This window comes from Dysidea avara, chromosome 4 (genome assembly GCF_963678975.1).
Source record: "Dysidea avara chromosome 4, odDysAvar1.4, whole genome shotgun sequence".
Taxonomy (NCBI): domain Eukaryota; kingdom Metazoa; phylum Porifera; class Demospongiae; order Dictyoceratida; family Dysideidae; genus Dysidea; species Dysidea avara.
In genome coordinates this window covers 45,208,975-45,263,669 of record NC_089275.1, presented here as the reverse complement: position 1 = coordinate 45,263,669, position 54,695 = coordinate 45,208,975, and the positions used below count along the sequence as shown (strand labels likewise).

Below are 54,695 nucleotides of genomic sequence, written 5' to 3'. Positions count from 1 at the left end.
TCCAAACCAAGATCATACCACTTAGTCATAAGCCCTGTTTTGTCACAACGCATGACATGTTTCAGTTGTTTTAATTCAGGATGACTCTTCCCTGTAATGTATACATAGCTATAATTGCGTTAAGTTTAACAAAGCCTAACAAAACTATACTGCATGAGTAGGAAGGAGACCTTTATTGGGGCCCACCTTACAGTACAGCATTAAATTTATCCTTCATTGCTCATGCCTATTTCCATATGCCTACATTACAGACATATGATATTCCTTCATCTCATGGTGACATGGTACGTACAATTGTTTACAAAAACTAGTTTGTGTGATCAAATAATTATATGTATAGTATTGCAGAGTATGTATTTGAAAAAAATGTTGTCATGCATTTGAGGGTTCATTTAACTATTTACATCTAGTGTACTGTATTTCTGGTAGATACTGATGACCATAAGTGGCATAAAAGGAAAGGGAGCAAGAAGGCTCTATAGCTCTGGGTTGGCTAGTGGGTAAGGTCACAATTGTGTATATCAATGAGTACAGCAGTCAAATACACTAACAGAATTCATGAAATTGTACAGATAAAATATTGTGCAATCAGCCAAGATTGGTCCCCTTATTTTCTTTCTATAGTTTGTGTATGTAACAGAGCTTCTGCAAATCTCAACATAATTCTGTACACTGCTTTTAAATGTTCAATATCTGTTAGACTGTTACACTCAGGCCTTGCAACACCAAGAACGTTGCCAGAACCATCTATTGATTGCCTACATAACTGCAAGGCACCCATGTAACTAAACTACTTTATGCTATTGATGTTAAAAATTAAATTATTTCCATACCATGTATTTTAGTCATACTCTGTAGGGTTTATTAATATATTTCCTGTCAAAAAGAATTTTACAGCACGGAATCGTGGGCGCTTGAGTATAGTATGTCATCTGGGTAGGCTGGTAGGGAGGAGATATGGTACCATGGTAGTGAACTTTTCCAATGTCCAAATGATATAGTAGTATGTACAAGTTGAGCTGGATCCTGAAAAACAACTAAAAGAATTTAATGTAAAGTGGACCTTTTTCTCAAGAGAATTAACATTTCAGCCAACCGAGTGACAGTAAAGGTGTCAAGAATAGACATGCATGGTTTGCCTCTATTACAAGTTCAGGAAAGCGTCATAATGGATATTGTACTTTATGGCTTCCTCATAGAAACTGGTAAGATAATATTGTGTTGGGAATTTAAACACAAAGATTTTGAAATATGTTTAGCAGGTCAAGCAGTGCTACAAATTAGCCAAATTTCAAAATCGTGTGTAATCACATCTATGAGTTACAAAATTATTAAATATTTTGAGGATACAGCTCAATGCATACATATAGCAAGACATACACTGTTCACAATGGATGAAAGTGAAAACTCACCTAATCAACTTCAAAGACATATCAAGGAGATGTGTATAGTATGGACGCATTATCATACAGTATGATAGTACGATAGTACTGTATAGTATGGACCATAAAGGAGTAGGCGTGGCCCATGAAATAAGATCACCCAAAAAACAGCCTCAATTTCCCTTAACAATGATAAGACAGTATTGGTTAGGTAAAACTAAGCCCAAACAAGCTTTCAGATCGACCCAAAATGTTTTCAACAAGTTGCTATGGAATTTTTAAAATAATTTATTTAACGGAATTTTCTACTAACTGCCAGACTGTCTAACTGATTCCTTCAGACAAACGTAACTTGATAACGGCTAAGGCTACGGGCTTGATTTTTTCACTGTTTGACATTGCCTCAGCCCGACAGGTGCCTTTTGGCATACCACAGTACATACAACGTATTCTTCATGGACTTACCAGTGTCCTCCTTTGTGTCCCATTCATCTTTGCTGACAGCAAAAAGTATCGATTTGGCGATAGCACGTGATGGCTTCCCTTCCGCATACCTGAAATCATCCGTATTTGTCATAGTGGTTATTTTAATAGCAGAAGTGCTTTTCAAACAGTTCTTGATTCGTACTGCTGTGTAACGGGTTGAACATAGCCGACAACGAAGCATAATGGATACTTCACTTTTCAGACGATAATTGATATAACTGGGGCATGCGGTATCATTTCTTTCTTTCGGTATGTGTGGATTACAGAGGTGTATTTCGAACAGTTCTTGATTCAAAATGCTGCGTAACGGGTTGATCATAGCTGACAATGAAGCGTAATGGATACTTTGCTTTTCAGACGATTATTGGGGTGCGCTGCACCATTTCAGATGTGGTATGCATGGGTTCAGTAATTATTTACAAAAAAGGTAACAAACAAGTGCACAGAAAAATTTGGTATTTTCAACTAGAGTAGGGACCATAGCACATCAATAAAAAAAAGTTCTGAAACAAGCTGGAGTAGTGCACTATATTAAATCACGGTAAAACAATAAGAAGTGTTATGTGCCTACTGTGCTCAAGATACCATAATGGAAATGCACAGTAGGGATATAACACTTCTTATTGTTTTACTGTGATTTAATATAGTGCACTACTCCAGCTTGTTTCAGAACTTTTTATTGATGTGCTATGGTCCCTACTCTATAGTTGAAAATTCCAAATTTTTCTGTGTACTTGATGGTTAAAAGTATTAACAGTGTTTTAAACTGATTGTGTTTTCCATTGTTTTTGTTCTAAGGGTTGTCTTCATTATATCTGACTCTGCATACATATTTTTTTAATAATATTAATCATATATCATGAAATTTTACCCTCTAGTAGTGACTCAGCAGGTAGATAAGTAAATAAAATTGTCTCATCTGCAGCTGATCAGTATATATGACTTATCTACTAGAGCTCTCAATCTGTATAGGTGCAGGAGCTAAAACTCTTCTGAAGAAAAACAGTGAGGAATCTCTTTCTCCCTCCCATTTGGTATATACATACTTATTACTGCATGCACAATATTTAGAAGTCTACAACTACATTAGCACTTATGATTATTTCAAAACACTGTACAGGATTAATTTGTCATGGCCTACCACTGCATATAGGCAGCTGACATTCCCATGTTACTACTGACCAACCATACACGTAAAAATGCAAGTGGCACCCATAGCTACTAAACATAAAGTCCTTGGGTACCACAATAGATTGTCACATCTAGTTACATACACTAGCCAGCTGTATACTATTCGGTTACCCTGCCTCATGGGTAGAGGTGTGCACACTCAATTGCAAAGTTGTGTAGACCTTCGCCCGTGTAGCTTAGCTACACACACACACACACACACACACACACACACACACACACACACACACACACTCAAACACACACACACACACACACACACACACACACACATACACACACACACACAAGCAGAATCTATAGCAGCCATACGAACACAGCAATTGGAGCAAACCAGCACTGAGATACCAGTGCACCACTCAGGCACTTAAGAAGCAGGACTAGTAACGACTGTCCAGGTATCATTCAGAGATGTTGACTCCAACACTGATAAATAAGACAAGGACAGTTGGGAATTTCTTCACCAGGTACCATTTGATGTTATAGCTGGGTGGGCTACTTCTCCAGATGACACCAGGTTGATAAAAAATACATTAACATTTTCCTACTTAAGAGGTCTCCCCTGGTTGGCACCGAGTGTGGTGCTTGGCTGGAATCCAGGTGGCCTGTGGATCAAGTCACAATGGGTTGGCTTTCTTTCAGCCTGTTTAGGTATTTGTACCATTTTGCTCAGCAAAGGTTTTTGCTTAGGCTCCTAGGCTAGTGGTAAACATCTTGTACAAGCTCTGCTTTCTGTGTTCACCCTCCAGTGCCTATACTGATGAAGTTGATAATAAATATATACTGTAGGTCCCCATTATACAGCTGTGTAGACTGGAACAATGTAAGTAAAGTTTTTTTTTTGCTCAAGGAAACAGCAACACTAAATCGGCATAGCTAAGCATCAAACTTGGAGCCTTTCGATTACCAGGGCAGTGCTCTAGCCACTTGGCTATGCTTCCTCTCCACGCACATGCACATGCGTGCATACACAAGCACATACACACACACACAAGCACATGCATGCGCACCATGTACGCACGCATGCACACACAAAACAACACAAACATTCTGACGTTAAGCTTCCTGTGACTCGAGATGTGACTATTATACTGTAGTCCCATAGCTACACATGGTTTCCTGGCAATGGGTATGGCGTGCGTAGTCACACCATAGATATTAGAGATACTCGAGACCTTAGATACTTGAGAGGTTTTTTTATTTTAAAGATAAAAGAACCAGCCCTAATGGCACACCCATCCACCACTGTAAATCTAAGATGTTCTATTTAAAAAGGTTTTGCCCATACCTACACCTACAGAACTAAAACAACAGAACCTACAGAACAAAGGATAGAAGAGAAGAAAGAAGAGGGGACTTAGACAGCCCCACGGCATCCCTCCCCAGTGCTAGGTCAACTAAGGCTGGAATATGATACTTAAGGGGATGATTGGAGGGGAACAACAACTCCTGATACACATAATGGCGTTCCCAATGAAACAACAGACTTTCTCTAATTTTCTTTACCACTGCAGGATGTTTATCCTACCCTGATGCTTGAACCACTATAAAACCAGAGACGCGATGTGACTATTTTCTTCTTAGGAGGCTGCCGTGCCACCTAAGAAGAGAATAGTCACAGCATAGTGATGAAGGTGGATGCTCACTCAGTCTGTATTGCAAGTTTGAAATCAATCTGAGATTGTATGCTATCTGGCTGGTGGAAATGAAATTGTCGCATTGATAAAAATATGATTGGGCTGTCGCTCCATATGAGAATAGAATAGCTAACTCTTCCTCATAGCATAGTGATGAAGGTAGATGTCTTATCAATCTGTATTGCAAGTTTGAAACGAATCTGAAATTGTTTGCTATCTGACTGATGCGAGGGGTCACCAACGTCCATGCAAACTTCTAAATTGTGTACAAGTGTCCCAATATTTAAGTATTTCAAAACATATCTGTATTATTTCAATAAATATTTCATATATTTATATGTATTTATAATTGGATTTCTCAGATAGTGTACAAGAGTCCCAAGATGTTAGCTACCCCTCGGGCTGGTGGTAATAAAATTGTCGCGTCGTTTTTTTTATGATTGGGCTGATATATTTCACCGCCACCAGCCAGATAGTATACAGTCTCAGATTAATTTCAAACTTGCAGTACAGACTGAGTGAACATCCAATTGTATCACCATGCTGTGAGGAAGAGCTGGCTTCTCTCCTCTCAGATGGCAGGGTAGCCCAAACATAAATTATTGGGATTTTACCAACTAAAGCAACCCTGTGCAACGTATACAGCTAGACCTTTACCCACCACTATGCACGTTTGTTGAGCACAGCAATCCTACTGTAGATAACATTTAGCTAATGAGAACGTTCGATCCTGTCCTGCGGAAGCAGCTACGTATGTTTACGAGACCACGTTTTTAGTGCAAATACCGCAACATGCAAAAAATTACGGTGATTATTTCTCAAACCAAAACGATGGTTTTATAGTGGTTCAAGTATCAGGGTAGTAAGATAAACACCCTGCAGTAGTAAAGAAATTTGGTGAAAGTCAATTTTTTCATTGGGAACCCTACCTAGCTATAGGGAAAAGCCAAGACAGCAGTGAAGCCAACTCATCACGTTACATTAGGGAGTTTTCCACTTGCGGGACAAGAGGAAGGCTAGTCACACGGAAAGGGAATTCCACCTTTATTTGTTGTTAATTACACCCGAGTGTACAGTGGAACCCCTCTAAGACGGACACTATTGGGGAAATGAAATATGTCCTTTATATGGTGGTGTCCTTATTTAAGCGGTTTTCTAAAATTTTTAAATAATCAGTTTTAATGCACGAGATTAGACCAAGTGGAGGAGCAAGATGGGTTATGGTACCATATAAACCAGATACAGTATGATCAGTTTAATAGTAACAGAAGTGATGTTATTGAGCATGGGTTACCAATGGTATGTGGCCTCTACTACACTATCCAGAAAATTAGGCACCACAAAAATTTTATACATGCTCTTCCCATAAAGATTTGTCCGGATTACTCCGTATTTGATTAGTTATCAAGATGGTTTGCTATACAGATAATGTATGTAGTGCAGTTGATTATTATTATTATCATAGATCCTTTATACCATTATCATGCAGTTTATTCTTAAAGTGCACTCGGCTACTATTTTCAGAAGACCAGTGGGTAAGAACATTATGATTTATAACAGCAGTACTTGTATACGCATTCATAAGGCTTCTCGTAGCTTCGGTGCTTTGTAGAATAGGCAATACAGAGACAGTGCTTTCTGCATTAAATGATGCAGTTCGATTGATTGTTGTTAACTGGCAATGAGCCTTTCTTACTTGTGTCCGCGATTAGCGAGGTGTTGTACTGTATCGCTTGCCACACCTGGGAATTGTACCGGTTTACGGAATAGAGAGGTGTCCGCTATTTAGGGAGCATTAATACACACAGGTATTGGAATTTGCATTTGGGACTCGATTAATTGTCCGTTATAAAGAGGCTGTCCGCCATTCAGGGGTGTCCGTTAAGAGGGGTTCCACTGTATAAACAAATCGGATAGCATCGCCACGCTACTGATGGTGCTGTAGTGCAGAACATGTTCAATGTAGTCTGTACAGTAAACAGTTACTACGTAATACTTACGAGATGATAATTCCGAGTCCATCTGGTTACAATTAGAACAGTTCCTGTTAATATTTTTCGAGTACACATATGCCACGCCCATGCAAACCTATAGTTTCCGGAGAGGGGCGGGGTAGAGTCAACAGCAAAAGTGAAGATCACGTGCACACGGTAAATTTCACTTTGAAGTTTACAAAAGTGATTTGTTGGTCGAAATCGTCGACTGTTTTATGCACGTATAATGCTAAACATGTAAAGCATGCAGAGAGGTTGTTAAGGCAAAGAGATGTAGAGACATAATTCTCCCGAGCTGTAGCAACCCCAATATATACTCTAATAAAGTAGTCAATAACTCTAATGGTACAGTCATCTATGAGTAAACACAATATGTTTCCAGGGGCGGATCTAGGATTTATAAAAGGGGGGGGGGCTAACTCAAGGTACTGATCTGTTGGGTAGAGGTGTGCAAAGCACACTTCCCAGCATGCAAAGCATGCTGGAACTAGGGGGGTCTGGGGGCATGCCCCCCCAGGAAATTTTTGAAAAATAGATGCTAAAATACTGCAATTTGGAAACATTTCCACATAAAATTCATAATATTTTCTGCCTGTAGATATTTCATATACTGCCTTTAGATTATAGGTATGGCTTTCTAAAGCATTTTGCTAATCAAAATGTTTGGGTAGGTACAGACAACCAAGTACATGATGCACCCCTCTCACAATTGCACAACACCGAATAGGTGCATGTTAGAATAATATAATGTTGAACGTGGAAAATTTTGAAATTTGAACAATGCAAGATTGAATCTGAGCATTTTCAATGAAAATTGTGTACCTGAATTAAGTATTGCCATATATATTAAATACACAAGTGGATGAATGAAGCCCTTTAAACAAACCAATACACTTCATTGCATATATGTATAGGTGCAGGCAGATTTGGAAAAATTCCTTAACAGAACTAACTACATGTTTCCAGTGAATGTTCTATTAGAGTAGTTAGCTGACTGCTCTATTAGAGTATCTCGATCTTGTACACCTCCAATGCTGATCCGGGTCCTTGTTACATAAACTTTAGCATAAATCCACTGATAATACCTTGGAAAGATGTTTATAAGGTGGTCTTATGAGTATTTGTATTATTAGTGATCATATAATTATGCTAAAACAAAATTTCATTATAATACTCAGCATATTGATCACGTAAAGCCTAATATGAAGGGGGGGGGGGGCTTCAGCCCCCAAAGCCCCCCCCCCCCCCCCACCCCCCTGGATCCGCCCCTGGTTTCTATTTTAATCAGTTATATTAGCTACTAACTACCCACCAGATCAACATTACCACTGGCTGATCTAAACACCCTACAGTACATACTGAGATGTGATGAGAGCATTTTAGAGTATCTTTTATTGAGTGTATATAGCTAGCCAATGTATATATATATATATATATATATATATACATTTTAACTAGCTAGTAGCTGAGTACCTTTTCCCTGCACATTATCCTGCAAGCTGAACTCAACTTACTAGCTACTGGATCCAACCTGATTTGATAATAGTCAAGTTTTAATATACTGGAGCAATGCCAATGAGTGGGCTTGTCCAATCCTTGGTTTTGGAATGCTCAGCAGTTGCATTACGCTTTGCATGTATTGCTTATTTTCTCTTTTTTGCCTTGAGTCTATGGTAACTATTTCGTAGATTGTACATAATTGCATGTGTTTGAGGCATATATGAAATTGTAAGCTTGAGTTCTTAATGGTCTCTCTGTAGGTGTACAAGTGTTACAGCAGGAGTACAGAACTTAATATAGAGCTGGCTCAAGCAAGTTCCATTTCCTGCAGGCTGCTGCTGTTGAGTGCGCTAACTATTATACAAATAGCCTAGACCTCCAATTACGGAAAAAGTTGTTGGTGTATACTGTGCAAAGCTTAGTACCGTGTGTGTTTCTGAACTAAACATGAAGTGGCTCATCAGGAAAGAATTTATAAAATTCATATTTTAAGTTACTAGAAAGAACCAGTGGATTAGTCAATTAATTTGTTCCATAGCTACAAATTAAAGTGGGCATGTGTTCATGCCCATTTTTCAAATGAAACCTTAGCAATACTACATTGTATGGAAGTGTAATTGTATCAAGCAATCAAACAATAGTGCCATTTTATCAGAAAACTTAGAAGAGGTGCATTGAAACCTAGCAAGCAATTTCTACCAAATATGTCTAGCACTAACTTAGGGTCCGCAATCCGAAAAATCAACTTCTACAAATCAACCCGCCTACCATTGTGGGATGTTCATTGTAGTATCCCATAGCTAGATCCACCATGAAACCAGAGGCACGATTGTTGTCTTCACAGAAATATTGGGTGGGGACTATTCTACGGAACGGAACGGAATGATGGACTAAACTATGGAACGGAACGCTTTCTCAAATTGAAGCTTGCAACTTGCCATTGCTGAAACTGCCCTTACGAGTTATCAGTGGCACCTCCAGTGGGTGATTAAACATAAGATAAAAAGAATTAAAGGAACGATTGTGGGTTCTTGTTGGTTGTCATAGTAACGAAGTATTAATTGTGGGATGAGCTGTATCAGTGATGTTCATCCTTGGTTCATCTACGGATATACCAAGAAGGGCACTTTATGTGAGCTGGTTTGCTCATTTTGACTTTAGAAAACAGTCTGGGGCGGCTTTTCAAGTCATATGTCAGTGTACAAATAAAGCAAGCAGGAAGACACTGGTAACAGGAAAGAGCCAGCTGAATTAAAACTTGAAGAATTTTGTGCAGTGTGAGAGGAGCAAATATTTTGGCAGATCACAAAGGGGCTATATTCTGCGAACATCACTGATTGTATGCATGGAGTTATTAACAGACGGTGCATTGGACTAATGCTGTATTCAATAGTAAACTGATTTTTTCTGTTGCACAAATTCAAGGATGTGTCTGACTGCTAGCCTTGAATCAGGCCAAATGCCAAAACTCCAAGATCAACCAAATCTCAATTATAAGCAGGCTAGCTATGCATGTGAAACCATGCCCATAGCCACCAGGCAAATGTGATTTGGACCAAGATGTGTGTGTGTAATTTCAATGTATCTAGTCAGACCGGAAATGGAACACTCACATTAATTACATACCACCTAAGAATCCTAGGATTTCTTAAGTGTAACATTTCACATGCTTCACTTCAAACAAAACAGGTTAAATTTGTTCATCTATTTTCAAGTGATTCCCAGTCCAGCTGCATGGTCCATGAAATTACAGTGGGACCACATGTATTTGTTACAGTGTGGGCTGCTCTGTGTTGGATCTACTCTAGAGTTGAGATTTCAAGGTAGACTGCCAATGTACCGACACTGTTGTAGCATATTTAAGTGGAGGACAAATGAATACAGTAATGCTAGATTATTTAAGTATACAAATTTTTCATAATGAAATTGATATCCCATTTTGGTTTGTACCTCCACTTTGCAACATATTCAAGAACAAGAAGTTACCACCCTTTTAATCTCCAACCGCTGTCATTAAATAACCAAGATCTCACCAGTCCTTGTTTTTTCCATCTACAATTTTGCTTTGGAACAATAATTATCTAAAGGCTCTAATTCATATTTAGTATTTAAATCTGTAATTCACCTTGTTGTGGTTTTACTAATTTTATTCTTCATTTCCTTTGAAGTTGTACAGTATAGGTAAACAAAGATAAATTTTCTCTCCCATCTTATTCTAGGACTGAGAAAAATTTAATTATTTGTATACAGGCTCAAAATTGAGAAAATATAAAGCAAGTGAATTAATATTATACAGTCAGTTTGCTTTTGGATATTTAATGTCTCCAACTGTAACAAAAATTCAATGAATCCATGCATGCATCTCATCGCTGGTTGTCTGAACATTCTGCAAGTGATACCTCACTCAATCAACCATATATTCTGTTTATTAGACTGAATAAAGTCATGATCACCTAGACTTTTCCTGTCACCAGTAACTTTCTAGTTAATTTCTCTGTGGATATTACGCTCTGAAACTGAAGAAATTGAGTGGTCTTCTAAACTATTTATCTTGTCAAGATCACCAGAAGCAACTGACATCCAATCAGCTACTGTATTGTAGTAACAAAACTTGCCTTGGTCATGCAATAAATGAATTGAAGAGACCTGCTTGATATATCAGGTAATAGAACAATGCACTGCATGAAACAGCTATTAATATTTTATTATTATCCTATTCCATTTCCTGGATGAATGCAACTTCAGCAATGATAGCGGCTAGACAAGCTGTAAGTTTTGATTCAGAAAACATTCCATTCTGTAAAATAGACCCCATCCTGGATTCAACTCACTACTCAGGCTAAGATATCTGACATTATGTAGTCCACTATTCTGTTAATGAATCATTGATGTTCACACAATATAGCCTCTTTGAGGTATCTGAATGTTTGCTCCTCACACACTGCACAAAATTCCTTTAGATTCTGTTTAGCCTGACAGAGTTGATTCAGCTTGTCACCATACTTGTTTCCTTTGTAGTGTAGCTATATACTGCCGGATTTATGCCTATTAGAAAGGCTGAGCCCCAGATTGTACATTCTAAAGTCAAAGTAAGCAAAAACAACTCACATATTAGCAAAAACAAGTCATGCATTAAGTTCCCTACTTGATACATCCGAAGATAAACAGTAAGAACTCACAATCGATCCTTAACTGGCTTAAGTTCGTTTTATTTTTCTTGGGGTACGTTTGTTTACCAGCTGGAAGTGCCACCGATAACTTGTACAGCAATAGTAAGCTGCAAGCTTCAATTTGAGAAAGCATTCCGTTCCGCAGTTTAGTCCATCATTCCGTTCCGTTCCGTTCCGTAGAATAGACCCCACCGAAATATTGTTTTCATGCAGTATCTCGCAAGATGCAAACTTTATTCAGTTTAAAATTTCGTGCTCCACAAAAAGGACCGGATGAAACTTGCTACCTAGCCAGATCATATCCAGAGTTGTTGTAGTTGAAAACTACGCTCAGAACTAAGTGATTGATTTGCTAAAAACAGACAAAGAAATACAAAGTTTCGAATTCAAACTGCCCTACCACCCAGGGCAAGAGAAGCCAACTCTTCCTCATAGTGTTTCGATACGATTGGGTGCATAGTCTGTCTATGCTGCTAGTTTGGAAAAGATCTGAGACTTCTCACCATCTGTGTGACGAGCGTCAAATTTTTCTGCAGCATCAAAGAATTGTGTCGCGCTTTCTAGCCATTTCCAGCGCCTCTGCAGCCACAACAATCATCAATTATTGACTAAAACTATGGCAAAAAATGTCACTGAACGTTTGGTAGCAGCGGTTGTCCATTATTATTTCATCCACAGCTTCCAAGCCTCACTCTAAGCTATGCATCAAGGGAGGCAGCAAAATCGTCCAAATTTGACTTAACCTCTCACACTCCACAGCAGCTTCAAATCTTCACTAAATCACCCTACATCACCATTATGCTGCAAAACATTCCAAAACAGACCGAAAAAAGCACAAAATCTTTCATTTTTGATTCGAGCTGGGTGGAGCTGCTGGTATACTGCACAGAGGCGTAGCTAAGGGGGGGCAAGGGGGGGGGGCATTTGCCCCCCCCCCATCACTAAATGATTTTTTTAAAACCTTCGTCACATGTTTACCAGTATTAAACTGACACGCAAATGACTGTAAATTATGTACACTACTACGCGGTATCACCAGGGGTTGCTAGTGAATGCGCACACACAACATTCAACTCGCTCGTGAATCAATCGAACGAAAATATTAGAGACATACTTCTATATTTAGCCTAGATTACTCGCGTGATAGAACATTTTTGAATCTAAATAGAGTGACCCGCTTCTCCGCGGCAGGAGTCACAACTCACAAGTGACAAAGGAAACCAGATGACGCTACGAACCTGCTGCCTACGAGGTGATAAAGTGTTAGCTAAATAAATGTACCAAGTTTATTTTATCGAGTCGATCACACTGGACCTTTGTACGTACGGCAGTGCAGTCTGTTTTTACTTTGTCAGTCAGTCAGGTGGATCATTCAAGCTTACAAGTTCTGCTAGCAAGACAGGTGGGATTTCGTGCAATACATGGCATATGAATTTCGCCGAGTGAAGTGAGTGAATACGTCATTCTGTCGGCAGTGTGCTAGGACTGGTGGCTAACGTAAAGTAACTTCTTTTTGCACTAAAGTATTAGCTCTACCGGACTGTGGATGAATTTGTTGGAGTACAGTTGTGGCACGTGCGATGATGCTCGACGAATAGCTACCTCGATTGGAAGCAGTCAGTACTGAAATAGTTACGTAGCTAGTTATTTAAGCTGTAATAATATATATAACACCGTATGTTGGCTAGCCCACCATTGGGTCATTAGCCTTTTTTGCAATCATGAATGATTTTGAGCGTTTCGTGGGGGTATGCCTGCCCCTCCATCACCTTCTGGCTAGCTACGCCCCTGATACTGCATCATATGAAATCACAGAAACACCAACTGCTACTACCAAACGTTTTGAACCATCATTTATCATCATTCTAAACAAAATTAAGTGACCAGTGTGGCATCAGAAGTACTGGAAAGCACTTTGGTACCATTGAGAGAATCCCTTGAAATGAATTTTGACGTTCTTCACCCAGATGGTGGGAAGTCTCAGATCCTTAACAGCATAGACAGACTATGCATCCAACCTTATCACATCACTATGAGGAAGAGTCGGCTTTTTTTCTTTTTGATTAGCAGAGAGCCCACCTGGGGCATGAAGCTAATTTACAAGTACAATTACAAATATGAATGAATTATAGTATCTGTTCAGCAAAGTTCTGAAACTATCTAATTGATCGGCATGAATAATATCTGAAGGCAATCAGTTCCATTTTCTTGTCTTGGCTGGTAGCTAGGGCAGTTTGAATTCGAAATTCGTGTTTCACTGGCATTTTCTGCTTTTTGAGAGAAAGCAACCCAGTGAATCATTTGTTTATTACTGTGCGTACTTTTTAACTACATTAACTCTAGATAATATCTAGCTAAGCAGCAAGTTTTATCCTGTTCTTTGTGTGGAGCACGAAATTTTAAAAATATTTTTGCATCTTACGAAATACTAAAATCAATATTTCTGTGATGACGACAATCGTGCCTCCGGTTTCATGGTGGATCTAGCAATGAGGTACTACAATGAACATCCCACAATGGTAGGGGGATCGATTTGTAAAAGTTGATTTTTCGGATTGCGGACCCTAACTAACTACAAAAAAATGTAGCTAACATGTGTAAATGCACAATGTGCGAGTCTTGTTAGGCCCCTATTCGGTGATTATTAGTTTCTCATCCAGCCTTTCTAATTATTATGATGCGGGCGGGAGGGTATTACCATTATGCCATTATTTTATAATATTAACACACTGATGTACAGACCTTGTCCAAATTGTCTTTCTTTCTTACTACAAACATTTCCTTTACCAGCTGATTCTACTTTTCGTGATCACCAACTGTTTTTCGATAGTCAACTGAAAGCCTGCTTTGATGAAGTCGATAGAGCACGATTACAACTGGCACTGCAGCAATTTGCTAAGGAAAACAACAGTTCTCCTGGTGATATATAGCGCATTGTAGTGTTCATCAACAAAAATTGTAACAGTTTGGTATCACGTGTTCTTCTGAGCATGCGCAGAGTAAATAATGGCTTACCATGCGGTAGCTTAAGAAGGATGCGGGCGGTGGATGAGAAACTAATAATCATCAAATAGGGGCCTTATATGCACATTAAAATTAGCCATAGCTTGATTATAATATTGTTACCTTATTGTCAACTACTGTTGATTAAGTAAGCATTAAATAAGGTCTCCAGTTTCTGTTAGGTTAGGTCAAAGCATAGGCGGTGGAGACGGGGGGGGCATTTGGGACACTGTTTGCAAGAAAAGATCGAGATACTCTAATAGAATAGTCAGGATCTGGATAGCAGTCACAGTATTCAGAGAAGCAGTGTAGCAAATTCCTTAGCTACGTATGTGTAGTTATAAATAAGGAGTTGTAGGAGAGCAGCTATAATCAGCAGACTGTAACCTTTTTTTTTTTTTGGTCTTCAACTTACAGCTGGCCTGGCACCCTCACTCTTTGGCCTGCTCCACCGCCCCTGGGTCAAAGGCTGCAGCTGTCAGACCTTCAGTGCTAAGTTCTAATAATAATAATAATATTATTATTAATCTCCCTCACAGTAATAAGTGGACAATTGTGACCAGTTCACAGCTAGGCCCTATAATATTATTATTTCCATTATCGTGATAAATTATCAGGGGCGTAGGCAGGATTTCCAAAAGGGGGGTTCTGCCCTAAGTATAGAATCTCCACAGCGGGGGTCTGGGGCCGTGTACACGTGTAAACTAGTGATGGGCGATATCAGGATTTTCAGAACGATACGATATCGATACGATATTGACTAAAATTGACCGATATTGATACTTTTCGATACGATATTGTAACATTATTTGTTCATGTAAATTGCCAGTTTTCTTACATAATTTGATAGTAGGTAGCTATAGCTATACACAATGGAGATTCCCCGCCCACATACACAAGAGTAATAGTGATTTGAAAATTGCTGAAGGTAATGGAAAGCTACAATTAACAATTAAATAAGCTAAAATGCATTTTAAAATTAAATTCAGATCACGTGATGTATCGTATCGAAATATCGGATTCTGTAAAATATATCGATACTTTTCAATATCAGCAAAAAATCAAACGATACGATATAATATCGATATATCGCCCAACACTAGTGTAAACATGTGTATTCTTATAAATTCATTCGCAATAGCGAGTAGAGGTACTTGAATTCCTCTGCCTGAAGACCTGTAGCTACCCATTTCAGTGGATTTGTGTAAGTTAATTCAGTTCTAGTTAACCAGTATCACGATTTAAAAAACTTAACTCTGAAAAGGGGGTTCGTCCGAACCCTTTGAACCCCCCCTGGCTACGCCCCTGATTATATACATGGTCTGCTTGAACTGTGAATGCTATTTTAACAGTGAATAGCATTGATATTCGAGGACATAATAAAGACTGCTTCATAGAAACTGTTGACTCCTTGAGCACCACTACAGCAAGAACACTGAATAAATGGAGAAGTATTTATTAAACCGTGTACACACCGACTTTTTTGTAAACATTATCAGTGGTTACTAGGGCTGGGAGATTATATCGATTGTGGGATTAATCATGAACATTGTGATGTTAATATGAGGTATGTATAAATAATCGTGATGTTGTATCCCTAAAATCTGTGGACCAGAGGATTAATGATCATATTTACCAGATCTAGACCCTTTCCCTTATGCCACCTGCAATGAAAAAAGTGGTTTGGCTACCTGAAGGCTATGCTGCAAGACTACATGCTGTATTTTTGCACTTGTTTTATGGATTGTAAGCTTATTATTTGCAGTCCCTATTTCTAGGTGGCTTGTTTTTATATTCTTCTGCAGCTGGTTATATTGTGTGACCGGATTTTGGAAAATCAGTCTTAATGTCAAGCATGAAACAATTAGAACTTTTCAATTTGCTGTGTCACCATTATGACAGTTATGCACTTGTTGTAGCTATTGTTTCAAAGAATTTGTTGTAATTCAGGGTATTGACTGAGGATTGTAAACACTGAAACGCCTTATTATGGTCCAATTAAGCAGCCATCACAATTAAATATTATACTACAAGCTACTATAAGTTGCACAGATTTTGGGCTATACCAAGATTGAAGTTGCACAGTCCAGATGAGGAGAAATCTACTGTTGTATTGCATTGATCTTTCTCTAACAAGGCTGATTCAGAAGTTTTGCAAACTATTGGGCTGAATGCTATGTACTGATGCAACCAGTCTAGGGCTGAGCGATTGTGACATTTTGCTACTCTCACGATTGTAGGATGCAACATATCACGATTATGATAACTATCACGATGTTATAACTCACATGCATCAGTATCTTGTATGCACAACTTTGTATGAGTTATATTTAATGCAAGGAAAAGAAATTGTGTACAATCTGTGTGACACAAGTAAGGACATAGGCAGTTATAGTTTAATACAAACAGTATAATAATAAATAATAGTATCCTTAGAATGCAACAGTTTCTAACAGGTAAGCTTTAAACTATGTAGTAAGATTTGTTCACACAATGAACTGTATTAGGATTGTTTTCTAGATCGTGTTCTTTCACAACAGTATGTGCCACCATTTTGAATATACCAATACACATTTACATGTGGTGTCTCTACTGTGCAACTTTGATCGGTGAGAGCAATCTTAAAGTTCTTGCTTATGGCAAGCACAGTATGCGAGGACATAACAAACACATTAATTTGTGACCTACAAGAATCTATATTGCACATCATGCAGAATCAAACTAACTCCATAGCTAAAGCACTATACTATTGGTTATGTGCCTCACTGGTTTTAAAAACACATATGCATCTTTTTGCATGGTGTATGCGCAGTAAGCTTGAATGGAACTTCTGGCCTTGGTGAGGACTTTACTTGTTGAGTATCAGTGGTACACTGGCAGATGGCCTATAATAATTGGGCAAATATACAGTTTTCTGTGTCAGTTGAAATCAACCACTAAGGAGCTAGTACGGCCATATAGAACTTCAGTCCTATTTGCATCTTGCAAACAGATACTATTATATTTTTAGAGGAAGGTATAAATCATAAACTAGTGAGCAAACATATTTAACCATCTATGTAGATCCCTAATTGTGACCAGGCCTGCGAAAACAGGAAATGTGGGCACAAGCTACACCCTGTCCTCCACCCCCACCCTATCCCCTAATTGCATGACCATAGCACAGTGACATAAAAGTTATGGGCGATCAAAGTTTGAAAAAGTAGGCAAATTTTATGTGCCCACATGCAAGTTTTCGCTGGCCCGGTCACAATTATTTTGTAATATGAATTAAACTACACTCTAACAGAACCACTGTACTAGTTAGTTATAAATCTGAAACTAAATAAAATAGCTATGCCTTCTTTGTTCCACAGTTGGTTGTCTCCATGGGTCGGCATCTGATGGTCTCTTTGTAATGTACTGAGTCAATTCTTCTATGATTGCAGTACGATCAACATTGTGCTGTGGTTGAGTGTGTCCGTCATCTTTCAATGATGGAAACTCTTCCATTGTAAGGGTGACTACTTCTTTAACGTCAATTCCAAGATTCAGTAGTTTAAAATAATACAGCCTCTCAGCACTGTAACATTGCCGGTGTATATTTCTCTTATTCTTGATGTACTCTGCTATTTCAATAACTTCCGGATCTCCATCTTTATATTCATAAGGTGAGAAGCCATGCATGTCCACAGCCGTCAAATCTGCACCATGTTGGATTAAATACTCTGCTATGCTCATGTGGCCTGCCAGATAGGCCGAATGTAGTGGAGTGCGGAGATCATCACTTGTAATGTTTACATCAATCCCATCACACTCTTCCACTAAACATCTGACAACATCAAAGCAGCATGTCAAGATTGCAGTGTGAAGAAGAGTAAAACCCAAAGCTTTAAATGTTGTCTTCACACCAGAAATCTTTAGAAAGTCAATAGTAAATGATTGTGGTACTTGATCAAAGACATTCACTATACATCTGCAAGGCTTTGTACCATCAAAGTCAACCTCGTAAGGGTCAACATTGAAGTGTTCTACTAAACATTTCACGAGGTTTATTTGCTGTAGCACTATGGCTGCAACTAGAAGATTCAGTGATGACCCATCTTCACAATAAACTCTACCAGATGTGGATATTTTACAACCAGTCAGGAGTAATTTTACTTCACAATTGTTGTCACTAAATAAAGCTGATATTAATGCTTGGAATTGTATATTATTTAGGCCTTTGGAAACTGGACCCGTGGTACTCTTTGAACGTGTCATTCCTTTTTTCTTACAATAGAGTTCAACTGATTGAAATACAAAAAGGACAAGGGAGTCATCTCTTAGTCTCACATGATCATCCTCCACTACCCACCCACTCATCTTCATCAACTCCTCACAAGCAGGATACCTCCACACTTTACTGCTAAATGTCTTGTTAGCCAGTTTGATTTGACGATACTTTTCATCATTTGGGTGTTGAATAATATTGTCAAAAATCTTCTTCAGTGTTGACAAGGTAGCCTCTAGATCTTCAGGTCGTACAGTTGATTGTATTTTATGAAGTTGTTTGGATACTGAATTTTCAAATCCACCAACTTCTGAAGTTGCAGACAATTTCCCTGCACCACTATTTTGTGCAACCTGCAATAAATATTTGATTTATTGGTACAGTGGAATGTACATAGCTAATACTACCTAGCTATGCATTACTACCTAGAGTGATAAGTCAAGCCCAACAATACTATAAAACACGTACCTCATTATTCTTGTTGTTTAGTATGACAGTAGATGAAATCTGAAAGAACAGAAATGAGTTCTCTATAAGCAAGTGTTTGTTTTTGTTAGCCATCTCCACCATGAGAGTGACAGCCGTTGGAGGAATCATCCATTCCAGTAACAAGGAAGATGATGACATGTTTACAAATGGTGACAACACATATGGCTCTATTCCACAGTGTTCTGATATGAAACATTTTAGTTGGTCGTATTCTTCTTTAGTAATACGGGAATATTTTTTATTTACAATTGCAATCATTTTTGAAAACCCTACAGGCACCTCTTGTTGTTGTTCTTTATATTCTTTGTAAATCTGTTCAAGTTTCATCTGACAATCAATCTTGCTTTCATATTTTCCCAACAATTCTTCACACTCTTCAGAATCTAACCTGTCAAGTATTGCTGTTAAAATAAGATGATCATCCCATCTCAAGTGAAATCGCAGTTGCCTGAATATTTCTCGTACACTACTACAAGCATCTATCTCTTTCAGTTGTTCAGCAGTAAACATCAGTTTGTTAGAAGTACTGCTTATAGGAAGGTAGCCACAAATACTCTTGATGGCATCCAAGTTACTTGCTTCATTGTTCTTCATCAGAATATCCTCAATGAGACTAACAATGGTAATGAACTCACTGACTGCTTTACTAGGATTAGCTATGAAAGAACTTATTATTGTTGGTGCAGCAATTTCAACTTTGCTGGGACCTAAAGCAACAAAAATTCCATACTCATATTGAAACAGACTCTCAGCATTATAAACTAGAATTGTTAACTGATATTTTTGATGAGATGTGTGGTATATACAATAAGTGTTTTAGCCGTTACAGTGTATGTAAGTAGCTAAGGACCCGCCGATTGCCAGAGCTTATGATAATGTGCGGACACCGGACAAAATCTGGTCAAATTACATAGATGTCTGACCATAATGCAATTTACCTGGACACAGTGTCCCATCAAAGCAGAAGGAGGGAGCCTAAGGGCTGAGCTGGCATGTCTGTTGATTTTAGGGATGCAACAATACGGGTAAATACCATACTGTGTATTGCCTTAAAAAACATTGCAATAATTATATTGCTGTATTGCAATATTTGGAATAGGGCCTTTGGTGATGTTAAAGTGCTATACTTGTGTAAATAACTCATGGATTTAAGCTTCATAAGATACAGCAGATAGCAATAGTGTCATGTGATGTACACCCACCAGTCAAAAGCTGCTTATAATGGCCAACAGTTATTAAATAGGTATTACAGTACAAGTAGGCAGTACTACAACCAGTACTGTTTGTTTAGGATATGTGGCTTTTAAAACATCAACAATTACATTCTGGTGGCTTTGATTCCCGTCCTCCAGGAGGGTGGCAGCTGAATAGGCTAACTATCCACAAGCCACAGCCCATTACAACCCTGCAATATTATGCAATATATTGTAACACAGCAACACTGTATAACGGGAATGATTTGCGGAAGAAAACATTCGCGAATTTCGCGATTTTAGGTGCATTCGCAAATGTTTACTTGCAATTTTTTTCTACAATTTAAAAGTTTTTTTCATGGATCAGTTGATGTAGCATTCATGTAACGGATGCATAAGCGGTAGTGATGTGCGATATATCGAAAAAATATCGATTTCGCGATAATTTTGTCGATATCGTAGCGATTTTCGATACTGCTTTAGCAGATTTCGATATTTATCGAAAAGGTTATATTTTTTGATAATTATCGAAATATCGAAGAATATTTCGATAAATCTATAGCATTTAGTGTGTGATTGCACAATCACGCTAGAAATGAAGGTTGGTTCTGTACTATCTAGCCACTTTAAAAACTTGTCTACCAGTTTCCTAGGCTTATTATTAATTTTATGCAATAGTTTGTGTGTAAATTGTGTTTCAAGCATATTTATAAATATCGGCCGCCCACGCAATTACACCACCCACACAATTAAAAATTATCGAAAATCGTATCGAAATTTCGATATTTACCCCAATATCGTATCGATAACATATCGAAATACAAATCCTGATATCGCACACCACTAATAAGCGGGTGACAACTCGCCTTGCTACGCGCTAAACTGCTATATATGCGTGACCAGTGAGGCGCAGGACCATGGCGTGTGATTTGAACAAAGATGCAAACTTCACTGACAGTGGAATAATCGGTGCTACTAAATGGGGCAAATATAACATATAACTGCAGCCCAGCAATTCACTGTGCCGGAATGGGGTGTCTTAGCCTCGGTTTTAGTGCCGCCCCCAAGGCTCTATAGGCGTGCCTATCGTCCGCCCTCATTATTTTGAATGCCTATTTCTCCAACGAAACAGCAATCATGCATGGCTACTATATGCGTAGTATGCAATGTGTCAGTGTCAGCCATATAGTCAAGCGTTCCCTATCCATAGAAAAAAAAGATAATTCGTTGTGGGCGCACGCCCAATTATTAATTACTTTATGCAACAAATCGCGATCGTTTTCTCGCAAATGAGGAAATAGTAGATCATTCGCGAATGCTTTCTTCCGTGAATCATTCCCATTATACGATATATTGCAATACGCAATATATCGATATGTTTCATCACACATATTGTATTGTATTGTGATAGATAATATTGCAATATATCGATATACACTGTATTGTTGAACCCCTAGCAGTAATAACAGTTACTTGGTTGCTAGGAGATAACATACATTCTTACAACTCAAGAGAGTGACCACTAATGTACCAATGCAGGTAGTTGGAAAAGGCAGATATGGTCGGACATGGACATGGACATGGACACGGATATTTTTAAAATATACTTTTACATTTACAAAACACTTATTTTTCATACCTAACGTTGTTTTTACAGCAGCATTCGCTTCCAGACCCAGGAGTCGATCTTGTCATAGCATTTATCCATTTGCGCTTATCCATTTATAAGTGTTTATCTATTTATAAGCAAATGTGCGAAGGATAGACTAGCACTCTAAAGACCATTATAGTGTTGTACACATGCTCTAGATATCTAATTCAGTGTCATAGAGATTAAACCGGCATGTCCCAACCTAATATCGTAGGCCAGATCCTTGAAACCCTCAACGCTTGGTATAAGCGCCTTCGCCTTATAATAAAAGGAGTAAGATTGTAGATTTGGCCTGCTAAGCTAAGTTGCATGGGGAATACAAGCTAATCTCTACAACTCTGTATTAGACTTTAGAGCATGTATACAACACTATATGGTCTTTGGCATTCTGTGGAGTGCTGGTCTAGTCCTTCGCATGTACGCTTATAAATGGAAAAGCACTATGACTAGATCGATAGCAAAGACTGCTATCGATCTGCAGTCTGGCAGCAAAGACTGCTGTAAAAACAACATTAGGTATGAAAAATAACTGTTACGTATATAAATGTAAAAGTGCTTTTTGAAAATGTCCATGTCTGCATCCGTGTCCATGTCCAATTGTATCTGCCTTTTCCAACTACCCTACCAATGCCAACCCTCCGGTGTACTGTAAACACATAACAGCTGCATCAAGGCATGTGACAAAATAATTATAAGATCCTTCTGCTATGCTATAGTGGACACAAATAGGCCATACTAATAATCTTCCACATGTCCAGTCAATTTAGGAAACTGTCTGGCCAATTCTGATTTGTCAGGATATTGTGGCAGGACAACAGAAATTTCTTACCATAAGTTCTGTTACGCTCATTATTTTATCTATTATGCTATGCTGTACTGCTCAAAATCTTTGTTTATTATACTCAAATTATGCTCAAATTATGCTCAATATTTATACCTCAGTTCTCATATTTTTCGAATAAAATTGCACTTTATGGGAAAAATGTGACCATCACAGCCTAGTTCGCACAACTTCCAGATTTCTTTTCATGTTTTCAGCATTATCTGCATTGTCCAAGGAATGGTTCGCAAAAGTTTCAGTTGATTATGGTGAATAGTTTGGAGTTACAGCAATAGACAGTAGGGAGAGCAAGGAAATCGATTTCTACATTGACTATACTAAAAATATACTACCGGTACCGTATTTACTTGGTTAAACGCCGCACCTTTAATAGTCACCACACTTGAGTGGTCCCACAATCGATTGTGAAAATAATGGCTTAAACATCGTTCACGAGTATCAAGTGGTGGTCGAGTTTGAATAGTTGCCGCATCGATTTTTGGAACTAAGGTAATAAATGCTGCGGCGTTTAACCAAGTAAATACGGTATATGCACTTACATTCACAGCCATAACTTCCATTTGGATTAGTTGAAATTTGGCTTACAATGTTCACCATGGATTGGCAGATTGACTGAGGTATAGTTTTAGCCCCTGCAGTCACTTGCACATTGGTGTACGAAGGAAGTTTTATTCAAGAAACGTCGGCGACGATTTTGTTTATGTCTACCGCATCGTAAACATACGCATGTGACACACAAACCATTGGGGGCTACAGAAATAAAACAACAATTTTCGAACTCCACATGAGTAGGAGAATAAGATGGTGTATAGGTTTAATTGATTTAAGACTTCCTTTCCTGAGTAATGGCTCAATTAAAATGTGCATAATTTTTCTTTGTGACACACGTAATTTCACCAATTCTTTTTTAAATTTCGTTTTTCTCAAAACGCATGCTTGTGTGAACTAGACAGGTTTTCACTGAGATGGTCACAAATAGTAAGTGGCTGAAGCACAAACCGTAAATGCTTGCTTGTCAAAATGCATGTCACAGAAAAGATCGATATACTCTAATAGAACAGTCAGCAGCTTGATTATTCTATTATAGTTTAATACTGACTGTTCTATTAGAGTATATCAATCTTTTTCTGTGATATGTATTTTGATAAGCAAGAATTTATGGTATTACACAAGTGTTCCGCCTATTATGCTAGCATTATGCTCAAGGCTTTCAGGCATCTATTATGCTCATTATTGTGGCAGCATAATCAGCGGATCCCTAAAGTCAACATATAATGATATTTTGGTAATTACGTGCTGCGGTACCACAAGTATACCTGACTCCTGGCAACCATCTGGTTTGCAGATATAAAAAGCGAAAGTGTGTGTGGAATTGATACAGAAAAGATTGTAATAGAACGACTAAATACTCTAACAGAACAATCACTTTAAGGTTCACTGTAACTGATACTTGAGATTTACGCTGGTTCTATTCTATTTTCTGCATGACTATAAACAATTTGCTGTAACTTACAAATCATTCTTCAAATGGTTGAGCAGTCAGTACCATTGATTACTTTTATTTGTGATGTATCACATATACGTGACCGTCTCAGCAAAATCCTGACTTGTTCGTACAACTTCCATTTTTTTATTTTCTCAGCATTATCTGCAGTGTCCAAGGAATGGATCACCAAGGTTTCAAGTCTTCTGTGGTGAGCAGTTTTGGAATTATAGTGCTAGACAGTAGGAAGAGCAAGACAATTGGTTTGTACAGCAACTATACTGAAAATAAACTACATGTGCTTACATTCGCAGCCATAACTTCTGTTCGCATTAGTCTACAAAGTTTCAAATTTGGCTTAAAATGTTCATCATGGATTAGCAAGGTATAGTGTTAGCCCTGTAGTCACTTACGCATATGGGTATGAAGGCAGTTTAGTTGAAGAAATGACAACGATCTTGTTAACGCTTTCCACGTCATAAACAAATGCATGTGACACGCATAGCTTTGGGAGTACAAAAACAAAACATCGATTTTTGAACTCTTTATGAGCAGGTGAATAAGATGGTGTATAGGTTTAATCAATTTGAGTCTTCCTTTTCTGAATAATGGCCCGATAAAAACACTTGCATATTTTTTCTTAGTATAGAATGCATTTTATGATTATTTTTTTGCATGCTTGTGCAAACAAGTCAGGTTTTTGCAGAGACGGTCATTCCAACAAATTATGCTACAAATAATAGTTGTAACATGTCCATAAGGACTTTGCCTGATACTTATGCCTAGGGGCCAGGGCCGCAAGCCCAAGGGCTGAGGGCATACATATCAGGCAAAAGCCTGAATGCCCCATGTTACAACTAATATGTAACACTTCCGATCCATATCAGGCTAGCACAGGTGATCAATCACCCAAGCCAATATGAGTGCAACCACTAGATGTATTATATACGTGCCTAAGATTTGATTATGGGTCAGTAGCTGGTATGTTTTGGTTATGATGAACAGACAAATCACAGAGAATTTTGGTTACATGAGTTTAATGTTTTAATCAGTGCTATTGAATTGTTTATGGAATTATTAAAGGTTTGCTAACAGCCTAGATGAGTAAGCTTGCTTATATAGTGGTTAATACTTGTAGAGTGGTAATTTCATGCTATTATAATGGGGATTTGGTCTGTATTCGAAAACATGCAGAAACGCTTGGTGAATAAGCTATAGCACTAGTTCCTTAGCCCAGTGATTTTCAACTTGTAGGGTAGCGAGGAAAACAAAACGCTTTCCGTCTGAGTGGTTTTCATTGCCAAATTCAAGTTGTGCATCAGAACACATGATAGTGTGTCATGAGGCCAAGTACAGCTACTGCGGATGTGCGACAGTTAAGTGTGTACTTACAGGAACCAAGAAAACGCTGGTTTCACGTATTCGTAGCTTAATAGTGAATGAACAGAAAGTAACCAGTTTTGCTGTGAAACTCCCTCAGGGTAGGGCACCTTCTATTCCAAATTTGAGTTGAATCCGCCCAGCCATCACTGAGATATGGACCTTCAAAGTTCATCTTACTTTCTTCATATTTTTCTTCTTAATCTTCTTACGAAAATTTTCTTTTTGCACACTTTAGAAAAATTGCAATAACTCATGCATGCTTTAGTCGATTGACTTCAAATTTGGAGGGCAGTAAGAACATAATGCTGTACATTTACAGTCCAGTTTTTGAAAATTGCAAAAGCGATTTGTTGTCACGCCTATAGGGTAATCTGCTTGATGAAATAACTTGAAAATCGGTCTGTAGATGAAGTTACTATCATAGTGCAAACCTTTTGTGATTTCAAAGTACTGAGAGTATTAGCTAAGGAGATATAAAGCAAAACCAGACATGTGAAAAGAGCGTGATCAAGATACTCTAATAGAATAGTCACCGAGAAGTAAAAAACGTGTGCAAAATACAGTGGAAAAGTTCTCCAGATTTCAAACCAGGGACCTCCACACCTATATACCCAAGCCCTTTACCACTCTGCCACTGCTGTCAGTTGCTCACCTCACTTAATTTCTGCTTTATAGATAAAAGTTGTACACTAGAATGATAACTCGTAGATCTGTAAGTAGAAATTCTAGAACATTCTATATGCATTGTATTGAAGTACTCAGAAAAAATGTGTGCTCCAGTAGAGTACTACAAAAATTATGAAAGTACTGTGAATCAAGTGTGTCGTGCAGCCAACAGTGTGAGGAGGCGGCATACACATTTTATGGAACCAGAAAATGCTGCTTTCATGTATCCGTAGCCCATAGTGCTTGAATGGTTTAATTAACCATTTCTGCTGCGGAAGCTTCGGCATTTCCCATTCCCAATTTGAGTCGAATCTGCCCAGCTATATATTATTGGGATACATGCACCTTCAAAATTTGTCTTATTGCAGTTCAATGATTACTGTAGTAAAGGGAAAAAAGTTAAAAGGAAGTATCAAGGCCAACCATAGGCTGACTTTGGAACTTGCAATAAGTGATCTTCACACAAAAACAGCCAAGCTATGAAAAAAGTTGTGGCCTTAAAAGCCTGGGTGAAAAAATTAACATCATTGTAGTCATTTGTTGGCCACCACCTTTGATTTTACAACTTTTTCCACCCAGGATTTTTAAGGCCGCACTTTTTTTTCACAGCTTGGCTGTTTTTGTGCGGATACTAATCACTGGAGTATTAATCGATCCCCACAATCAATTTTGGCCTTAACATCTATATAATCGCTGCCCACATGTAGCCCAGTTTTGCCAACTGGGCTGTAGACCAGACGGCTGCTTTGATCTGAGGTGTGAAAGTGTTACAAGAACCAATACAAAAATACCCCAACAAAAATTCTTCACATACCTATTTATTATTGTTCTAGTCAGCTACTCCAACCTGCGTACCTTGGTGGAATGAAGGTTAATATATTTGTCATTTACAAATGATGTAACATTTTGAGTACAGAATTAAGTGGCATAGAAAATCAGGCCCAGCAAGATTTCAAAATTTGTGATTTGGCATATATTACAAGGTCTTATAAATTCTGTACCATGCTAACAAATGTTTATTCATACACAAATTCAAGGTGTACAGTTACTAACCAATAAACGTCTGCTCTATTTCCTTTGCAGTTTCCAGCAGGTCAACTTTTCCAAGTGCAGACACAAACTGGCACCAACATGAACCAACAGTTCTCTGCAGCCAAGCATTGAACATATGATAACACTTGTCCTTCATCTCATTGTTATTGATGTCAATGGTGTTGACCACCTCCTGAGGAATGTCCAGCTGAAGTGCTACCTCTTTCCACTGTGAAGTGATTTTGTTTGAGTAGAGTACCAACTCTTTTAATTTTGGCTTCTCAACATGACAACAATGAGAAACTGTATACATAAAAACATCATGTGTGTTTAGATTGTACATGTGCTACATGCACACCACTGGTGTATTTTGATTATGCACAATTTTCAGCAGGTGTACATGCACCACACCCAGAAAGGTTATCGCACCAAAATTGATATGGAACTACAAAAAGCTATTTGGGACATTGTAATCAAACTGGCCCACCGAACGCTCTATGATGTTGATGGCCAGGTATAGCCTCTATGTTTGTCCAGACATTTTCTCATTAGTTCTAAACTTTTAGAATCCAGTGTTTCATCTACCTAACTCACTCACCTTTTTTTATGATGCCAAATACACTGCACACACACGTATGTATTATGATGGATGCATACAATGATATATGTACAGTAGTTAATAGTTAGTAACAGTGTCACTAACAAAGGGCAGACCATCCCTCAGTTGTGCTTGGTTTAAAACTTTGAACTAAAGCACTTACAATATGTCAGGAAATTTTGATGGAAAGAAAAGTCGACAAATCTGCACATGTTAACATGCTACAGATCAAGACACATGATAGTGTGTCGTGCGGCCCAAGAAGCCGGTGCACCACACCATGGGTATATTGACAAGAAGAAAGAAAACATCATTTTCACACCTTTGTATCTCAGTGATCCCTTATCCGATTGGAACCAAATTTGCTACAGAGTTGTCCACCTGCCAGGGAAGTCTACATTCCAAATTTGAAGGAAATCGCTCCAGCCATTTCCGAGATACGAGCTGCCAAGGTTTCGATTTTTTCTTCATTTTCTTCTTCGTGTTTTCACACACTTACAAAACTTGCTATAAAATGCAAACGCGTACTCTGATCACCTTGAAATTTGGCACACAGAAAGGGAGTCCAAAGGCGAATCCTAGTATCACATTTGGTGCAAATCTGATGAATGGTTCAGGATTTATAACCGATTATTCGTGTAAAACAAGATCGATTTGTTGTCATGCCTACAGGGTAAACCGCTTCATGGAATGAGTTGAAAATTGCTATGTAGATGGAGTAACCATCGTAGGAGTGCCTTTTGGTGGTTTGAAAGGAATCGAGATAAAGACCATGGTGTATAGCTGGAATAATCTTGATAGAAAGTCCTTGCAGTAGTACAGAAGAATCGGATTACAAACCGCTGAGTTATGATTCAAAAGCCAACTCCGTGTAGCAAATGCGAGATCGAGATACTCCAATAGAACAGTCACCCTAATAGAGCATTCAGCTAATTTAGAATTCGATTACATTGCAAGTTATTTCAGCTGCAAACAGTTAATCAAATAGACAGTTCAGCAAGAAGCAAGTCAGTGTATAGAGAGTTCAGCTCCAAATATATCGCTGTAGTGATTCAGAACCACTGAAGAGAGTTCAGCTATAAACAAGTCATGCACCCTGTAGAGAGTTCGGCTACACTCTCTAGAGAGTTCAGCTACAAACAAGTCACTGTGTAGAGAGTTCAGCTACAAAGAAACTACCCTGTAGAGAGTTCATCTATACAAACAAGTTATCCTATAGAGATCAGCTGCAAACAAGTAACCCTGTAGAGAGTTCAGCTACAGACAAGTCACTTTATAGTTTATACAATGTTCAGCTACAAACAAGTAACTCTGTAGAGAAGTTTGCTACAAACAAGTCACCATGTAGAGAGTTCACCAACCAAAATCCACCCTGTAAAGAGTTCAGCTATACAAACAAATTTAGTGCTGTACACCTACAAAATTTTTATCACCAGTTAATTGCCTACCAATAATTGGCAACAACCAGTTAATTGGTTTGTTTGTATATTGGCAGACATAATACAACTCAACAAGCCTGCTGAAAGGTTTAGGGTGGTACCAAAGTGACCATCACCATCCTGTTTTGCAATAACAGTTGTTACAATCACATATTTACACATTCTTTGATGTTATGTTAATTATGTTAACACTTGTCAGCAGGGGTAATTTATGGTTTACCAAGTGGGTGGGCAATAACCAGTTTAAAGGTTTCTTCACTGGTTATTGGCTGACCTAGACAACACTGGTTAATAAGGGACATTGGAAACAGTGGAAATTGAAAACTGAAACTGAAAACTGAAACTGAAAAACTGAAATGGAAAAACTGAAACTGAAAAACTAAAATTGGTCAAAACTTCATATTAACAGGTACCTCTTAACAAAGACCGCCTCTATAATAAGACCACCTCTATAATAAGACCGCCTCTAAAATAAGACCACCTCATTATAGTAGTTATGTCAAGTAGGTCCAAAAATATAGCTAAGGTGTACTCATAATGTAATAAAGTATCAATCAATCAGACAGTACTTAAAAGTTGAAATGACAGCTGCAGGGTTGTACAAAAGGATATATCTTATCATGCCAAGACCTAAAGTCCATGGTCATGTCACAAATGAAAATGGAGCAATTGCATGCATAATTGAATTTGATAATGGATTTCTCATGAATATTATTGTGCATGATTTAGGAGTTGCATAGTTACAAAATCAACATTAATGATTCTTGACTTTGTGCCTTAATAATTGTTAGGCATACGTAATAAGCATCCTCGAAGACTTAAAACCTGAAGTGACATCAGTAATTACCGAGGCGCAGGTAAATATTGACAGGTTTTTAAATCCTCGAAGACACCTATTACGAGTGTCCAACTATTACCAAGACACAAAGTCCAAGATCATTAATTTAACTATGCAACTCTTAAATAATGCACAATTCATGAGAAATCCAGTATCAGCAGAGTAATTGTGCATGCAATTACCCCATTTTCATTGTGACATGACCATGGACTTTAGGTCTTGGTATGGTAAGATAGTGTATCCTTATGTACAACCCTGCAGCTGTAGTTTTAACTTTTAAGTACTGTCTGATTGATTGATACTTTATTACGTTATGAGTACACCTAATGGCCTTTTTGTTGGACCTACTTGACATGACTACTATAATGAGGTGGTCTTATTAGAGACGGTCTTATTATACAGGTGGTCTTATTACAGAGGTGGTCTTTGTTAAGAGGTACCTGTTAATATGAAGTTTTGACCAATTTTAGTTTTTCAGTTTCAGTTTTTCCGTTTCAGTTTTTCAGTTTCAGTTTTCAGTTTCAGTTTTCAATTTCCACTGTTTCCAATGTCCCGGTTAATAACTGGTTAATTGGACGGGACATTGGAAACAGTGGAAATTGAAAACAAACTGAAAACTGAAACTGAAAAACCGAAAAAATTAAATTGGTCAAAACTTCATATTAACAGGTACCTCTTAACAAAGACCACCTCTGTAATAAGACCACCCGTATAATAAGACCGCCTCTAATAAGACCACCTCATTATAGTAGTTATGTCAAGTAAGGTCCAACAAAAAGACTATAAGGTGTACTCATAATGTAATACAAGTATCAATCAATCAGACAGTACTTAAAAAGTTAAAATGACAGCTGCAGGGTTGTACATAAGGATACAATGTCTTACCATGCCAAGACAAGTCCATGGTCATGTCACAATGAAAAAGGGGTAATTGCATGCATAATTTACTCTGCTGGCACTGGATTTGATAATGGATTTCTCATGAATTGTGCATGATTTAAGAGTTGCATAGTTAAATTAATGATCTTGGACTTAGTGTCTTGGTAATAGTTAGACACTCGTGATAGGCGTCTTCGTCTACGAGTGCCTAACAATTATCAAGACACAAAGTCCAAGATCATTAATGTTGATTTTGTTACTATGCAACTCCTAAATCATGCATAATTCATGAGAAATCCATTATCAAATCCAGTATCAGTGGAGTAAATTATGCATGCAATTGCTCCATTGTCATTTGTGACATGACCATGGACTTTAGGTCTTGGCACGGTAAGATAGTATATCCAACCCTGCAGCTGTCATTTTAATTTTTAAGTACTGTCTGATTGATCGATACTTTATTACATTATGAGTACACCTTAGCCGAACCTACTTGACATAACTACTATAATGAGGTGGTCTTATTTTTAGAGGCGGTCTTATTATACGGGTGGTCTTATTACAGAGGTGGTCTTTGTTAAGAGGTACCTGTTAATATGAAGTTTTGAACAATTTCAGTTTCAGTTTCAGTTTTTCAGTTTCAGTTTTCAATTTCCACTGTTTCCAATGTCCCTAATTGGACACTGGTGTACAGCACTAAAAAATTACTCTGTAGAGAGATCAGCTAGAAACAAGAGAGAGCTCAGCTTGAAGAAGTCACCCTGCAGATCTCAGTTACAAAAAAAACCATCCTGTAGAAAGTTCAGCTACAAACACGTTACCCTACAGTGAGATCAGATTGAAACAAGAGATTTCAGCTACAAACAAATCACCCTGTAGAGAGTTCAGCTATGAACAGATCACCCTGTAAACAGATCAGCTAGAAGCAAGCCACCTTGTAGAGAGTTCAGCTACAAAGAAACCATCCTGTAGAGTGTTCAGCTACAAACAAATCACCCTGCATAGAGTTCAGCTGCAAATAAATTACCCTGTAGAGAGTTCAGCTATAAACAAATCACCCTGTAGAGAGTTCAGCTAGATAAAAGTCACCCTACAGAGAGATCAGGTCACCCTATAGAGAGATCAGCTAGAAGAAGTGATACACCTTGTAGAGAGTTCAGCTACAAAGAACCCACTCTGTAGAGATTTCAGCTAGAAACAAGTTACCCTACAGAGAGATCAGCTAGAAACAAGTCACCTTGTAGAGAGATCAGCTAGAAACAAGTCACCTTGTAGAGAGTTCAGTGATAAAGAAACCATCCTGTAGAGAGTTCAGCTACAAACAAATCACCCTGTAGAGAGTTCAGCTGCAAAAAAATCACCCTATAGAGAGTTCAGCTACAAACAAATCAACCTGTAGAGAGATCAGCTAGAGGAAGTCACCTTGTAGAAAGATCAGCTAGAAACAAGTCACCTTGTAGAGAATTCAGTGACAAAGAAACCATCCTGTGGAGAGATCAGCTAGTAACAAATCACCCTGTAGAGAGATCAGCTAGAAACAAATCACCTTGTAGAGAGTTCAGTGACAAAGAAACCATCCTGTAGAGAGATCAGCTAGAAACAAATCACCGTGTAGAGAGTTCAGCTACAAACAAATCACCCTGTAGAGAGATCAGCTAGAAACTAGACACAATATAGGGAATTCATTTACAAGCAAATCACCCTGTAGAGAGATTAGCTACAAACAAATCACCCTGTAGAGAGATTAGCTACAAACAAATCACCTCACCCTATTGTAAGAACATAAACTAAGAACTATTCTATAGCACTGCACATGCACTAATACACTCACAATTGTAACACTAGGACACACTATATATGTATGATTGTATCTTGATTATTGCACACTATCACGTGAGAGATAATTGAGTACCTCGTGGCAGATCCGTTCCCTACACCTATAGAGAGATCAGTTCACCTTGTAGAGAGTTCAGCTACAAAGAACTCACTCTGTAGAGAGTTCAGCTAGAAACAAGTCATCCTGTAGAGAATTCAGCTACAAACAAATCACCCTGTAGAGATTTCAGCTAGAAACAGATCATCCTGTAAATAGTTCAGCTATAGATACAAGTCACCCTGTCGTAGGAGAAGTCACCTTGCAGAAAGATCAGCTAGAAGCAAGTCACCTTGCAGAGACCAGCTACAAAGAAACCATCCTGTAGAGCATAGGCAGTGGAGACAGGGTTTATGGGACAATGCTTGCAAGAAAAGATCTAAATACTCTAATAGAGCAGTCACAGTATTCAGAGAAGCAGTGCAGTTTGCAATTGTACGCGTAGTTATAAATAAGGAGATATAATTGGTGGAGAGCAGCTATTGTCAGCAGGCTGTGACTTTTTTTTTTTTTTGGTCTTCAACTTACAGCTGGCCTTGGCCCCTCACTCTTTGGATTGCTCCACCGTCCCTGCTTGTAGAGAGTTCAGCTACAAACAAATCACCCTGTAGAGAGTTCAGCTACAAGCAAATCACACTGTAGAGAGTTCAACCACAAACAAATCACACTGTAGAGAGATCATCAGAAACAAATCACCCTGTAGAGAGTTCAGCTACAAACAAATCACCCTGTAAAGAGATCAGCTAGAAACAATCCACCCTCTAGAGAGAATCCTGTCAGTGTAGAGTTCAGCTGCAAGCAAGTCACCCTGTAGACAGTTTAGCTACATTTCAAGTCCTTTAGTAGAGAGATCAGTTGTGAACAAGTTATCCAGTAGAGAATATAATAGACATGCAATAAATATATGTAAATAATTTGTATAATTACTGATAAAATGAAAAACAGTTGAAGTATTAAAAATCTGCTTTGTCTTTTTATTCTTCTTGTGGTAAAGAAAAAGGATTGGTTAAAAAAGCCCCAAAGCCAGCCTATTTGGGGTATACAAATACAAAAAGAAGTGATATCTAATCAAAAACAGCCAAGCTGTAAAAAAAGGTGCAGCCCCTGGTGAAAAAAGATGTGATGCACCAAATCCACCTGAATTGTTGTTATTAAAATTTTTACCATTAACCTACCATCACAGCCATTTCTTGGCCGCCACCTTGGATTTCACATATTTTTTTACCATGGCCCTTTACGGGCCGCACCTTTTTTTACAGCTTGGCTGTTTATGATTAGATTAGTAATACTAGACTGACCAGACCCTTCCTCTATATGTGAAAACATGGGTGCTGCCAGCCTGCAGTAATCGTTTAAGTACTGCAGTTGATCCGTGGTCACGAATGTTCATAACTGAATGACATAGAGTGCCTTTGTAAACAGTTTGTTGCTGGTAATAAGATATGATTCACTGGACTTATTCATTAACAGTTTTCAAGGCATGATTCCTTTTATTTGGGCCACCATTCCATTGTTTTTGAGAGAGAGGCATTCCCACAGCCAGCCTTGGCCAGGTGCACTACTGTTTTTTAGAAATTGTTGCATGTATAGGTGGTAGGTACATAGGCACATACATACAGTACAGCTCAAAGGTAACGTCACGAGTATACACATGCGAGTAATGTTCGCATCTTCTTGCGGGATCATTCTTTTGCAATGTACTGTACAATACCAGTGGAATATCGCGTGGATATGCACTAGCCGCACAAGGAAGTCGCCACACATGAGAACACTCGCTACTGAGTTTTAGTAACTTCATACAACACTTAAATCACATAAACATTTGTGATCGGTCCCATAATTATGTTTGTGCAAGCCTAGCTAGCTAATTATACAGTAGAATGCAATAAAGCACGCTGGGCCCGCAGAACGCAATGGGTGGAATATTTACGAAAACGAAAAATAAGTCCGTAAATTCTAAAGCGCTTGTTTCACAATGAATGAAAGTGATAACACCAAGAACCTTGGTAGCATCGTGATCCCAAAAGCAAGAGGAGTTCCAAAATCTTTGTTTCATGTCAGTACTCTCAAGGAGACAGAAGATATCAGCATTAGTCTGCCTTGCATTGAACGAGCGGTTCACTCGATTTTTCTCATGTTCGTTCACGTTCGCCGGTCCCCCGTGGACGTAGGAAAGGCCTGGAAGACAAAACGTACCCAGCAATGGATATGCTTGTTCATGGAGAATTCGATGGTGTACGTTTCATCTTGGTAGATGACTGCATTCGTATGTTATGATCGTTTTATTAAACGCCTGTAGTTCATTGTCACTGTACAAATCAATTTTTGCTGTTAGCAATTCAAAAAAAAAAAAAAAAAAACTTCGTAGGGGCGCTGTAACTTCGAACTTCTAGAGTTGAAACTTTGGTTGACCATTCCTTTAACTATCTAGATAAAGAAAATACGAATTAGAAAAATGCACTAACTGGGGTTCTGTGGCATTACTTGGCGACCAATACATCTAGGTTTACGGTAGCTACTGCTAGCTACAATACTGACTGTAGTCCGTAACAGAGTCGAGGTCAAGTCAGTAGCTAAGTTACCAAGTATTCGGTAGCCACAACACAGGCATTGCAATAGGAGACTTCACAACTGGCGGAACTGAGCCAGTGCCGACTCCCAAGACCATAGGTGAGACCTGTTATCTGGTCTTGCGTGACGCTCTTGAGTAAAGTTAGCTATCGTGGAGTATTACTGTAGCCTTGCTGCATCCACACGGGTTACTCGAGCGCACGTCATGCGCGTACATGCGACGTTACTCGTGAGCTGTACTGTATGTACATGGAATAAGTACGTATATTCAATTTTGTGACCAGATTTAACCTTAATGTCACATGTGAAATATAAAAAAATCCCTACTTTGCTGTGTCACCATTAAAGCACTTGCAATTATACACCTGTTAAAATATTTTACAGAATTTGTTGTAATTCAAGGTAATGATTCAATTTTTTATTTTTTTTTATGTTTGAAACTTATTACAATTACAAACAACTATTACAACTACATAAACTACAGCTAGCTACAGGGGGAAAACCATTACTAGGGGAAAAGGGGATTGTCATCATCATCCGAGCCCTGAAGGGCCCAGTACCTCAAGATCATCTTAGCATTGTTGGACCACAGTTGCACAGACAGTTGTTGTAGCAAGTTCTTTCTAGCAACTTTCCGAGGGACACCGCTACGAGGAGTGGTACGGTCAGCTATATTCTGTAAAGTTTTTAGAGCAAAAGGTGTCCAAACTCCAAATGTTTCCACAACTAAAGGAATGAAATCTGACCCCGCCTTCTAATTGGTTGGTAGTTTGGAATGCCTCATTTTGATCATAAATATTTGAGTTGTAAAATGTGACATTAAGGCTGATTTTCCAAGGTTCGGTCACATTTATTTGTTTTTCTGCACCCACATGAGCAAGACTTTGTGTATTGAAAAAGCACCCTGTAAGTGACAAATGAAGGCCTCATAAAATTTATCCCCACATATCTCTTACTTTGTATTCTGTATGGGATCATGGGTTCTTCTGACCAAAAAATATCACCACAAAACCAGTCTTATAATAGTGCCTTGGCAGCTATAACCAACTCAAAAGTGTCTTCAATACAACCTGAAATGCTTTCAATAAGTTGCTACAATTTTATATGGTGGAATTTTCTACTGACTGACTGACCTGACTGCATGACTGATGTCTTCAGACAAGCGCAACTCAATAATGGCTAAGGCTTGGGCTTAATTTTTTCACTGTTCGACATCATTTCACCCTAAAAGGTGCCTTTTGCATACACGACCACAGTACATATGACGTATGCTTCATGGACTAATAGTGTCCCATATGTCTTTGCAGGCAGTGCAAGGTGTTGTTTCATGGTAGCTATGCATGATGTGTTTGTAACAGTAAACGTGAGTTTTCCATTGTGATTGGATTGATTGCAGAGGTCCTTCTTGTAGTGTTCTTCATTTGTAACGTGTAACAGGCTGAACATAGCTGAAAACAAAACATAATGGCCATTTCGCTATATCAGTAGTTGATAGATGGGGTACATGTTCAGATGCAAACAATAAGCCTGGTGTCATTCTTTCTTCTAATGTGTGGGTTCACCAGTCAAAATAATGTAAACAAACAAATATTAGGAATTTTATATAGGGATCAAAGAAACAAAAAGTAGTGATGTCCCCCTACACCTAGTGGACATTCAATCCCTAATTCAGTCATGGGTAGGGATCTACTAGCGTACCTTCAGATGTAGGTAACCTCCCTTGTTTCACTAAGTACACAGGATGATGTTGGAGTACCACCCTCCTGCAGTAGGTTCATCTATTGTGGACGGCATACACAGGACCTTGATGAGAAACCTGGCTAGCATGTGGAAAATTTACGGTATAACGACCACGCCTTAAAAAGGCAGCCCGTCTATAGTTAGCATGTTCATCACAGTATCATCTCTTTTACTTGCTAGCAAAGGTCCATGGTCCATACAGGGGTCTATTTTCCCAAGTGTGCTTATCTACGATTTTCACTTAGGTTCCCTGGGAAAGTGGTGAAGCTCCTCGTACAGGCTCTGCCTTCTGTGCAAACCCTCCAGTGCCCAACTGATACTCTTTTTTGATAATAATAACCCAGGATTTATAAGGCCGCACCATTTTTTTCACAGCTTGGCTGTTTTGTGTGTATAATAAAAGAGTTACTATTAACTCTTGAATGTTTATAAAAGGCGATCGATAAAAGGCATACCTGATGGCCGATCAGGTTCTGATAAGTTCACTTCACTCATCTCGAATAGCTGAATTTCGATACCTGATTGTTCCTCCCGGGTTGCTCTTCACTTACTGTGTACCATCGACACACCCGCACCATGACGATGCGAGGAGGTACGATAATAAATAAGCGCCATCGGAAAGAATTCGTGTAAATTTTTTTTAAATTTCATACCGTACGCAATAGTGCAGTACATAAGCCCTTAAAATTGACATAATCGTTCACTTTTTGATAAAAGCACCAATTTTTTTACAGGGTATATGGAGCGTGCACTAAGTGGTTTAAGAAGGGGAGGCACGTAAAAAGTCCTCAGGAACACCCCTTTTTGCACCCTGACAAGAAAACTATTTGTTACTATTAAAAATCAATCATGTTTCTATCAAGTTAACTGCTGGGCCTAGTATCATAGTAGTACAAAGCATACAGCTGGAACATAATAGCCTATTAGTAATCTATAAAAAAACAAATAGTTCTCTCACCTAGGCAGTAAACAAAATCACTAAAATTTCCATTTGCAGGGATTCTTTTAAAGTTTTGGACCTTCAATGCTGATGATTGTGTAGTACTATGTACAAGGATCATCCTGATGTGTAATGTTTCTTTATTAAAGGGGTATAACAAAAGTTATTTGATGTTAAAGTCACAGGTGAATATCTCAACAGAAAACCATGAACTACAGCAGTTCAATTATCAAGCACAGAGCTTGAACAAAAGGTCCCTTGTCCTTATACTGGGCACCATATGAAAGGTAATTAAATTTCTAGTTTAATGAAGGCAGTTGCAAGTTGTTTCAACATCTTGTTCTCAAGTTACAGCACTTTCAATTCAGTGTAATATAGCATAAGCAAGAAAAGTACACAGATGAGTGTTAAAGTATTTCTTAGTGCTGTGATAATGCTTAAAATAAGCATAAAGGAGCTGGGTTCCAATGAAGTGAGATTTTGAGCACTAAGAAGTACCTTATGACACATCCTTGTGCTTTTCTTGCTTATACTATATTACACTGAATTGAAAGCGCTGTAACTTGAGAACAAGATGTTGCAACTGCCTTCATTAAACTAGAAATTTAATTACCTTTCATATGGTGCCCAGTATAAGGACAAGGGACCTTTTGTTCAAGCTCCGTGCTTGATAATTGAACTGCTGTAGTTCATGGTTTTCTGTTGAGATATTCACCTGTGACTTTAGCATTAAATAACTTTTGTTAGCTATACCCCTTTAATAAAGAAACGATACACATCAGGATGATCCTTGTACATAGTACTACACAATCATCAGCATTGAAGGTCCAAAACTTTAACAGAATCCCTCCAAATGGAAATTTTAGTGATTTTGTTTACTGCCTAGGTGAGAAAACTATTTGTTTTTTTATAGATTACTAATAGGCTATTATGTTCCAGCTGTATGCTTTGTACTACTATGATACTAGGCCCAGCAGTTAACTTGATAGAAACATGATTGATTTTTAATAGTAACAAATAGTTTTCTTGTCAAGGTGCAAAAAGGGGTGTTCCTGAGGACTTTTTACGTGCCTCCCCTTCTTAAAACATTTAGTGCACGCTCCATATACCCTGTAAAAAAATTGGTGCTTTTATCAAAAAGTGAACGAATATTTGGCTTAGGCGCTGGACTACAAGGAAATTTAGACGTTAAAAAATTTGACGAATCGGTTTAATTCGTCAAAATAATTTAAATTCGTCAAATGTTTAAAAGCGCCCTTAAAAGTAGGTTTTGCCTACAATTTCTTCACATTTTATTCGTCAAATCTGCTGAAGTCTGAATTTGTCAAATTTTTCTTACGTCAAAATTTCCTTGCGTACGGTACTTGAAAATTTTTAATCGTTACCCCAATGGTTATAATTTATCTAAGTAACGTCTTAAAGAGATCAAGGCTCCATGGACACTCTGTCTACCATTTTTATTAGTAAGCGCCTACACCGCACCATCGCATGAGCGTGGACCATTACAACCAGTGCATACTACACTCTCCCACGTTCGTCAAAGCGCGCTAGCCGGTTTCTTGTAACATTCTAATAGAACGTTCAGAATTTTCATCATGGCACAATAGCTATTAAATTGAGCAGAGACTATACCACCGTGAATACCTTGCTTAATAAACATATGCATGTACTTTAGCTATGTTGGCATAGTGAAACACTATAAGGTATGCATTTGATTTATAGTCACTCATCGCCCACCACACCACCTTCCACCCTAGCTGCCTCTAAATAAGTAAGCGTGCTAGCATTCAGTTGATGTTGAGACAAACTAGACATATTTTCAGCTAAGGAAAACGTTTCTTCAGAAGGTGGTTAAGTGTAAGAATGAGCTTTAAGGAGGCTTTTATTGTAGTGATGTAGCATACTGTTGCTCAATGCTGTGATTTTGACTGCAAGCCCACAACAAAATAGAGGAAGTGGCCGATGAGAAGCTACTAATGCACTTGTCAATTTCATGCCCCACCCCCGGGGAGGGTGGGGGAATACAGGGGATTTAACAAATAGTGGTGTCAAATTCCCTATACTGGGGCAAAATTGGTTGTCAAATCCCCACTATGTCCCCACCCCCTAGTAGGGGATTTGACAACACCTCAAGGACGACCAAGCACATATTTCATGCATGCAACCAGAAATTAACCTTGGCACCTGTAGCTAGTAAAATTATAGTGAGTGCGATTTTATTGTTTAGAAATGCAACTACTGAAAATCGGTCAGTGATTTGGGGACAACTGTCAATCTCCCCAGGGGTTGGGACAAGAAGCAACGTCAAATCCCCACTTGGGGTGTGGGGATTCCCGGGGGTGGGGCATGAAATTGACAAGTGCATAACTAGCAATCTACTTTGCCTGGTCTTATAGTAATCTCCTCCACAGTTATGCATGTCAGTTTGATGAATGCGCATGGGAGAGTGTAGTATGTACTGAAATAGACTTGCCATGCAGTCCAGTCCAGGTGATAGTACTTCCACAGTCCACTCAGCAAAACAATACAGTACTTCAAAGAGTATACAATTACCTAATCCATTATAGTACATAAAATGTCTGACTTGCTTATACATATAAAACTGAATATGTATGTCACTCTGGGTAAAACTTACTAAGTACATCTAATAAGTAGCTACATAAGTAAATTATATAATTTGAATGTGTACATATCATGGTAATCACTATTCAAGGCAATGCTACAATTGCAGGACGCTGTATGAGATACTCTGCCAGTTCTTTGACTATGTGATCTCGATCATCACGCCGTGACACAGATGCAATCTTGTTATTTAGTGTTGGGTATTCTGTCATGGTGAAGGAAACTGCATCTTTTGGATCCATTCCAGTTTTGATGAGCTTAAGGTAGTAGTTGTGTTCAATGCTAAATGGATCGCTGCGAATTGTTCTTTGGTTTTGTAGGTGCTGTGAATCTGCAATCATTTTAGGGTCTTTAGAGCCAATCCGGTAATCAAGGGGTGTGCAGAGGCACATATCTTTAAGTGATGCATCAGCACCAGCATCCATTAAACATTGGGCAATTTCAGTGTTTCCAATAAGAAAAGCTGTATGAAGTGGAGTACGTCCTAAGTGGTCATCAGGGGTAGTTAATTTGAAATTAAAATAGTCACCAGTCAAAAAGGAGATGACATCAAGGCTATTGGCCATGGTAGCAGCATGTAAAATGGTGTAGCCATCATACTTGGAGCATACATCAATATAAGGCATGACAGACATCATCTCAATGATAAACTCATCTGATGCGTGCTCAAACATTGCATAAGCACAGGGCTTGGGATCAGCGCAAAAACCATCAATTTCATAAGAATCTACATCGTAGTAGTCAAACAGCAGCTGTGCAAGTTCGATTTGCTGAGTGGTGATGGCAGCAAAAAGAAGATTCACTGAACAGCTATCCTCACAAAAGACTCTACCAGCATTAGTGATACCACACTTCTGCAAGAAGCCATCAACCATAACAATGTCTTCATTAAACACTGCTTTAATCAATGCTTGGAACTGTTCCACTGACAGTACCCCAGTCTGAGACGTTGCCTGCTTAGGACATTCCTGTCTGTAAGCTATGTTTAGTAGATCAGACATAATATGGACACATGAGTCATCCTTGAGTCTCACATGATCATCCTCCACTACCCACCCACTCATCTTCATCAACTCCTCACAAGCAGGATACCTCCACACTTTACTGCTAAATTTTTTGTTAGCAAGTTTGATTTGACGATATTTTCCTTCATTTGGATGTTGAAGGATATTTTTGAAGTACTCCTTTAGTGTTGTCAGAGTTGTCCTGCGATCATCAGGGTGCAAACAAGTAATCACTTTCTCAAGTTGTTTGGACAGTAAATGAGTCATTTCTGATGTGGTTTGTGATCCTGTAGCTGTTGAGGAAGTGACGAGACCCATGACTTTAACCCCCGATGACTCCTATAAAATCAATTTTTTGAAAATATATCAATGCAATATTTTATCATACATACTGCCTTATTTTATCTGAATTTTGCACTCATGTGTAAGGAGTTAACTGTTACAGTTATACAAAGTTCAATTTGATTTTGCACTGCTACCATACAACCAGAGCTCTAAGATTTCTACATATGTTAGGTAGACAAAACTTGGTAGTAGTGATGTACCGATTAATTGGTAAATAATCAGAAATCAGTTTATCAGCCAAATTTCAGCAATATCAGTATCAGTAATTATTAGCAGGTTATTTAGCCAATTAATCTTACTGACTTTGATGCTAGTGATTTCGTATAAATAAGACAAAGGAAAGTTTTAAAATGGCAATTTTATGTGAAATTTTAGTAAAACTGAACATCGGATCAATTATTGGTATCAGCCACTATATGAATTTCAATATCAGCAAAATCTCTTATCGATGCATCACCACTTGGTAGCATATCACCCTTGAAATGGTCAACAAGCAAACATGTAGCAACAACAATTTACTGTACTAGTATAGCTACATAGCTACATAGTTAAAAGATGATTCAGTGAGGATATGACGCAGTTCTACAAAACAAAAAATGCATTGGATGGAGTCCTTAACTCCTTCAAAGCATGCATTATTACTGACTATTATGTGTACAGTGGAACCTGTTAATCAGGACACTTAAAAATGAGAACATTTGCATAATCTGGGCACTCAGTAATGGTCCTAATATATCCCTTAGCATGTAAACTGACCTGAAAAATCAGGAAACCTTGATAATCAGGACACTTTTTGTCAGTCCCAAGGTGTCCTTAATACACAGGTTTCACTGCATGTTCAATGATGCAAATGAAAAAGTTTTAGCTGGTGAGATGCACCTGGGTATTCTTTAGATTCGAGGTAGGGTGTAACAGTATTGCGATCTTACTAATTCAGTATCTTTACTAAGGTAGCTGACTCCTCAATAGTACTGACACTAAGATATTGAGTTGTATTGATGGAGTAATTTTAAATTACATAATATGTATCATGAAAGTTTCTAGGCATAAGGTATCATTGATAGACCAAAGTCAAGATGTCCAGTGGCGTATATAGACTCTAAGGCACTGAAGAACAAAGCTCATAACTTGTTCAGAATGACAGACCTCCACCGACCATACATTATAATTATTACTCATAAACTACATTGCTTCTCTGAATAGTGTGACTGCTTTATTAGAGTGATTGACTGTTCTATTAGAGTATCTCGATCTCACATACCCAAAGTTCTTTGGTAGGGCACAGGCCCACCCCTAGATACACCACTGAAGATGTCTCTCCACTACAATCAAATCACCAGTGGATCTGGGTATTAAGATTTGATACACTGTAGTATCAACCAGTTTAATTACCTCCTAACAGGATTGTCTCATACAGAATGCCTCAGCACCCACCCATATGGCATCATTGTTCATAGAACACTGCCCTATATACTATTCAGTTGCTTTTAAGCTAGAAGTTAGCAAAAGCTATTCTTAAGTACAGCATAGACCAATACTACAGCAACATGCAGGTATCTGTTCAAAAAAATTCAGAACTAAACATCCCACTGGACCACCAAAAGAATGACAGCTATGTTATACATACTTGTTTTTCCAAGTGTCATAACTAACATTTTATTACTTACATGATGAACACCAATCCTTTCACATATTGCAGAATGAACTGTTTGTAAATGAGTAGCATCTCTTAGTCTCACATGATCATCCTCCACTACCCACCCAATCATCTTCATCAACTCCTCACAAGCAGGATACCGCCACACTTTACTGCTAAATGCTTTGTTAGCTAGTTTGATTTGACGATACTTGTCATCATTTGGGTGTTGAATAATGTTGTCAAAAATCTTCTTCAGTGTTGACAAGGTAGCCTCTAGATCTTCAGGACTCAGAGAAGCAGCAACTTTGTCTAGTTGTGCTGATAACATGCTCTTGAAGTCAGCATCCCTTGATGTGGCCTGTGTAGAAGGTGCCACAGATGAGATATTTGAAGTTAACTTAAATTCTATAGGTACTGTATGTACGTCATTTTGTTAAACCATGGGCAGCAGAAAAGGAGGGGGGCTGAAGTATCCCTCAGTCTGCTAAGGGGGGGGGCTAATTCTGATATCACACCAAAATTATCTTTCTTGGGGTGCAGGGGCAGATCCAGGAGCTGGCAAGGGGAGGAACACAAACAGGCTAAGTGGTAGGTGGGAAGATTCTCATGTTAGTTGCTGAGTAGCAATGATCACTCCTTAGTAGGTTGGTTGATTTTTTTTGCCATTATGGCTTTAGCAGATGGTTGTGAAGTCCTTAAAGCTGTTTAAATGGTTATAAATGTCTCAAACACGATATCATTTTTAGAGGCGCTTAGTATGTACGTATGAAGGTGCTGAGTGAGTTCAGATGAGTTTGCAATAAATGGTGATAGTATGCAGCTTTCATGTGTTATATAAATTGATTTTGGTCTGACAAGATGTACAGTATTTCTATCAAAAGAAGTATATAATTATGGCACAGCTGGAGAGAGTGGTCCCAAATGCCCCATCCTGGATCCGCCATTGTAATGGGGCTGAAAACCATGAAAAAGATCGATATACTCTAATAGAAATCTCAAGAGCAGTCATATCACTTCATGATATGTGTTCCTAAAGTAGCACTGTGAAAAAAGAAAATGAATTAATTTACCTACAGTGGGAATTGAACCACCGAACTCTCTGACCTAGTTCTTACTTTGAAAGTTGGTGCCTTACCACTGTACTGAATGTTTCCAGGTGTCTAAGGGCTGTTTTATACTGCTATAAATTATATTATTCTTTAACCCTGTAGTCGACACGCTTTGCCAAAGAGGTTTTAATTAACTGCAAATAGCCTGCTTTAAATACTTTTGACTTTAAAAGTTGGTGTTTTAGTTAAAATGCTTTAAATTGTACAATTCTGGTGAACTTTGAGACATTGTGATAGCTAAAATGGCTACAGCGTTTGGGGGGGGGGGGGGGGGGCTGTGCCCCCAGACCCCTGCTACCAGAAATTCTATACTCTGGTCAGCCCCCTCCCTCACATCAACTACTTCCTCTGCCACTGCATTAACTTACGTACACTGTATGTATAACCTATAGTATACATAACATGCTTGAAGCTTGTCAGCCTTATGTACTTGATACAAGATACTGTTTTGTAGGTGATACACTCATATCTCAGGCCTAGATATCATAAACAATAAAAGTTTGGCGAATTTGGAAATTCGCCAAACTTTATTTTGCAGATCATATTTTCAATATTGGCTACATGGTCAATTTGTCGAACTATTATCTGCCAATCTGTTTTGCATGCTGATTCACCAAACATGAGTCACAGCAAACTTTCACCATTTGTGACTGGATCTACGAAAACCATTCTTATCGCCCAAGATAGGAAGTTTGATTTTTTCACACAAACACAAAGCTTAATGAATGTACTATCAAGTTTCACTGTCACAGTCAACCAGAGTAAAGTGGTCTACTTTTGCTGGCTGTTTTTTAAAGCACAGTGGTGAGCAGTACGAGTGGTCTGGGGTCTTGATGGAGCCCTTGTCAACCAGGAGATGGCTGTGTGTGGCTGTACAGCTTCGTGGTGTTGAACAATGACCTGTGCTGTAAATTTCCTTTCATTTTAGCCAGTCCTGAGCCCTGAATGGCCCATAACTTGGCCTAATTCATCCCAACACGTTTGTTTTCTATTTTTGAACACCATCTTGCCCGCCTTCCTTGGCCCCTGCCTCTCACCCTTTTTGCAGCTTGCCTGATACAGTCAACCTTGGTTTAAAAACTATCTAAAATGGTGGGAAACTTAGCTGTTGACTACTTCAGTGGATGATCAGGAAGGTAAGACATTGTTGTAAAATGTGTGAAAATTTGGTATGCGTAGCTACCACCATTGGCCAGCTACAACACTCTGAATATTTAAAACCAACATTTCTCAATACTTTTAAATGGGCAATAATACCGGTTTTCCCAGAGACAGTCACATTTATGGTTGCTGTGATCAATGTGTTCTAAGAAGTATACTTGATACTTATATGGAAAACATGCTGTCTAAGAATACTGTAACCTTTGTTTAGTAAAAATCTACCAAAACACAAACTGTTTATGGTATCTTCTGCCTTTTGCAGTATCAAACAAAATCCTGTATTTAGCTCCACACACTTTTCATCTGAATGAGGACAGCCTATGGCTATACTGTAACATGATACACTGAGATTGTATTAATCAGGGCTCTGGATGCAATACCATTAAACATGTCACTTTAATGTTACGTAAACTACACATACATATTATGAATACATAATAATATCTACATACGTTGTACATACGTACCTTTTCTAGAAATTCTGGTGGCACTTGTATTTCTGTACCATCAACAATTACACACTTGATCTTATGTGTTGCCAGCAGGGTAAACTCTTGATGACCAAGTTTGTAGTGTAGTAGGTAAGACTTCACTGCTGCAGATATCTGATATATTAGAGCAATGCATCCTTCCTCTATTCCTCTTAAGATAACTGAGCCTGGCTTCAACTTGAAGCATTCAAGGATAACACGTTGGATCATATTTTTCAATGGGAGTGTGCATTTGTTTCCAGTGTATTTAATAACCAGTTCGTGTGTCCCTGGCATTAGTTGAGTGGGTTTTGGTTGTTCTTGGAATATCCGCAGTAAGTCTAGCTCATTTATGATTGTGTTATTTAGTTCTTTAGTAAAGCCTTCCAACAGTTCAATGGCTTCTTCACAATCAATTGATTCGACAAGCACTTGTAGAAGCTCATAATCATAAACACTGCAGCATTTCCCAAGTTTCTTGAACAAATCAGGTATAGTTTTTATTGTGCTGTATGCATCATCAGTGGAAAACACCGTATTATTTTCTGCATCAGCTACCGACAAGTTCATTATCAGCTCATCAACATCAAAATGCTTTTCTTCCATTCTCTGCTTTATCTTGTTGACAACTTTGATGTACTTTGCATTTAGGCTCATGATTGCTTTTTGTTTTAATTCACATTCAATACATTTATTGTTATCTGTTCCACAACAGCTAGGTGGCTTAGCTATAAGAATAATATGTAAGGAAAAGTATGCGTACGATAATTATGGATGTATACATGCGGTTGAGTGGTGTAGCACAAGTGTGATGCATACATTGTGTACTTGTGATCAACACTGCATACACAGTAACTGTTGGCATTATATAAAGAAGTTTTTAAGAACAAAATTAACTGAAGCAACAGAGGAAGTTGGAAGCATGCATATGAGCCCAATGGTTTTGTATTGAAAGCACATGCACTGGACCTCCTTGAGTGTTGAAATACCTAGTACATGCAATGTCACATCACATTCCATTATGCCCCACTGAATAGGTTGTTTTTTGTGGACTTCATAATTCAGCAACATATAAACCATGTGAGATCTCGTACCAGACCATGGATGCAGTAAATGTCCTTGCTGAGAAGCTAAAAAGACAGAGAGAGAAGACCCACTCGAGGCTAGAATGATGAAGAAAGCCTCCAGACAAATGATAGCAACAATTGGCTGACACGAAGAAGGTTAGAAATGAGTATCATGGCCACCATTCAATGTTGCTTCCCTCCTTCTACATTATACCCCACTTGCAATCTCAAAATGCAATTACCAGGAATTTTTCAAATTCCATATTGTCATAAAAGTGTAAGGAAATATAAGAAACTTTACATTTGAGTAAGAATTCAAACATGGAACACAGGAGGTCATCTACACTTGTAGCTATGCTATTTGACATTTAATTCCTACTTCAGCCTGTTGATTGTACGATAACTAGTATAGGGTAAGTAGAATTCGAGGAACGGAAAGAGGCAATGGGAATGACCCATGGAAAATGCCTGATAAAGGTCATCATGTAATCTACAGGTTGGATAGGTTGGATTTTGCAGCAGCACAGTGTTTCTTTGCAGTATTGTTTGGATTCTTTCGCTGAAGTAATCAAAATACTCTAATAGAGCAGTCACCTGCATTTTTCATAGGTCAGCTATTGACTCAGCTAAATTATAAAAACAATTAGCCAGGAAGTGTGTACCTGTATGTTAAGTTAATTTTGCTCAAATCTTTGCTTGCAGTATAGCTACAACAAAGCTAGAGTACTGCTTTAAATACTCTTTGTTGACCATGCCTACATGATAGATGTAATTTGCAAACATTTCTTGATAATTATTGCTTTAGCTTACATGCAATTCTGCTATTTAGTTAACCAGCATGTTCACAGCACTTTAACTATTAGGCTTGCTGAAGACAAGAGATTATCGTGTGTGCTAGTTTAGGACATGATCTTTAATGCTTTGTGGTTAAATATGTGGAAAGTGAAAATTAATAGTCATGCACGTAGGGAAGGTACCAATGCTAGTTATTTTATAAAGGCACAAAACTGGTTTAAAGACAAAACTGCATACAAATCTTACTATGCAGGTAAACATACCATTTGCTGGACTTTTGGGTCTTCTTGGGCTCTTTGGGAGATCCATCATGGGTGGCTGATCTTGTTGCAATTTTTGCTCCTCTAAAGAGTAAATATACAATATAATGTGACCGTGTTATTACGACTATACAAACTGTTTGTGTATAGTATAGACAGACACAATACACTACAATACTGTATGCACACTCAGTAAACTAAGAGAGTGCTTAGTGTGACTATTGTTTACTACAAACAATAACAAAACTTTGGTAATGCCAAAGTTTAACATGTCCTGGTATATATACAGTAGAAGAAAAATTTGGTAATTATATAACCCATCCAAATTACACAACAGACAACTAAACTTTGGTGAATTTGCTTCAGTTCACCGGATTTGCCAAATTTAATCATGGTATAGGTTTAACAATTGCAATAGTCCCTAAACAAGTATCCATAATTGTTATAGGAAATGTTTCAAAAATTAATACTCTCAAGAGACACACAAGCAGTGACTATGAACTTCCTGTAAATTTCTTAATCAAAAAGATAATTTTCCCTTACTATATAATTATACTCCTGATTGCACAAATCTTTAAAAATTGCGTGACGCATGCGTGTATGCACACACAAGAATTAAAATGTTTTGTTTCACAGAACAAGTTGCTTACATTGGGGATCTTAGTCCCCGATATCAGCAACCTGTTCCATGAAACAAAATGCTTTTAAATCTTGTGTGCACACATATGCATGCGTCACGCAATTTTTACACATTCGTGCAATCAGCAGTACATGTGTGTGTGTGTGTGCGTGCACGTGTGTGTGTGCGTGCACGTGTGTGTGTGCGTGCACGTGTGTGTGTGCGTGCGTGCATACGTGCATGCGTGGGCCAATTAAATCCTGCTATGCCCGACAGATGAATTACTCTATAATATTTTATACATATTGTATACCTCTAGCATTTTCAGCTAGTTTGTCTAATGCATCAATGAGGACTTCCCATGATGCTTCACTGTTCATATCCAACCATTCTTGTAACATCTTACTACATGATCCTTCACAATCATTAGAAAAATCTTTTTCAATATTCTTTAACAAGTGATCTTTAATGTTAAGATGCACACCCAGTTCCTTCCATGTTGAGGCCCATATTGGTACTACATGATTGTTTATATCTTTTAGTGGAGGTCTTTCCTTTTCTATTAACAGAGTAAGATACACTATCTATAAACATGAATATGTATATGTATATACTGCATACACACAAAACAGCACACTATACATAATATAATTATACCGTATACGTACAAATTTTCGAGGTATGTAATTTATAGAAACTTCAGGATTTTTGTGGTTTTATTTTTGAAGATCGCTTGAGTTTATCTATTAGAGCTAACTCTAACAATAGTTTCGAGGATGAAAATTTTGCATAAATCCAAGGAACAGTGCATCCATGAAAATTGCGTCCCTCGAAAATTTGTACATATATGGTAAGATGATTAGCAGAGATCAGAATCTTATATCCCATTGAATCTGTAGGGCTGTATGTCTATAACCCAAAAATTCATATCACTTCACACATTATTTGGCTCATTAAACTGGCAATACACAACTCCTACTTGTTTACAGGCAGAAAGCGAGTATTTTCTACTACAATGTATTTTTGTTTATTTCTTTGTTACAAGTGACCGTGAAAGTAAAATGAAGCAAATACTCTGTACAGTAGTAACTCTCAGCCTTACTGTTGGCTTGTTCAGATACTACGACATCAAACATCTTTTCGGTTCAGGTTACTACAATATATAGACCCTTTGCTTTTCTGTCAACTATTTAATTCAAGATATTAATTCTTTCCTCCAAAGCAATAAGGAAATAGTGTGAATTTACGACTTCATGGAACCACAATAACAGATACTCAAGGAGGAAGGCTTCGTTGCGGCTTTATGTAATGTGCCAAAGCATTCCCCTTAAATTCATTTGTAATGGCTCTGTTGACATCGTGAAGATCAAGAATACCGGACACTAAGTATCCCATTTTTCCTGTAGCATTTTAATACTCTTAGATATGCATGCAGATAACAGATTACCAGACCTGACGTGCGTATACTGCAAACTTCTCCACACTGTACTCTCCACTGATAGCACAAATGTTCAAATTGTGTAATTTAAGAGGCATAAGCTTACAGTAACTGCATAATCAAGGTTAGCTTTTGAACAGGTTTCTTAATCAATTAATTTACTATATAGTAGCTTCTATGCACTTTTTTTATTTTAATTAAGTGACCATGAGTGACTGTGCACATGCATGGTTAAACCAAAAGCCTTAACAGGGAAGCAGCTTGGTTAGGTACGTAAGTGCAATGTCAAATACCCCCACACTATCATGGTACCAAATCCTTCCATTACTTTATGTCTAGTAAGTGCATAAGAGCCGAATTTCCTGCTTTCCTTTATTCACTTAGACACAATGATTAAAATCTTACATATAATTACTCACTATCATATAATATCTCCAGGGAATGTTATTTCATGAAAATAATATTAACTATATGCACATTTACACAGGTGGTTTACTGCAAATACTATATTACTGAATGTCTATAGTATACAAGAATAACTGGAAAATAAGACTAAGTATTTAGTTTTGGGAGTATATATACTATATGTAGCTATATGTAGCTATATGTGAATAGTGGATGATAAACACAAAGTTTACTATAGTGTGGCCTTAATTGTATAGGATTAATACAAATATCCTGACCCTTTGAATTAACAGGCTTTAGCATTATTACAGATTCTTGAGGAATGGTACATTTAAAATAGATAAGTTAGTTATATCCCATTACGAGGGTGATTGGTATCATTGTTATTACTGATACAAGTCCGAGTCCAAAGTGAAGCCGAGGTTGTAACAATGAGTGTACGGGATATAATTATTCTATATCCCAGTGCACGGGAGTGCGTGACAGTTTGAGTTCCTATGCATAGTGAGTTCTACTTCCTCGCAATGTACATGCTCAAGATTTTGTCCAAAGTTAATATTTTCATATATAGCTACTAGATAGACACTATATACAGGCTCTAAACTGTATGATTTTACAAAGCAGCAGTTTCCAGAGGTATGATTCATCTTTACCTGCATGGGGTTGGTGGAGTGGCATCAAGTGGCGTGCAAGTGCTAAAAATTGGTGAGGATTACTCCCAAGATAGTCTAGAGCAATGGAGCCAGAGTTTGTTGATTTCACCATACATATCGCCAGAGTAGACACAAACTGTTTCTTGACATTAATTTTATTTAATCCATCGCAATAGCTGCATGTGTAAAGGATTAACACATTTGTTGTAAAGATTTAGCAGGTGTAAATGCTGAACTGTTTTTGTATTGACATTTCCATATTTGGCTATTTGTTCCATTGGTAATGAATACCAATTGCGGTTGATATATTATCACGAACCAGTCTGAGTGGATCTGTCAAAGGGGGATAAATATTAGCTATCACAGAGTGATAAATATTAGTTACCACAGGATGATAAAATTAATATTAGTTATCACTGGGTGATGACTAACTTATCGCGCATGCAGTAGCAGAGCCACTCTGTCTAGCTGTATGTTACGTAATTATGACCCATGCAGTGCGACACTTTGACACTCCAAGATTTAACGTTATACATAGCTAATAAACAAATAAGGCATGTGCAACTTGTGATATGACATATTTTTAGGTTTATCAGTACTCCAGCATTAGATTATAAGCACATCAATTTGCTACAATACACTGTATATAGGCTGTGCATAGTTCCTTAATAATTTGTTTGATTGTATGTAAGTTATAGATGATAATCATGGCTACTGTAAATTCCCTGCAAGTATAGTGTTAAGTTTGCTGTGTATAGTGTAGCTATCATTCTAGCCATTGAGTAAACAGGAAGAACAACACCTTTACACCAGAAAAATTTTCGCATTAAAAGTCCTGCTAATATTATATATCTAGCTACGCCTATGAATGCAATAAGGGGATTCGAGTGAGTTATAATGATGAGTCATGTAGTAGTTAGGTCACGGCTTCTTGTCGGCATGCATCATACTGGTTATGGTGGCTTTGTGTCATGTGTGTCATCATAATTATGCATGGCAGATTTGTGCCATTTCAGGCCTACGAAATTTAGCTGACACTGAACCATGGCTATACGGAAGTACAGTAGCTAGCTGGACCAGGAGTGCAAGCTTTATAGGCCAGGAAAACTTGATTACTTGTTTCAAAAATTCAGATTTTCATGCGGGCGGGAGATTATTTTTCATTATACTCCAAATCAAGCTGTCTGTTACTATAAAGGTTAGCTAAAGGCTTTTACTGAGAACTAGTACTTAACGTTTTAGCTACCACCATTTCTGAGGTGCAAGTGGCATTTGCTAAGCTGTAAAATAATAGCGGCCAGCCTTATTGGCATCAAAATACGTGAGCACATGATTGATAACAGCAAGAATGAAATTAGAGGCGGTGGGGTAAAAAGGGATGCGTATGCGGGGATGAGAAACAATTAATCAAGTTTGCCTGGCCTTAGCTACTACCCTAGACTGCTAGTGAGCCTACTTATTCCACTATCCATATACCGTATGTGCCGAGCTACAATGTATCTCACCATCATGGCTAGCTATTATCATAGATAGTATATATACTATCTATGCTATTATCAGCACTACATTATAGTTTAGGTGACCGTCCATCCAGCCGTCCATGGTATGCACTATGCTGACTGCACAGGCATAGCTACAGCCTACACGCTCAACTGCTAATACAAACTAGCTACTTACTTTTCGTAGTTCTGAATTCCTCCAAGTCTTTTACATCCATTCTAAACGCTTCCTGGTTGAAAAATTATTGCAACACAGCAGTGTACGAAGACTAAAACATGCGAATGCGCACGTGAGCCAGACAACTTAAAACGTAGAGTAGAAAACAAGGAAACGGAGTGTTGCATAAATTTCTTTGTAACAGGAAGAAGGGTACTTACCCGGTAGCCAGCTGTTGAGATCCTTTTTAGGCGGTAGAATTGGAACACAAAATCAGGGGTTGTTTTGTTGTAATTAATTTATATGTGTAGCTATATGTATTCTTCAACTCACTGTTCAGTCTTGGTTTGTTTTTTTTTTGTAGCTGTGTTTTCTCTGTATTTGTCCCTTCCGTTTTTAGTTTTGTATCTTCTAGGGAAACACCCTTGTACAGGCTCTGCCTTTTGGTGTCACCCTGTCTTTTTAAATCAGAGAAATGTTACATTACCATTTACCAGACTTGGACGAATTCAAAGCACTTTTAGAAAATTACTTATTTAACTAATCACTTGCATGTTTACATGTACCATATACTCAATTCTGAGTCCTGTACATTAAATAAATAATAATAAAGGGGCCGCTGCCACGACTAGCTCTCTGACTGGTGTCCAGTTGACTGCATGAAAGACTGAAAGTGAATCTTAATCCAATAAATGATCATAATTTTTACAACTCAGCCAAGATCAATGATTTAATGGTATAATAGTGGGTAACTGCATCTGCTCTAAGAACTATTATTTTGATCAATCACTTCTTACATTCTTTTCAAGCCTCCTCATGCAATGCCTGACAAATAAAAAAGATTAATAATTAATATGTCAACACAAAAATCCAGACAAAAACTTGATTTGGACCAATCATGCATGCAAAAGTGTTGTCAAATTTCCACTGACTAAAAATTACAATAGTTTTTTACACACTCCTGTTCCCACAAAAGTTCTATCTAATAGTATTTTGTTATTTTATATGCAGGGAAAATATGATATGGCTCCTTTATAGCTTCTCCTGGTGTTATGGATGGTGGGATTGTTTAAAAGTCCAGCTTGTTATTCTATACTCAGCTACATACGTACATAATAAACCTTGAGTGGGAGGATCAAAGTTCTATAAAAGCCACACAGGAGCACTTTGATAGACCAATACAATTCTATATCAGGTAGTTATAGAACTGCCATGCCTATT

General features: G+C 38.1%; 2 protein-coding genes across 2 annotated transcripts; both read right to left on the bottom strand.

Moving 5' to 3' along the window:
• Positions 1-17,510: 17,510 nt before the first annotated feature.
• LOC136252391 (uncharacterized) lies at positions 17,511-37,893 on the bottom strand. Its single transcript, XM_066044819.1, has 4 exons — positions 37,747-37,893; positions 27,375-27,656; positions 19,084-19,811; positions 17,511-18,968 (listed from the first exon to the last, which is right to left on the bottom strand). Exons 1-4 carry the CDS (start codon positions 37,784-37,786, stop codon positions 17,685-17,687), a joined length of 2,334 nt encoding a protein of 777 aa, XP_065900891.1. The 5' UTR covers positions 37,787-37,893; the 3' UTR covers positions 17,511-17,684.
• Positions 37,894-40,887: 2,994 nt separating this feature from the next.
• Positions 40,888-50,458, bottom strand: LOC136253897 (uncharacterized). Its single transcript, XM_066046556.1, has 5 exons — positions 50,425-50,458; positions 49,636-49,881; positions 46,579-47,309; positions 43,870-44,199; positions 40,888-42,196 (listed from the first exon to the last, which is right to left on the bottom strand). Exons 1-5 carry the CDS (start codon positions 50,456-50,458, stop codon positions 40,940-40,942), a joined length of 2,598 nt encoding a protein of 865 aa, XP_065902628.1. The 3' UTR covers positions 40,888-40,939.
• Positions 50,459-54,695: the final 4,237 nt, after the last annotated feature.

Excerpts from the sequence above, each read along its gene's own strand:
- LOC136253897 (XM_066046556.1), bottom strand. The coding sequence starts at position 50,458 with ATGTTTGATGTCGTAGTATCTGAACAAGCCAACA. Across the intron at positions 49,882-50,424 it reads AGTATCTGAACAAGCCAACA|AAAAGGAAAGACCTCCACTA; the intron begins GTAAGGCTGAGA and ends CTCTGTTAATAG. Across the intron at positions 47,310-49,635 it reads ACTAGCTGAAAATGCTAGAG|CTAAGCCACCTAGCTGTTGT; the intron begins GTATACAATATG and ends TTATTCTTATAG.
- LOC136252391 (XM_066044819.1), bottom strand. The coding sequence starts at position 37,786 with ATGAGTGAAGTGAACTTATCAGAACCTGATCGGCCATCAG. Across the intron at positions 27,657-37,746 it reads AGAACCTGATCGGCCATCAG|TTTCTCATTGTTGTCATGTT; the intron begins GTATGCCTTTTA and ends TTATGTATACAG. Across the intron at positions 18,969-19,083 it reads TAAACAACAAGAATAATGAG|GTTGCACAAAATAGTGGTGC; the intron begins GTACGTGTTTTA and ends TATTTATTGCAG.